Here is a 65924-nt window from a genome sequence, read left to right on the forward strand (position 1 = left end):
ATGATTCCATCCTTTGATTGCTTAATTTGGAGCCCAAGGAAAAATCGTAGCTCACCCATCATGCTCATTTCAAACTCCGATTTCATTAGTTCCGAAAAATATAAGTAAAGGAGCTCATTTGTTGCACCAAATATAATGTCATCAACATATACTTGTACAACCAACAGTTAAATCATCGTGACTTTAAGAACAATGTTTTGTCAATGGAGCCTCTTTTAAAACCATTTTCAATAAGAAACTTAGACAATCTATCATACCAACACCTAGGTGCTTGTTTTAAACCATAAAGAGCTTTGTCTAAGTTGAAAACATTGTTAGGCAAATCATTGTTCTCAAAACCCGGTGGTTGCTCTACAAAGACATCTTCTTCCAAATATCCATTTAAGAAAGCGGTTTTGACGTCCATTTGGAAGAATTTAATGCCTTTGTGAGCCGCAAAAGCTATAAGTAATCGTATGGCCTCAAGTCTAGCTACCGGTGCATAGGTTTCATCGTAATCAATACCCTCTTGTTGGTTATAACCTTGCACCACTAGCCTAGCCTTGTTCCTTACAATTTCTCCCGAGTCATCAAGCTTGTTGCGAAAGACCCATCTAGTACCAATGACGGTACGATTAGGCGGTCTAGGGACTAAGTGACATACCTCGTTTCTTTTGAATTGATTGAGTTCTTCTTGCATAGCAAGCAAACAATCTGCATCAGTCAAGGAGACTGTTATATTTGAAGGTTCAATTTGAGAAAGGAAGGCATTGTGGGCACAATATTCGTTGAGATGAGCGAGATTGTTGAGGGATGATCTTGTTCGAATTCCCGAGTTGAGATCACTTGTGAGATTAGAGAGTGGATGAAAACTTTGGTGTTTCCACTTCTTTGGAACAACGGTTTCTTGTTCCCCCTCAGCAGCATCAGTCACAGTGACTGTTTCTTTTGGCCTGGAGTGATCTTCATCGTCACTGTTTTGGGTAGATTCAGTTCTGGAGGTGGAGGCAACAGTCGTTGGGTCTGTTGCTTCCATAGAGGAAACAGCAGCAGGTGTGCTACGTGTTCCCCCTGAACTGCTGATCTCCTTTGAAGGTGACAGTCCCTGTGTCTGTTGCAAGTCATTGTTGGGAGCTTCTTCATTCTCGAACACGAAGTCTTTTCGAACAAGACCAATCTCAAACTCATCGTCATCATCGTCTTCATCATCCACGTTTTGTACCTGTCCAAGCACACTAGATTCATCAAAAATGACATGGATGCTTTCTTCAATTAACAAGGTTCGTTTATTGTAAAATTTATACGCCTTGCTATGATCGGGGTAGCCAATAAATACTCCTTCATCACTACGTGGATCGAACTTACCCAAGTTGTTTTTAACATTGTTATGAACAAAACATTTGCTTCCAAAACATCTAAAATATGAAATGTTGGGTTTTCTTCCACATAGCAATTCATAGGGAGTTTTATTCAATATACTTCTTATCATTACACGATTATGAATGTAGCAAGCGGTATTTACCGCTTCGGCCCAAAAGTTCTTAGGAACTTACTAGATAATAACATTGTTCTAGCCATTCCTTCAAGGGTTCTATTCATCCTTTCAACCACACCATTTTGTTGTGGGGTTCTAGGAGCTGAGAAGTTATGGTCTACACCATTGTCATCACAATAAGCACCAAATGATGAGTTTTCGAATTCGGTTCCGTGATCGGTTCTCATTGAAACAAGTTTTAAATCAAGTTTATTTTGAATCTTTCTTAACCAAATTAGAAACTCATCAAATGTCTCATCCTTAGAGCTTAGGAATAGTGCCCAAACGAACCTAGAGTAATCATCAACAATGACACACACATAACGACTACCACCTCTACTTCTAGTTCTCATTGGTCCACACAAGTCGATATGTAAAAGTTGCAAAGGTTGAGATGTACTCACAATTCTTTTGGATTTAAAGGAACTTCTAACATGTTTACCTCTAGCACATTCATCACATACTTTATCAAAATCAAACTTCATATTAGAAATGCCTTCAACTAAGTCAAGTCTTTTAAGAGTATTAAGAGTTTTTGTACTAACATGACCAAACCTTTTATGCCATAACCAAGGATCATTGTTCATTACACTCATGCAAGACATGGTGTGATCGGATAGAGTGTTCAAATTAGTTAAGTAAACGTCTTTGACACGTCTTCCTTCGAGTATTAGTTCATTAGTAGTGGCATAAAATATTCGACACATATTAGCACTAAATTCTACAATATTACCCTTATCACAAAGTTGAGAAATGCTAAGGAGATTATGTTTCAAACCTTTGACAAGCCACACGTTGTCGACACAAAGTAATGGTGACTTACCAACTTTTCCAATGCCAATTACTTCACCTTTCTTGTTGTCACCAAACCTTACCGTGCCACCATTGTATGCTTTAAGTGAGAGGAATTGGCTTCTATCACCCATCATGTGACAAGAGCATCCACTATCCAAGTACCAATTGCGGCCGCCTCTCACCAAGCCCTACATAAAATTAGACTTTGAGTTTAGGAACCCAAACGAATTTGGGTCCCCTTTTGTGATCAACATATCTTATGGTGTCTTTCCTAATCCATATTTGCTTTATTGTTTTGATATTCTTGTTAATGTCATTAAATCGTTTTGTACACCCATTGAAAACATGACCATTGTTACCACAATAATTTCAAATGATGTATTCGGGAAGACCCACGTATTTCCTTCTCCTAAAATCAGTTTTAGGCTTCTGGATACAACAGTCAGTCTGACTGTTCCATTTGAAGCCCAAACCAGCAACTTTGTCACATTTCACGGTTTGATTCGTGAGGAAGTTTAACACGGTTTGACTTCCTTCCCATTTCTCATTGATGTTTTTGGCACTCACAAGTTCATTGGTCAAGTCATTGACTCTAGAGAGGAGATGCAAATTCTTTTCTTTTTCTCTCTTGAGTTCATCATTGTTGACACTTTCAATGGACAACCTTTTCTCAACTATGAAGTCATGGGTGTGGTTGTTGAGTTTAGATACGAGATACATGATTCGTTCTTTGGACTCTTCATATTTAGACGTCATCTCGTCAAGACTTTTGTTTAGATCAATGATTTCATCGGATCTATGATGAGAAGAAGACCTAGAAGTGCTACATTCGGGCATACCTTTTTGATAAAAGGTAAGCCTATCCTGAAGGACTTCTATATCATTCTTGAGACAAACAACCTCACCTTTTAGACTCTTGTTTTCATTTACCAAACATTCAATCTTTTCATTTGATTTGTCTAAATCTTTGTCAGAAGCAACAGTCTTAGACACTGTTTCTCTTAGGTCTACAACCTCAACTACAAAGTCATAGATTTCATTTTTAAGAGCATCTTTGTCCTTCAAAAGATCATCACGTTCCTTGGTTAGTGAGGAAACTTGCGTCACCAAGGTAGTGTTGACGTTTTCAAGGTCAGAGGCGTCGGTGGGGGGTCAACATAAGACGCTCTAGCTCTTTAGTCAAATGTTTGTTTAACTTGTTGACTCTTTTAACTTCATCATAAGCCTCAGAGGTGACAGTGACGTTGTCTGTTGCTTTTAGTTCATTTTTAAGGTTGAAGTTCTCTTGAGCAATTTTCTCAATCTCATTTTGCATTACCTCAAGCTTATCATTTTGAAACCGACACTTATCAAAAAGTTGGTCAAGAAGCTTACATACTTTCTCTTTGGAGTAAGTTCTAGCCTTGGCCTTTAGATGGTTTACCTCGTTGTCGGAATCGGAGTCGGAATCGTCGGGATTAGCCATGAGGCATCTTAAGTGTTCAATTTTTGAGGTTTTTGAGACTTTTTCTTTAAAATGATTTGTAAGACACATTTTAGCCTCTAGTTCCTCCTCAATGAGTTCCTCATCTTCCTCGGAGTCGGACATTCCCCAAATGGCACTCATGACTCTATGTTTATAGTCCTTTTTAACCTTTTCTCTTCTTTCCTTTGATTTGATATCATCCCACTTGGGTCATTCTTTAATTTGGTGAGTTTTATCACCACATTTAAAGCATCCCACGGTGGAGTTAGGTCGTCTTTTAGGAAAGTGTTTTTTCGAGTAATTATTAGTGAACCTTTTGTTTCCTTGACCATTGACTAACCCGGCTAGGTTTCTTGAGAACATAGCAAACTCGTCTTCCTCCTCATCTTCTCCATCACTTGGAGAGGATGTGAGGGCGAGACTCTTTCCTTTGAGGACTCACTAGAATGCTTATCGAGATTAAACTCGTGAGCCATTAGTGATCCCATTAGTTCATGAAGAGATAGGGTTGACAAGTCTTTAGCTTCCTCTATGGCGGTGACCTTGGGTTGCCACTCAGAGGTTAGACTACGAAGGATTTTTCGAATGATGAACTCGGACTCAAAATTCCTTCCTAGACTTTTTAGCTCATTAATAATACAAGAAAAACGTGAAGAGAAACTATTTAAGGACTCGTCCTTTGACATTCTAAACATCTCATATTGTTGCATGAGAAGGTCAATACGGTGTTTTCTTACTTGGGACGTCCCTTCATAGGCAAGTACAAGGGAATCCCAAATAGATTTTGCCGTAGGACATCCGGAGATTCGACTAACATCCCCCTCACCAACACAACGTTGAAGAATCGACATTGCTTTGGAATTCTTTTCGGCAAGTTTAAAGTCGTTTTCATTGTAATTTCTTTCCTCTTTTGTCTTGGTGAAACCGTTTAAGATATCGGTTTCCTCAATGGCAAGAGGTCCATTTTGGATGATGTTCCAACATTGATAATCGATACTTTTGATGTAATGTTCCATTTTGAGTTTCCACCATCCAAAATTCGAACCGGTAAAGACCGGGATCTTGGAGTGTTTCTCGGAATCCATTACCCACGAATCAAACTCTAAGGCGATTAGCCTCGATCAAGAGCACGAGACTCTGATACCAATTGTTGAGTTTATGGATTCGAGTACCTAAGAGGAGGAGGGGATGAATTAGGTACTATTTAAAAAATTAAGCTTCTACTTTATTGAGTTAAAGAGAGTTGTAAGATAGAACGAGTGATATAATGAATGTTTGCTGAAGTATGAAAGTAACAACGGTTCGATCGTAGCTATTTGTCTCGATTTATGAAGTACAGATCGTGACCAAATGTGACAAAGATGATGAATCACATTACTTGAGGTTTAAGCAAAGCAAAACAAACAAAATAAAAGAGCAGCGGAAATAAAAAGAAAGATCAAAACACGAGATTTTGAATTGTTTCGGCAAATACTCAAGTGCCTACGTCCAATCTACTTTTTATTGATTTCTTTTAGTGATCTACTCCGACTACTAAAAGACCCGTACAATAAAATACACCAACCTACTCCGGTTGTAAAGCGAGTCCAAGAACTACTCCGTTCTTATGACAAGCCAACTCGCAACCTACTCCGGTTGCCAAGAGTTGAAGACTACTCCGTCCTAAACTCTACTAACACACTTAGAATGTTATAAGGATCAAGTTTCCACTAACTTATTCTTAACAAAGAATTGAGGTGGACAACTTTTACAAGATCAACAATTCATAAGCAAGAGAGTTTAGTATGTTAAAGTAACAGTAGCCATGATTGTAACAACTTGAAGACTTTTACAGTTTTGCAAAATGAACACGATTTTTAACCTTTGAAAAACGATTTGCAAACTTGAAATAAATCTCAGAAAAAGTCTTTGGATTTTTATGAGGGAATGGCACGCCTTTTATAGAGAGGATGAGTAAGGGAGTTGCTAGGGTTTTGAAGAGTCAAAGACCTCACATGTGATGAGCCTCAACAAGACAACAACCACCCAATACTTGCACCAAAGAAGGTTCTTATGCAAAGGCAAAAAGAGAGAAAGAGTGTTTGAAAATTATCCATAAAAGCTCATGCAAATTCAGAAAACAAAGAGGGAAAAACAAGTCACATGATGACAAGTTTACACAAATATGGCAAAAAGCATTTCTTGTTTTCCAAAAGACCAAAGGGTCAAATTTGTACAAAGAGGAAACATTTTGAAAATGATAATTATTCAAACCACTTTTTATTGAAGGCCAAATCCTTATAAAAATCTGAAGTTTATCTCTCAAAAATAAGAGACACGTAAAAGGCTTTCGAAAGATAAGAAGACTTCAAGTGTTACGAATTGAGGCAACAGTCCAGGCAGCTGTTATTTGTGAAAGTAACAGTCGTCTTGACTGTTTCTATTACTCTAGGATACTCTACTTTCTCACTTGTACATTAGATGACACTTAAGACTCAATACAATGGGATGATCAACAACTTAACACTTTCTTAATCCATGCTTGATTTAATCATTAATCCTGAAAAGGTAAACTAAGATAACACGAATCAAATGGGCATGTTATCATCAATTAAAGGAACCCAATAGATAGCTACTCACACAACTGAGTATGGTAACCCCAGAGGAAATAAAAGAGGGAGTGGTTCAGATAGTGCGGTCGCGGAACAGTTGGAGGCCATACTTGCTCAAATAGCAGAATTAAAGACTACTCAGTCTTTGGGAAAGCAAGAAATAGTTCATATGGTTCAACAAGAAGTGTCCTGCGAGAGATGTGGGATAGATGGCCACACTGCGGCCAAGTGTATGAGTACCATTGAGCAAGTTCATGCCTTGCAATATTTCAAGCAAGGTACTCCATATTCTAACTTCTTCCCTGAAAGAAGTCAGAATGCTTATGCTCAAGCCCCTCCATAAGGTACTTATGTTATTCCTCCTAATCGTGGTAATCAACCACAAGGAGGTTATCAAACGCCAAATCAAGGAGGTTTTCAACAAGTGCAACCTCCTCCTCAAGCTCCAAGTAATGAAGTGGGAGTTAAAAGCTCTCTTACATAAAACTTTGATGATGCAACAAAAGCAAATGGCTCAAATCTCCAAACTCATGGCTCACAACAAGATGTTGGATAATCAATTTGCTCAAATGGCGGCTCAAAATCCATCAAAACAGTCCTGTCTTCCTCCTCAAGGTAAACAAGCACATGAGCACGTTAATTCTATTTCTTTGAGGAGCGGTACTTCTTATAAAGGTCCGGACATGCCCATTAATGATGATGAAGTTCCCTACATGCATCCTAAGGGATTGGAAAATTTGGAGCTAAGTGACGATGAAAAAGAAATTGACGAAAATGAAACACGGGTTTTGAAGAAAAGCGAGAAAAATAAAAAAGACGGGTCTGAAGTGGTGACTTGATCGAGTGGGATGAGGCTCGGTTGAGGAACCAAGCCACTTGATCGAATTCACCTCGGGCTCGATCGAGGAACCTCCCCTGTTGATGATTTTTCGTCTGTTTTAGCTACGGCATTGAATAAAAATAGGTTCCTCGATCGAGTGACTACTGGGATCAATCGAGGCACCTCTGTACCTGACGTTAATACTTCCAAGCCGTCACCTAATTCAAAAGAAGCCGAGCCAATCAAAATTCAACTACCTTTTCCTCAAAGATTGCAGAAATCCAAACTCGAACAACAGTTTGGAAGGTTTATGGAGGTAGTGAAGAATATTCAAGTGACAGTGCCATTTACTGAATTGGTAACTCAAGTGCCGGCTTATGCTAAGTTTTTGAAAGAGATATTATCAAAGAAGAGGTCTTTTGATGAAGTGGAGACTGTCGCATTCACTCATGAATACTACGCCGCATTGCAAGCTAACTCTCCACCTAAGCTTAAGGATCCAGGGAGTTTTTCTATTCCTTGTACTATAAGCCGTTTAACTATTGACAATTCTTTATGTGATTTAGGAGCGAGTGTTAGTGTCAATATTCAATTAGCTGACAGGTCTATTAAGCACCCCATGGGTATGTTAGAGGATGTGCCAGTTAACATAGGGAAATTTTTCATTCCAGTCGATTTTATAGTGATAGACATAGCTGAGGATTCTCGTGTTCCTATTATTCTAGGACGACCATTCTTGCATATGGCAGAGGCGGTTATAGATGTTAGGCATGGGAGTCTTACATTCAACATTGGAGAAGATACTATCACTTTTGGTCTTGACAAAACATCACGTCCTCCTGATTTAAAAGCTTCTTGTCATATGATTAATGCTCTTGATCCTACTTATGATGATTGTCTTGCTTTATATTTTGACAGGAATCCACTTGACGCCCCTGCTGTTGCGTCATATCTATGGAGTAAGGAAGTGGATAAAATAGAGAGGTTGATTTATGGAGATAATCATCCTCCTGAGATGATTTATAGCTGTGATGAGAGTGTTGACATAGAAGCTGAGTTGGATGCTTTAGAGGTAGAAATACTCAAAGAGGAGCCAGTCAAAGTCCTTGATGAAGCTCCTATGATGGATGAAGTGCCCTATCTTCTACCAAGTTAAGATGACATGAAAAACAATGACAATTGCTCATATTTTATTTTAGATTTTGAGTTTGATGAGCAAGAACTTTATTTGTCATTTATTTTCTTCTCTTGGACTATTTATTGGTGCTACTTATGCTTGTGTGTAGTACACGCGCTACTTTTTGATTTATTGTTACGAGCTTTAACTTGTATTGATTATGATTTGTGTGCGCATTTATTTTAAATGCAGGATTTTGCTCGACAAGAAGGTTCCTCGATCGAGTGTCATGGGGCTAGATCGAGTAACCTCGTCTTTTGGTTCAGAAACATCGCCTGACGATGATAGGATTGTGCGGTTGATTATTTTCCCCTGTTTTGCAGCTGGTTTGGGGGAATCATAAGCTCTTACCCGATATTCTCTTTTCTTGTAGCTTCCTTAATTGTATTATCTATTTCTTTTCCATTCCTCTTGTTAGTTGTGTCCTTTAGGTTGCTGGATTTGTCTGTGATTGCTATGTTGTAGGTGTTACAATGAGGACACTATGATATTTAGGTTTAGGGAAGGAGTCTTTATTTATGTTGTGTGCTTTTATATCAAAAATGTCCATAAATATTAAAGAATTTCAAAATACAAAAACATGTTTTTCCTTTGTTTTAGGTCGAGTCTTGGTGAATTAGATAACAATGATGTTAAATTGCATTGTTTTTGCATTTGAATCCTATATAGTTATCCATGTACATTGTCTTTGACTCGTTAGCCATGAGAACAAAGCTCATAATTCAAGTTTTAGCCGTATTGATATGCCTTATATTGATTAGATTTGACAATATTATGTTGGTAAACTACTTAAATTCTGAGGTCTATAGAGCTTCCTAGGCCAGGAACATCAATAAACTGGTTTCATTGTCAATTAGGCTTGAGTGTGGTTTCTCCTTGTGGAATATGTAATATCAAACTTCATAAGTGTGACATTGATTTCTTGATACTTTTATTGCTTTCATTTGACTAAGTACGTGTGGATAGGCGGTTCTTACCGTTCAAATAAGCCTTACAATTGCTTTTTTGTTAGCCCGTTTGAACCCTTGTAGTCGTTCTATATCCTACATTTATGAGCTACAATCCAAGAATTTGCCTACCTTATCGGGACAGTCCCAGTTGCTTATTTATCATGTCTATTTTACTACTATGGTTGGGATGGGACTATTATTGTCAATTGTGGATGTAGTAGAATTATTTAGCAATTGCGTTGTATCCTTGTGTTGGAAAAAGAAAAAATATGAAGCAAAAAAAAAAAATCAAAAAAGAAAAGAAAATTGATTGCTTCATTTGGTTTTGTCAAGGATCAAAAGGATGAGTGTTAGAGTCCAATGCATAATTGGAGAGTAGTTTGCTAGCTCTCATATGTTGTAAAGTTGAGATCATTTCTCTAAGTTGGGTTCATTTGTTATTTTAAGATTTGGTTTTGGTTTTAGTAGTGCTGCGACTACCGTCTTAGCTCCATATTTCCATAAAGTGCTTTGGCACAAACCATTTCTATCCCTTTAACCCATTTGCCACCCTTATTGTCCTTGATACATGTACTTTTGTCTATGTATGGTGATTGCATATTAGTTGGGGAAATTTCTATCACACTAGATTGCATGCATGTTTCATAAGTCGAGTGAGTGTTTCTACTTCTTTCTATCTTCACATATATCTCACCCCTATATACTTATAAGTGCATGAGTGAAATCCGCGAGAGTCCGACTAATTTGTCTTGCAAGATCAAAATGTATTTGGCATTTGTCTATAGTATGGTGACTTGGGACTTGAGCTGCGTTTTCTATTTCCCATACCTTTGAATTTGTTTTATTGGTACACTTTGGTCATTGCTTTGTTACAGATATGGATAGCTTGGGATTTGTATGTGCATCAACATTAGCTCTGAGTTTTTTATTCGCCATTTGTACGATTGCTTTTTGTATTGTGTGTTGCTTTGCTTGAGGACAAGCAAAGAGATGGTTTGGGTGAGTTTTATGAGTCATAATTATATACATATTTATGCCTCCTCTTAATTGCTTTTGATACGGTTTTCGTGCTAGTTTATATCAATTACATGCCTTTTATGTTAGAATGTCTATACTTCCGTTTTTTATGTTTAATGCAGGAATGATACATTTGAGAAGCAAAGGAATAAAATGGTCATCGTGGAGCAGGCATGAAGGGATACACGGAGCATGACACAGGAATCTAGAAGAATGAAGGAAGAGAAGTTAAGAAGAAAACACGAAGAAAAGAGCTTCTTATTACAAGTGCCTACTTTGAAGAGCCATATTTCGAGTTCTACTAGTGATATCCAAGTGATTTCAATTAGATGTGAAAGCTTATCTTCTTAGCTTTCTAACGCCGCAAAAATCGCTTATTTCTGACAAGTAACGAAGAAATGGCGGCCGTTTAAAGTTCAGTGCGCGAAGCAGGAACTTGATTACTCGATTGAGTACACCTTGGGCTCGATCGAGGAACCAACCTAATCAACTAAAATATACAATGTCGAGAGTTGGGGTTCCTGAACTTTGGTGCCTCGATCAACTAGAGCTGGGCTCGATTGAGGAACTTGGTGACTCGATCGAGTACATTGGGGCTCGATCGAGGAACCACTTGGTTCTAGAATATTCCGCAATTTTCCTTAAGTCGGTTATGTTTTGTTATAAATACCAAAACTCGTACCCTAGTTTATTTACGCTTTTAATTCCGTAGTTTTGTATAGCCTACCTCATAAAACTCTCTCAAATACTTAGTTTAGTTTAATCATGTTCTTATTTCCGGATCTAGCTATTTACGGTATTGTTCGTAATCTTTCCTCGTTAATTATTAATTTAGTTCATGCTATTATTTCTTTGTTCTTATTTATTGTCTTTGATTATGTCTTATATCGTTATTGTTGTTATTATAATTAGTATGAGTAGCTAAACTTATCATCTAGGGTGAAAGGGGATCTAAGTTGTTAGAAAAGGGATTATTATGAATTGATTGTTAAATTGCTTTCTATTGTTATTCAATTATTGTTTTACCTCTAATTAGTTGATTACTGATCAAAATTGATTAATTAGTATCGCATAAACTAGGATTATCACCGACAGGGTTAAAACTAGTATAGGCCACGATAATTGAATTAGACCGACTTAGTGATAGCGATTGCATGTTAAGTTAAATCTAAAAAGACATATTAGAATCGACTGATCAAATGACTTTCAACAATAAATTGCCCAATCAATGAATTAAATCCTACCCTTTGATGACTACCTAGTGAACCCGAATCCCTAAACTCTTTAATATTATTGTTATCCATCTTTATTTAATTTTCTATTAGTTGTTAGAAATCAAACCAATCAAAACCCCATAATTTGTTACCTTTAAGACGGATTTAAATATAAACAAACTAGATAATCACCGCCTCCCTGTGGATTCGACCCTGACTTACCGCTAGCTATTTTTTTAGTAGTAGTATAGGATTTATTTTGATTAAGGCCTAACGACTGAAAATAACCTTATCAGTCATGCATTTCAAGGCGTTTTCAGGTCTCGGGTAAGCCTTATCGAGTCGGATCATTTGGGTTGGGTCAATTTTGCCGGGTCTACTCGTGACACCAAGAGACATGGTCATTTAAAGTTTGTTCGGTCAAATCAACTTTGACATTCAAGAACTCCTAGGCCCTAGCCATATGATCCAAATACGAAACTTTTTTTTCAAATCATAGCTCTCGAAAAAAAAATCGTTAGTTTCTGAATTAGTAAACACGAGTTATGGCTTCTTAATTTCTGGATAAAGAAATTAGGTATTTCGTGCAAAATGTCAAACATCGAGGTACCGTGTGAATTTTCCGTAGTAATTGTAAACAAACGTATCTGCTCTGTAAATATTCATACTACTTAATATCGCACTTTCACCCGAAATACGTGTTTTACAAGAATTAAGTATTTATAAATTAGGATAACTGAATTTTTATTTTAATGTAGATAATAAATTTGATTTTAAATTAATTATTTTAAGTGTTTTTTTTTTCTTTTTTTTTTTGTGAACTTAAGTTTTTTTTTTATGAGATAATTTTCGGATCGGCGGCCATACACGAGTAAACAAAGGTAGGTCAAGTTTGAGGTCACTTAGGGTTTCAAACCAATTTCAAGTTTTGCAAGTAGGGTTAATTTCGAGCTTGAATTAGCTTTTTTAAGTTGAGTTAATCTAATTAAGTTAGTTTTGCCAGCTCAACACATACTTATACCAAACGAAACTCACAAGGCCTGAGTAACCCGTCCCAACACCCGAATTAAGGATTCGAAATTGACCAATAACCCGAATTGACTCGACCTGAATGTTTAGTCCTGCACACGGTCATTAATCCTAAATAATTTGGTAACTAGTTTTGTGGCCCGTGAAATTCACGGGATATTTTGTTTTGAGTGTGATGTTTCTAGTGTTTTTAGTAATTGAAATTTTATAAAATATCAAAACATATTGTAAGCTCACCTTATGAATAAGTCCTCATTGATTGCGTACTAAGATTACGGACATTTACATGTTAACATAAAGATCAAAGTCGATAAATTAAATAAGCCAAAGTGAATATTACTATTTTTTCGAAAATAAAATGATGAAAAAAAAAAACAAATACCAAAATAAAATATACATTTGAAAAAAAAGAAAAAAAAACTATTAGTCATTCACGTTGATGTCGTCAATGTTGTAGTTAGTCTCCAATATATAGTTATTAAGCTATCCTAGTATTTTACTTCTCCATATAATCTTCCTTTTCCAACGAATCGACCCTATAATAAAAAAAAGTAACTCAGTAATTACTCTGAATTAACCAACAAAATAGTGAAATTTATTTTATGAAATATTATCGTTGTTAACTTAAGTTTCCTCTTAAATAGTGAAAGAAAAAGGGAATGAGAATGAAGTCGAAGAGATGTAAGTATATTACCTTTGAATAACTCAACACCACAAATCTTGATAGCCCCTAAATGAGAACAAAACAAACACAAACGATGAAATTGAAAATGTGATGAACATTTCATAACCCAATGGAACTTACATAAAAAGTAAATAAATTAGTTAATAATTTTAAACTTTAATACACTTGGCTTGATGTTAATAGAATGATAGGGAAGTTTAGTGATACATTTAGTTATACTGACGATAGAGATAAGAAAAATTTTGGCCTATAAATTTTGTCTTCTATCAAAAATATATAAAGAATTGAGGATGCGTTTTATGACTTTTGAGTTTCCTTTTTTCATTATTATCAAAATTAATATAGGTATAAATATGAATCAAGGTTCACGACTTTTGAGCATCATTTTTCATTATTATGAAATTTAATATAAACATTAATAAGGAATAAAGAGAAATGAAATGTATAAGTTTTGCTTGATTATTATTATTATTATTATTATTATTATTATTATTATTATTATTATTATTATTATTATTATTATTATTTATTTTTTTACAAGATCAATTTTACAGGAGATTGATTTTAGATGTTGTCTTATCATGTAATTAAAATATGACATGTAAATGATGATAGTTAGTTTTGCTTGCCTTTTAATTAGATTTATATATTTTATATTTAGATTATTGAGTTATAGATTTTTCTCATTATTATGAAATTTAATATAGACATAAATATGGAGCAAAGGATAAATAGAATGTAAAAGATTTGCTTTATTATTATTATTATTCTTTTTTTTTTTTTTTTACAAAATTCACTTTGCATAAGAGTGGTTTAGAAATTATCTTATGAAATTTAAAATATGACATTTAGATAATGGTAGATAGTTTGGCTTAATTTTTAGTTATAGATTATAGTTTTATAAATTCAATTATTATTCCATGCATGTCATATTGTCAATATAATTAAATAATCAATAAAAATGAATAAGAATTAATGGGGTGTAAAAATGTCCTGCGAAATGAAATTGAATGTTCTAAGCTACCCTTTTAGTTAGATAGTATAAAGTTCATGCAATGTTATTGATAATTGAGTATGTTATCTTCTTGCAATTTCAATATAAACCCAAAAATAATAACTAAATAATATTTTTACTATTAATAAATTTAAAACATAATAAGGATAAAAAGCGAAAGAATTAATTTCAACAATTTATTCGAGGGAAGAGCAACAATTTTGTGAATTAAAAGGGAGATAAAAAAAATTATGATAACTACAAATTATAATGATGGTGAGAGAAAACCAAAAAACCATCCTATTAAATAAAAGAAATTAAAGGTTAAATAAATAAGTAGATTAATAACCAAATTTATGAGAGAAAATAAAGAGTTTGTATTAATTTATTTTTTGTGTTTGCAATTAATATTTTTTAAATTTTTTTGTACTTATAAGCATGTGACAGTTTTAAAGATAACTTTTTAATACATAATCTAAACTTTTATAATATTGTATAAATAAATAATCAAGTAATCAATATAGATTATTTAGTATTTACCAATAAAAAATCGACATGTTGATTAAAATTAAATGTTTTAAGTAGCCTTTTAACTATATTGTATAGATACAACTTTTGTTTTGTTTTCAACTTCATTTATCCTTCTTCGTCCTTAATTTCATGTATTTGGTTTTTTTTTTATCTCGAATACATATAATACTACTACATATGAAATATCTTGAAATTATTAACTTATAGTTAATGCGTATTTTTTTTATTGTAGTTTTTTTAGTTAATTAAGTTTAAAACTAATGGAATATGAATGGATTTTTAAAGAAAATAAGTGAATTAAATTAATGCAATATAATAATAAATTGATAATCCATGTCATATTAGTTTGCCAAGTCACATTGTTATTGCGTACGTGACTTTTTTTCATCTCATGTGACATTGTCTACGTGGCTTTTTTAGGCTAACCTTTTAATAATGTTTTATAGATAACATACTCAAAAATGACCCAAACTCAATATGGACCCGATCCGATTTGATCCGAGTTTTCTTTAGGTCGAAATGCACTTGACCTAACTTGTTTGCTCAAGTATATGCATAACTAGATCTAGCAAAACTGACCTGACTCGATAAGGGTAACACGAGACCCAAAATGACTTATTTTAATCAAAATCCTGACCCGAAGTGACTCAAACGACCCGACCCAATCCAAAAAATGATCCGACAACCATTAAACCCAGAAATAACTGACCCGAAGTGACTCAACATGTACCCAACCCAAATGACCCATTTGTCAGGTTTACGCATAATACAATGCGCATACTACACTCAATCTAGAGTTTAATTTTATGAAAACTAATCATATTTTAGCTCAATCTAGAGTTTAATTTTATGAAAACTAATCATATTTTAGCTCAATGAGATTTAAGAATCGAACCCCTAACTTTAGGATGATACGGTGAGACGGTGAGCTTTTTACCATTGAGACATAGGGAAAGACTAGTCGAACTCGGGTTGTCCATTGTACATCCGTCCACTCTAAGTCCTAAGTCCCTCTCGATCTAACGTGATGAGTCGAACTCGAATTTGCTTCAAAAACTGAACGTGGTGAGGCTTTGGAAGCCATTAACAAGACCTCCACCATTAAACTAAAATGAGCACACCTTCATCTTCTTCACTCAAAGCACTTACTACCATTCTCAACAGAACTGCATCAACTACATTGCAATCCACTTCTTTCTGTTTCTCCTCTTCCCCTCTCTCTCACTGTAATTCCCTCATTTCTCTCTCTCTCTCTCGTTTTTTTTTTTTTTTTTTTTTTTTTTTTTTTTTATATTTTTGAATAATTTTCGCAACAATTTGTTACTAATCCCTCATCTTTTCAATTATTTTGCAGGGAATTATTTGGTACATAAAAGACTGTTATCATCCTCATCTTCAAGCATATGGGCATCAAAATTACCCTTATCATCTCATGATTTCCAATACAATTCAAGTGTTTCTGTGAGAAAGTTTTGGACTTTCTCTCCCCTTTGCATGGGTCGGCGTTCTTGTAAGATTGCTGATAGAAAGGTATCACATTTCGGCTTTCGGTTACCCATTTCGGTTTTTAATGCTTTTTTGAATTGCATTTTAATTGATACTTGAATGTAGTTAGTTCATTTTCATGATCTTGATTTGGGTTTTCGGCAGAACATAGGTTTATTCAAGATTATTGTTTTTTGTTTGTGTTTTGTTATTGGGGGTGGCTCTATTGTAGGGGTTGCCCACCAAATGTTCGATGAAATGTTTGAGACGTATTATGTTACAAGCGTCTATTGGTCGCAAGGTTGAAACACGCAAAATTGCTGTGCGCCCCCTGTTTTTATGATTCAAGTTTTTATGGACTATAGTGTACATGTGGAAATTTCTCCTTAGACACTAGGTTCATTTCGCCGTATAATAGGTACTCCACAAGACCACAATCCACATGTTTTAGACAATGGTTTGTTCCATGGTTACTAGATTCGCTATGAATACTCTCTTATCTATTCGCATTCGCTCTTACAGAATGTCTGTTATGTGTACTTTTATTAAAAGTGAAAGGATAGAATTCACTCTTAACGATTTGTGATTCATAGGGTACCGAAGCGAATCCGTAACTCTGGGTTGTTCGTTGTTCTCCTTGTGAAAGTTAGTGTAGAGAAGACAAAGCTTATGGTTTACAAATGATGAATTGGTATTGGCAAGTTCTTCAAATGTTGTCTAGTTTCGGTAGTTTACTACTCCCTCCGTCCCGGTCATTTGGTTACCTTTGGTTTTGGCACAAAGACCAAAGAAAGAGGAGGGGGGCAATTATTGGTTGACAATTGGACCAAATTGAGTGTGGAAGATCAAATTGCCCATCAAAAGCATTCCTATAATAGAAAGGTAAACAATTGATTGAGATACCCAAAAACGGAATAGGTAAACAAATGACCTGGACAGAGGGAGTACTTGTTTGGATCTTGAGTATTCTTTCTGTTATTCGTCCTATTGAGCGATTTTTAGCAAATTTTAGATCTCTCCTGACTATTCTTTCTGTTATTCTTTCCGCAAGTCTATGTATTGTCCATATAGCTTTTTAGCAAATTTTAGATCTCTTCTATCACACTCGTGTTTATTAGACTACCATACTTGTAGGAAGATCGTCATCAATATCTCTCTATATATGTTAAGAATTACATTAAAGGATGCATACTTCGAATCATGCTATAGATGATTTTTGTTGTATGAATGTGTGATTCTTCATTTTCCCATTTTGATGGAGTTGACATATATTGATTGAACGTTGATTGTTGCCGTCCATCATTAAATTGTACTCAAATATGAGTGGTTAAATTAGTGATTGATTAATCCATGGCGTGCCCATAACTTTGGTGATTTGGTCCTAATAGTGATTTATATGAACATGGAACCTTTTCAGGGGGCTCAAAATCTTAAGAGAGCGAAGCTGTGCTCAAAAATTGGCAAGCAAGTTGTTTCTGCGTAAGTGATCTGAACCTGACTGTTTGATTCTTGGTCATTATATATTGGAAATTAATAAAAATGGAATTCCTTGGGTTGTCGTTACGTTCCATCGTTAGACCCTTTTTGCTTAGATCTATTTCCCATTTGATGTTAAATAGATACTGTGTATATTAATTAGACGATTTAGTGGTTTCGATGTTAAGAGGCTTTGTCTGACTTCAGATGAGATGGCAATTAGTTCCTAGGAATGATGAAAATTTTCTTGCAATTATTTACTTGAATTGGTGTCCCAGAGATGGATAATGCAAGTGATGTTAAGCCTTAACAGTTTTTCTGTCTCAATTATCAGTTTTTAAGTAGTATCAGAAATGTTCCAAATTTGTTCATAAATTGTTTCCAGCATTTTTTTCGTGCAGCCGTAGCTTAACTCGCTATTCTTGAGATAGATAACAGAAGTAATTTACTCTCTAACAATTTCTCTTGTCAAATGTCCGATATACTTGGATTGGCGCAGTATCAAGAAAGGAGGCCCTAATCCTGCTTCCAATTCCTTTCTTCTTACTATACTAGAGAAAGCCAAGGAACTTGATGTCCCCAAGGATATAATTGAACGAAATATTAAGAGAGCATCAGAGAAGGGACAGGATGCCTATATTGAGAAATCCTATGAGGTTTGTGGCCTCGTTGTTTACTTCAACAGTTCAACTATACATTTTCCTTCTTATTCCTTTTTTTTTTGGGAATTGATGATTAGTCATAACATAGTATTCCTTGAATTTATTAGGTTTACGGATATGGTGGAGTAGGGTTTGTTGTTGAGGTTTCAACAGACAAGTTAACCAGAACAGTGCCATTTATCCGAGAGGTGGTGAAGAACTGTGGTGGCAAGATGGCAGATTCAGGTTCTGTCATGTTTAGATTTAGACGTGCACGGATAGTTAACGTGAAAGTCGATGACGCCGAAAAGGATCAGCTTCTTGAAATAGCTCTGGATGCAGGCGCTGAAGATGTGATTGAACCCTCAGATGATATAGATGACTCAGATGAAGATCAGTCAGTTAGGTAATTAATGCGGACTTTTTCTCTATATACTTCCATAATCTCATTTATATTGTTCCCATTTGACTTTGGTGGTCAACCAGTGTTGACTTTGATAGATATTTTCTTAATTTTCAATCAATAAGTCTCCCTTGTGAGTTGTGACATAGACTATCCGTCACAAGCGAGTGACGGGTCGGGCATACCATATTATGTGAATATGGGTAAATGTGACCCATTTTGCAAATGTGTCATTCCGTCTCTATTTGAACTATGTCACCATGAACATTGACAAATGTTACCATTTTTTTCGAATATGTGACCACTTCAGTTATAAAAAACATACAATTTTGTTCATCTCTAAATTCATGTGACCGTACGAGAGTACAATGTCACCATTTAACATACTACTACGTATTTGTTTTCATTTTAAGACTAAGGTGGTCACCTTAAAAGCTACGGGGTATTACATTTCCAAACTAAGGTGGTCGCATTTTTTTTTTTAACCATAAGAGAGTACAAATGTCACCATTTGTATTCATATATGTTATCATTTTAAAATTAAGGTGGTCACATTAAAAGTTACTCCCTCCACACACCTATTTTCACCTTATTTCAATAAAATACTCCGCATATATATTAGAGAAATGGGGTGAAAACTTATGTGCGGAGGGAGTATTACATTTTCAAACTAAAGTGGTCACATTTTGATGACCATAAGAGAGCATATAATGTTACCCTATCATTAACATTTGAGAGTGTAAATATATAGTTTTAATTAAATGTTAACAATTTCAGTTTAAATGGTAACATAACATAATGTTAACAAAGGAGACTAATATGTGACCACATCAATAGTAAATTACTACAAACTATTTTTCAGCCAACTTGCACACAATCCAACCCATTTCATTGTTAAATGGTAATATTCGACCCGTTTTCGGCTTGTGACGGATAGTGCATGTCTACAATGAGAATTTGTGATTTTCAATAGTTACAAAACTTGCAACCTTTTAAAAATGATAATATGAAAATAACTACTTCAGTAAATAAAAAATGACAATTTTACATTGCATTGCTATACATATTTGGAAAAATTAATGGTCAAAGTGTCAAAACCTTTAACAAAATTAAATCAGGACAAAAAATTTGGGATGGTGTTAGCAGGGACGAAGCCAGGAAAGAAATAATAGTAACAAGGCCCGATTTTACATATTTAGATTTCTGAAAATTAAAATATATATAGTGTTTTTAAGAGCGTTTAATAGACTCATTTTTCAAGTCGTTTTGATAACTACACTCATTCCTCATATAATGCACTTTTAAGAAAAACAAATACAGTACGTCTCTTGTTAAATGCTCCTATAATAATTTAAGGCGACGATAAAATTGTAAAAGTGTGAACTACTATAAAAAGTACGAAGCATTTGCATTTACTACTTTTTCATGCAAATCCAAGTATATTGACCCATTACTTTTTTTTAGGTTATTATAAATTGACGTAGTTTTTAAGAAATTTAAACAAAATAAGAAAAATTGCAGGAGAGACAAAAGGCAAATTTACACAAAAAAAGCCTGCATGGTGCTTCAAACACTAGACATCTGTATTGATGTATCATGGTATCATTCACATTACTTTTGAACCACTCTCTGGCCAAGCGCCCAGCGGTAGCTCTGCCCCGTGGTGTTAGTATTGTGTTGCTACGGGAAATCAAGTTTAGAATAATAGAAAATAACAGAAATTGAATGAAACTCTTTTTTCCTATGCATTCAAATGGCTAAAAACTCTAGGCTCCTTATACATTTTATTTTCCCCTTTTTGCTAAAAGTATTGGGGATGTCATACATGCTCAAGCTTGTTATGTATGGCTATGTACTCTGTCTTTAAATTCTGAAGAATACTTCTTTTAATTCTTTTATGCAGATACTATAAAATTGTAAGCGAACCGGAAAATTATTCTGCTATACTGTCAAAACTACGTGATGAGGGAATAAAATTTGAGACTGATAATGGTCTTGAACTACTTCCAGTAACTCCAATTGAGGTATGATATCAATCTTTATTAAGTTGGTGTGCTCTGTTAACTATTGTGCTGTCAAAAATTTAGTTTAATAATAATGTGAATATGTGAAAGCTGATCGCGGATGCATCACCAAATTCAGTTTTCAGCCGTGTTTCACCTCTGCTCTATGTGAGCCAGAGTTATTTAAATGTTTAGTTTAGTGTAAGAGTGTGTGTGTCTTTTTTAAAACAATTATTCTTAAAGAATTAGAAAATAGTATTATGATATTGATGTTTCAAGTCAAAATTTTACTCGTAACATTTATTTATCCTACCTGTTTGTGACTTCGATGGAAGATCGTGTGCGAAGCTGTTAACTATGTGTAGTGAGGATTATTAGCTCCTCCCAAATTTATTGTCCGTGTTTGACTTCGATGGTCAATTTATGTTAAATTTGACCATGAATTTCTTTAAATTTGACAAAGTAAAAAAATCTATGAAGTTTGGTTATCGAAATAGCTGCTTTCATATTTCAATTTTAAAAAGTTGCAACTTGTATGATGTGAGAAAATATTGGTCAAAGCCATAAATGTGTCACCATCCAAGTCAAATGGGACAATATAAATGAATCCAAAAAGTACTAGTTTGCCTCTGGTTTTCATGTTTGACCATGTCTTAAAAAGGGCTTTTTACATGAAGCATTCTCAGAGTGCGCTAGATGGCGACAAATGGCTTCTGCCTAATCAGTTTCTTATTAATGAAAGGAAAATTGAGGAGTGAAGCAGTGGCTACAATTTGTGTATGCGTGAATTTCTTTATCGATTACTTTGTTGCTATGTCCATACTCTTGTGGATTATTGTTGATCCTAGGAAATTTCAAGTGAAACTCTGAAAGACAAGAGCCATTATCATCTTTCAGATTGTAGGGAGAAATAAAAGCGCTCATCTTTGTGAAAAGCCCAAAGAAGTAAGGTGTTGAAGTTTTAACACAAACTCCGTATTTATTACGATGAAAAAGCTTTTACAATCTCTTCTTATTTATCCTTGTAAATTTTCATTAAATTGAGGATGGTGAAATTACTTGTAACTTCTGGGTGCACTCTTGATGATCTTCTGTTTGTAACAAAATTGCTTCGTAATCTTTGGGATAACACTAGGAAGGGTATGGGGATCGAGTGAAGAAATTGAACCCAAAACGCATAGGTTTTTGAAATTATAGTTAACGTTAGTTCAAGGAGTACAGAAAATTCTTAATTTACAACGCCGCCGTGCTGCCTTGGGTATGAAGTATCATCTTCGCGTCATTTGTGTGATACTGTGATTTCTATGTTGCTGCTTGAGAATATGGACTTTGGCGAACAACTCTTATCTGGCTTCTCGATGGATAATAATGCACTCATGGCGATTGGTTGAACAATTCTCATCTAATTTCATTTCTCATTAAAATTTTCATATTATTTTTATGAGGATGACTTGCTGAGCCATATTTTCTAATAAATGGGGTAGTTAATTAGTTATTCTTTGAGTTTGTGTTAATTGGTATAGGGCTCGTTTACAATGATCTGTGTTGGTGTCACGCTGTAATAACATGCGAGTGTCCTCCCGAGCAGGTGGATGACGAAGCCATGGAGTTGAACAAGGAGCTGATGTCTCAACTGCTTGAACTTGATGATGTCGATGCAGTTTATACTGACCAGAAATAATTAGGCTCGAATAAGTTCATCTGGAGATGATGCTTTATCTAAGCTTACTCTTATTGTAGGCGGGTATCACCGGCCTTCAGCCCTCATAGTTACTGCACTTGCGTCTTGTTAGTCAGGTTCAACTTCTACTTTCTCAATAACTCATATTGTTTTTTCACTTTTGTGAAGTGAGATAACATAATATAGGTCACCCAGTGCCATTGGTATGACTTGCTTATCAAATTAATATGGAAAAACTGCAACTCGTTATAAACTTATAACACACTTTTTTCAAACAACTACTGTATATAATTTTTTGGTCCTGAACAACTACCTAATATAGTAATAAGGCATATTGTTGAACGGTACAGTCTGCTACTAAAACCCTCGTTATTGATCACAAAATTGTAATCCGACCTTTTTTCTCTTATCACTCGTCCGAAAAGCCACACTCAGATTTTCCCCCCAACTCTTATTAATCAAGTGAGAGTTAAGGGTAAATGATCATCCTCTAAATCCACATAGAAAAGAAGCAAATTTGAATTATATTAATATCCGGACGATTGGCATGCCATCAAGCGAGGTTAATTAATCCAAATTAGTAAATGTGTACCTCAAATTTTGTACAAAATGCAATCCAGGTGATGTACTGTCCAAAGTAGACCTGTCAAAACTCGACCCGACCCGACCTGAAAACTCGGCCTGTCCGACCCGTTTTCCTTAGGGTTACAAACCCGGATTTTTCGACCCGCGACTCATTTGACCCGAACTCTAAATGACCCGTTATTTTAGGGTCGAGACCCGATCCGAACGGGTCGACCCGTTGGATCAAGGGAAAATCATGAATTTTATTAAAAATATTAATATTAATACGGAAAATTCACGTGGTGCCCTCAAACTTTGCCATTTTTCACGTGGTACCCAACTTTTTAAGTTTGTGCACATAATATCCTTGAAATTTGATTTTCAAGCACAACGTGCCTTTTTATCGTTTTTAAAATTTTCGATTGGTCATAAATTATAGATCAAAAATCGGAATTGACTAATTTTTTTTTTCAAATTGATTACCTCTTCGAGATCTATAAATTGATAAAACGAAAATGGTCATTCGGAAATTTAAGATCAAAGATATAGTTAATTTGAGATTTTCGTTAAAAAAAATCGTATAAAATGTCAGTCGACAATTTTTTTTTTCACAAATCGTAGATTATGACGAGATAATCATTTTAAGAAAAAATTTTGGTCGATTCTGAATTTTGTTCTAGGAGTTATGCGCAATTGAGTTTTTTTATAGCGACAAAAATGACATGTTGTGAATAAAAATCAAACATGGAGGGTATAATGTACATAAACTTAAAAAGTTGGGTACCATGTGCAAAATGGAAAAGTTCGAGGATACCACGTGAATTTTCCGATATTAATATTTATATATTATATTTGAAAATATAGTTAAAATTTTTTTTATTACTTAAATTGCAAATTCAACTAAAAAGTCAATTTTATATAACTTTTATAATATTTAATAATAAAATAATTATTAAAAAACTTTATTTTAATAATTATGTCAATATAATTAATGTAAATGTTGAATATGATTAAAATAATAGTTTTAAATATGTTTTTCTTTTTTAAATTAAAAAAATCGTTTAAAAAAGACGTTAAAAATTATTTCTTGACCCGTATTTTGACCATAACCCGACCCATGACCCGTATGACCCGACCCGTATTCTGGCCCGACTCGTATGACCCGACCCGCATGACCCGTTTGACAGGTCTAGTCCAAAGTCATCTTGAAATTTCCTAGATGCATAGCTTATAATGACATATATCTAGGAGTTAGGGTTTATCGAATTAGATGTTTCGTTGGGCTTGCTTCAAATTGAGTTTTGTCATGCGGATTTAAGCTTACAATGATGATAGCAAATGTCGATAATCCTACTTAGGTTTGGGAGCTCCGTCCTGTCGCTGCTCTTATTCTCCCAGTTTCTTTGGATATGATCATAATCTGATTGAGATATTACTTTGAAATTGTCTATTTGCAATAAGATGAAAATTATGTTCCAAGAAGGTGGTGATTCCAGTCATTCTCCTTTGAAGGAGTTTTGAAGGTGAGAAGGGTATTAAAATATTCTGGGATGACGGAAATTGATCAAGTGGTAGCAAATATGACCGTGGGCTTGAGTCGAATACTGTACATTTCGGGACAGTTTTGAATTTAATCATGTTTGGGGTTGATTCGGGTTATTGCAGGTCATTACTGTGATTGTTTTTAGATCTCAAGTATAGACATCAAGTGTGAATGTGAATTTTATATTAGCGTTTTTCAGGTTGGGTGGTCGGCCTATTGTTTCAAGCAATGTCAGTTATAATCCAACAAAGTCTATTGGATCCTGTCATTTCGGGTTACGTTAGGCTTTTACAACTCCAAGTATGTCGGGTTTGGTCTTTTTTGGTTTGTTAAGTATGACAATTGCAGAGATTTTGTACTCCTCCGTCTTCTTGTCTTCCCTCCAAATTCTCTAATCCAACCAAGACCGTAGTCTCGAGATTGATCAACCTAGAATTGTAATGGTCTTCCTTGAACCCAAATGAAATATTTACATTAAATAGTAGGGAGCAAAGAAAGGGAAATATATACGCAAAACGGTAATAGTACAGAAAAGTATTTACATTTACTGCTTCATATATAGTAGCTCATAATATACATCTCTAGTACTGCTATACATGAAAATATGAAATGATAAATGTATATTTATACAAATGTTCATTATTTATATATTATACTCGTATTATATATATATACACATGTACAAATACAAAAAAAAAAAAAACAAAACATATATTGCTTAAATACAAGTTTTAGAAAATAAAAGTAGGATTAGTGTCGTAGGCTTTAATCCATGGGAATCCAGCATCCATGCAAACCATAAGGAAGACCATATGGAAACTTTGCTCGAGCAATCTCTTCAAAGGTTGAGCCATCTAGAATCAATGCATATCCTTCTCCATTTTTCCCACTTACCACTGTTATCACCACTCCTGCACATTTCACCCGCCCCTTAATTTTAAGTCGGTATCTATTTACGAATATATTATTGTTTTTTTTTTTTTTTTTATCTATTTACGAATATATTATTAGCCATTCTTTAATATGATGGAGTAGTTTACGTAGTATGTTTAAGTGTTTAACCGTGTTTTTCGAATACTAAGTACATACCATCGTCTTCTTCAGTTGCGCCTGGCCGAGCCACGAAGAACGGCTCAGAAGGAATTGAACCCTCCTCATGCCAATTTTTGGCTTTCTTTTCAAACAAGTCAATCTGCACCAAAGGAACCAAAGCTATTTATTTGTCATGTTGTATATCAAAAGGTGGAACATTATGAGTAGTTCTGGAAAGGTGTATACAATAGTATGTACCTTAGTAATGGTATTGGGAAAGTTACAAGGTCTTCTAGCTCCACAAGCATAGGCGTACCGATATTTCTTGCCCAAGTAGGCGGGGTTTATACTACACATGTCTATGCCTCTTCCATGTTCCTCTGCATCCACTGCGGTCTCTAGCTTCCCGTATGGCATCCCATCCATTGGTATTATGAATCGACCAACCCTGCAATTGTATTTATGTTTATAATAGTAATATTATGGACACCGTGACTTAATAGTACCGGTGACACCCTATTATTCATTTTTGAAAGTGTGAAGTGTGCACGTACCTAGCATTCGGAAGCACATCTTGACCGGTAGAGGAGCGCAAATTGCTCAATCTAAGCTTGTCAAGTATAGAAGTATCGGCGTTGTGTTCACAACAATCTGCAACTATTGCTGTCACATTCCCTTCTTCGTCTTTCTCCTCGTACGCGTTTATAAAATGGAATGTCAAGAATAATGGCACCTCAACCGTTGCCACCTACATTTCAATTATACAAACTTTATATTTTTGAAGCTTTTATCATACAAATTATACGAGTAGCTTTTATATTTTGTCAATTTGTAGGAAACCCGGATGCTTGAGCGTGCATTCGTCTAAAGATCGTTTAGGGTGTTTAGCGTCTAATCATTCATATAATTTTTAGGAATAATGGTCTCCTTTGATTTTGGTTAGCGGTTTTTCTTTCTAATTGATCGAGATTTTGATAATATTTTTTCATATGATCGCCGCAGCTTTTTACTTCTAAAAGTTTTACAAAATTGATGCAAAACTTACCAAGAGACCACTCACTCTATGCATAACATGCAAAAAGGCCTTGGACTCAGGGTGCCACTCAAACTTGTAAAGTGGTGTAGGCTTAGCTCTTAGCAAATTCCTAACACAATATCTCAAGGGCATTTCCGGTACGATAATATAATTTTCCGTAACAGGGAATGAGTGGACCCACCCAGGAGTGGGTCCACCACGACAGTTTATTCGACCAATAACCCGTCGACCGTTTTCTCCAGCTGCCATCCGAACAACTAGGTAGCCGGGGTGAACCAAGTCCGGAAGCAAAGTCAAGAATTCATCATCGGTCACTATTGGATGAGCCGAGTGCAAGAGTAGCCTTCCAAAAGGGTCATTGAACTCAAATTTTCCCAACGTTTCCAATGTGTTAGGGTCAATTACTATAGATCCTTTTTGTGTCTCAGTCAGACATACTACTCGTCCATCACCAAGCTTCACCACACCTATATTTGAGACATAGTAAAAAGTTGTTAAACTTTTAGTTAAGAAAATGTTTAGTTAATACCGTGTAAGGCGGTTTTACACAAATTTATCGTAAAACGAGATCTTTTAGTAACCACTTTTACCCACTAATAAGACCGTGTTTGGATCCGTTTTACAACTATATTAGTATAAAACCGCCAAGACTTGCAATGTTTTCTTCTCAAAGTTTTCGAAATATATTTACCTGTATTGGCATTATCAGTAAGCGACGCACCAGAGAAGAGGCTAGCCAGGTCGCCAATATAATCAAGAAAATTATTTGTTTTAGGACATTCAGAAAATTCACGGTAACATATTTTGCCAGTATTCTTAGCGGCCTTGTATGCATCGGACTCGAGTTGGCGGTGACCGGCAACAAGCCTACCGTCCTCAAAATGAAGCTTGACAAGAGTGGAGTAGCCATCAAAGAGATGCCTGAAGTGGTGGTCTCCCATATGCCATAACCCTGGCCCATTTCTTAGATATGTTCCCCGCTACATTCAACATTATATTCGTTTTGGTTAATAAAATATTGTCCTATACATGGTTAAATATCCTTAAAATATATGATGGACGTATTGCTAATATACTGTAACATGTTGCGACGTATTGCTCATGTGTTGCTCACTAATCATACTATTATGTCACTAATGTGCTGCAATAAGAGACATAATTATTGGTTGGACGGCTTTTTGGAAGCCATATCTTCGTTTATTGGGTTGGTCTCCTTGAGGCGGACTATTTCTGTCTAAAATAATAAAACGGGGTCGGGTTTTAAGACTGTTTTATAGTTAAATGTGACCACTTTTGAAAAAAACGTTACCAATAGCTGTAACACTAGCTAATTGGTCCATTGTGGTTACAATTGACCATAAAATAATCACAAAATTCCGTCTTATTATTTTAGACGAAAATGACACTTTTGAAAACAAGAATTTGCGGTATTTATTTATTTTCAACAATATAATCTCTATTCTCAAGTATATTTAAACTAATTTGATACTCCTTAATATATTAAGACTAATACCGGACAATTAAATTGATTTCTAATAAACTCAATCTTTTGATCGATTTATTTAAAACATACTACTCACTTTTTATGTGAGACAATTTGATTTGGTGCATGTCAAATACTGTATATGTTGTATATGTCAAGATGTTTACACTTTATTATTGTGTTAGGAGTACTTTAGTCAAACGCGTGTAAACAATCTGTTTATTATTGTGTTAGGAGTACTTTAATCAAATGCATGTAAACAATCTGTCGAGGTTGAGGTAGTACTTCGGTTTTAGCTTGAAAACTAAAGTCGACTTACAAAGAACTGAGTCCTATAACAATTCTAATAAGTCGATATTAGAAACTACGGAGTAATAAACTTAAGATTATTGCAATAAGAATTTAATAAAAACTTGACTTACGAGCCATAAGGGTAGTTCTCCTTCTACTTGAAGTTCCCCTTCCCATCTTTCTTGCCTAATGCTTGTCCATGCAGCAAGACTACTTCCACCATCACAAGTTGCTTCTTTCTCCTCCTGTTTAGGAGGCGCAACCACAACCGGTGGTGGTTTAGTCGCAACATGGGTGATCGTCAAGGTGGTATCACGATTTCTAGGGGTGAAAGTATTATGGCTTACAAAGGGCAAGCAAAATCTAGGATAAACATCACATTTATCAGAGAAATGTAACGTTGAAGAACTATGAAAACTATGATTAGTTATTGTAGGGGAAGAAAACATATCTTTGATATACATAATTCAAATATTTAGGGTATTAATAACACACAAGTAGTTGTGATTAGGGTTGATTGTTATTTGTTAGTTGTTAGGGAACCAAGTTAGCACCAAGGGTATTTATAGATGACTAATGGAGTATATTGCTATTTAAGGAGTACTATATATCGCTTGTGAAATGAATTTAAATATGCGTGCACGGTATATATATCGTTTTTACATTTTAGTATATTTATTATAGATTTTAAATTGGCATCTCATGAATTTTCATATTTTATCTCATTATATTTGATTTTCGGAAAAAAAATCATTGCAAAACTATTCAAGACAGCTCATTAATATCATGAAATATGTATTTTAATGAAACCAAGATTTTAAACTCAAATTCATGATTTCATTTTTTTTTAATAATATACTAATGAATGTTTTTTTGGTCACATATATACGAAGTAAGTATACATCAAGTCATTTTTTAAGAATAATGTCAATGAGATTTAGCAATTTATAGTTTATATATAGTTCTATACTAATTTTATTTTATTTTATTTAAATGAAAGATTATAGTTTAAATTATAGTTTGATGGAAAAAAAAATTATTTATCCAAAGGATAATAGTTTAATGCATGAAAGAAAATCTCATTTGTTTCCTTATTTAAATTAGTGCATTTTGAAAGTAAAACTTTTCATATTACTAATTCTCTTAGTATATAGAAGATTCGAGTATTAGTAAAAAACTTGGAAAATAATGTGCCCAAACGAACGCTTGAAGTGGTTATAAATTTTTGGTAAACCGAACGCACCCCGTTTATCCTACCCCCAACTCATAAAAATATTAAAATTATTAACATTTTCTATAAATAACTGTCTAATATTATCGACTAATTAAAATTAGACTTCTAGCTACTAGTTAGAGTGCATCATAATGTGGTACTTCCGGTGTAACCTATGAATTGATTTTCCTTGATGTCAGCATACATGGAAGCATAAGTCAAAAGGGAATAAGATATTCTCCATTACCTAAAAAGAAATAGATTGAGAATCTATTGATGTAAAACTACTCGAGTTTTAACGATTTTTAAAGTAAAATTGTTGCAGAATAAAAATAAAATAAAAAGAATATGAATTAGCTGTGAAAATCTCGCAAGACCCCTCAATTAAAATTAGATATGTGAAAAACTCTCACCCTCGCAAGGACTTAAACTAGACACACGATATTCAACCTCGCAAGGAAGAATATATTCACTAAACTCGCAAGTTTCGAGAAAGGTTGCTCGCAAGCAATTAAGCATAAACTTAACTCAACTCAATATAATCTATCTAGAATTAGGAAACTAAGCTTTCCTAAATAAATTAGGAAAGTATTACACCAACTCGACTTAGGAAAATATGATAATCCTATTTGTACTCAAAAGTATTTATTACCTAAATATAATTAAACTAAGATATGACTCCTTGCGGAGAAGTCTCGACATCTCTGCCTTGGATGCCAAGTAAACACCTGAACACGTCTGAACAATACTGAAACATTTTGAACAGTCCTTGAGAGTGTTCACTTCCCTCGTTCTGACTGATTCCTTTAATTTCCAAGTTAGCGTATTCACTTGACTTGAGCCACTCTTAAATCCTACAGCTAATTTGGAAATGTCTTAACTTGTCAATACTTCGTTATCACTCATTGCTCCTGCATCATCCATTTTTCTCAACGTCAAAATCGTATTTCGATGGAATCTTACGACTCTATATTACTCCCTCCCATCCAAATCAAAGGTAACACTTCAATATAATACTCCTCACATATATTGGAGAAGTGTTACCTTTGATTTGGATGAGAGAGAGAGTAATACATAAAAATAAAGGAATAATGGAGTATAGATGACAATACAATTGTGAATTTTACATAATGTGAGTTCAAAGGACACACCTTAGAAAATAAATGTAATATTGAGTAATACTCTGTGTCCCGGTCTACCTTTTTCATTTATAGGTATCTTATTAATTTGTTTACTTTTTTATATTGAGAATATTTTTGAAGGGTAATTTGCTCATCCACATAACCTATTGTCCACTTATCAATTAATAACATTAGCCACTATGGTCACCTCCCCTTTCCTTGGTCTTTAATTTGTGTTAAAACTAAAAGTAAACAAATAATCGTAACGAAAGGTGTAATATTTTTCTCAAGTTATTAGAACTATTATATTAGTACGATTGATTAACATTTAACACTGTCCTTCTAACCTCTCTGTATTGTGTATTATAGTTTACAAATTTTATATATAAAACTAATTTTGTGACTCGTGAAATTCACGGATTGTTTTGTTTCTAGTGTAATACTTTAGTGATTTAATACAATAACATACTACGATCAATTCAATTTACGGTTTTCATGTTTTAAGGGTTGTATAAATTTAATTAGTCTTTCATACAACAGTTTATCAAAAATAAAAATGTCATACATTATATATACTAAGATACCCATATCAAAACTAAAGTAACTCAATGCAAGCTAAAATGAATAAATAATATAAGTATTCATATAATCAAATTAAACAAAACTATATTATCAAACAAAGATACCCAAAGATAGAGCACCCTCACAAATTAGATATCAAAATTTCATCAACAATTCTGAAAATAACATAAAACACACAATTAGAAATGTTATGAGAAAACTAACATTTCATAACCCCATAAAATTGAAGCTAATACAATAATAAATTGCGGAACTAAAAATTTTAAAGCAGCAACAACTTGAACAACAATTGGATCATTATTGCCGAATACTTCACCTATTAAACAATATTATACAAAAAGTGCTATGTCATCCCCTCAAATTTTCCACCTTTTAGCCATATATTTCAAAATATATATAATAAATGCTCAAAAAATTATTAATCATCCACGATTCCACGTTGATGTCACCAATCTTTAGTCAGTATGTAAAATATTGCTGTTTAATCAATCTTAGTATTTCACTTCTCCTTATAATCTTCTTTTTTCAATAAATAATACCTATTAAAAAAAAGTAACACAATAATAGTGGAATTTGTTTTATTCAATATGATCGTTATTAACTTTGTTTCACCTTAAGTAATGAAAAAAGGAGGGATTGATAATCAAATCGTAGAGATGTAAGTATATTTACCTTGGAAGAGCTTAACACAATAAATAATCTTGATAGCACCTAAATGAGAACAAAACAAACACATACGCGAAATTAAAAATGTGATAAACACTTCATAACCCAATGAAACTTCCATAAAAAAAATAAAAAAAATTAGTTAATAATATCGGTGACAGATACCATTCTACTAACGATAGAGATAAGAAATTTTTTGCTTACAAATTTTGCCTTCCATAAAAAATATATAAACAATTGAAGATACGTTTTATGCTATTAAATATTATTTTTTCATTATTATCAAATTTAATATAGGTATAAATAAAGATCAAGTTCATGACTTTTGAGCATCCATTTTTCATTATTATGAAGTTTAATATAAACATAAATATGGGAAAATGAGAAATGGTATGTAAAAGGTTTGCATTATTATTATTATTATTATTATTATTATTATTATTATTATTATTATTATTGTTATTATTATTATTATTGTTATTATTATTATTATTATTATTATTATTATTATTATTATTATTATTATTATTATTCTTATTGTTGTTGTTGTTGTTGTTGTTGTTGTTGTTGTTGTTGTTGTTGTTGTTGTTGTTGTTGTTGTTGTTGTTGTTGTTGTTGTTGTTGTTGTTGTTGTTGTTGTTGTTGTTGTTGTTGTTGTTGTTGTTGTTGTTGTTGTTGTTGTTATTATTGTTGTTGTTGTTGTTGTTGTTGTTGTTGTTGTTGTTGTTGTTGTTGTTGTTGTTGTTGTTGTTGTTGTTGTTGTTGTTATTGTTGTTATTGTTGTTATTATTGTTATTATTGTTATTATTGTTATTATTGTTGTTATTATTATTATTATTATTATTATTATTATTATTATTTTCTTTTTTTTTCTTCTTACAAACTCCACTTTGCATGAAAGTCATTTAAAAAGTTATCTTGTATATGTAAATAAAATATGACATATTGATGATGATAGATATTTTGGTTTTCCTTTTAATTATATTTATAAATTTGTAGATATTAGTATCTTTATAATCCAAATTATTAGATTTTTTATTTACTACATATCAGTTTTAGCTACTATCTTTATGGTTAAGGAGGAGTTAGATGAACAGATTAAATGATTTAAATTATGAGAGTAAATTCTTAATTTATTTTTATAATTTAAATCATGATCTTATGGTTTCCACACAAAAATAAATATTACTAAACCTTATAATGAGTTTTAATAAATTTATTAAAGTAACCTTAATATTAACAATATAAATAAATATAATTTAATTATGATAATCCTACATGACAAAAAATTAAATGTATTAAGTTGCCTTTTAACTATATAGTTAAAATATGACATATTGATGATGATAGATATTTTGGTTTTCCTTTTAATTATATTTATAAATTATAAATTTGTAGATATTAGTAACTTTATAATCCAAATTTTTGGATTTTTTATTTACTATATGAGACTTTTTAGCTACTATATTTATGGTTAAGGAGGAGTTAGATGAACAAATTGAATGATTTAAATGATGAGACTAAATTCTTAATTTATTTTTATAATTTAAATCATGATCTTATGGTTCCCACACACAAAAAAAATATTACTAAACCTTATAATGAGTTTTAATAAATTTATTAAAGTAGCCTTAATATTAACAATATAAATTAATAGAATTTAATTATGATAATCCTACATGGCAAAATATTAAATGTATTAAGTTGTCTTTTAACTATATGTTATAAATTATATAAATTTATAAATGTGGCATTCATAATGCACGCGTGGCTTTTTCTTCGCCTATGTGGCTTTGTCTACGTGGCCTTTTAAGGTTACCATTTTAATATAATTATATAGATTTGAATCCTAAGGGCGCAAGCCGTTAATTCCCCAACATATATAAATTTTACTTTTGCTAATCAGTTTATAACAAATTCAATGAGAATTTGTGTTATAACATAACATTTGATAGTTTGAAATGCATACATATACAGTTATAAATTTTGGGTCTCAAGCCCTTAATTAGGTCTTTGTTATCAACTTAATGATCTTGAGGTCCTAAATTTATATTCCTATAAGTAAAATCTCAAACTACGGTACAAGTGGACAATGCATGCATTAAAATGTCATAATTTACATTTGGAATTCAAATGAGTTTCGCAAGGAGTATTAATAGGAAACAAAATACTCCATCCGTTCCGGTTAATGATTGTTATTTGATTTTGGCATAAAGATAAAAAAAAGAGGAAAGAGCCAATTACTAAATGACAAGTGGACCAAATTGAGTGTGAGTGATCAAATTGTTCATCAAGCTCATTCTCAAAATAGAAAGGACAACAATTGATCGAGACACCAAAAAATGGAAAATGACAACAAATGACCAGGACATAGACAGTATCAATTAAAGATTAATAATTAGTTTAAATTTTCTTTTCCCTAAAAAAGTAATTAGTTTATGTTAAATCATGTAACGGGTCTGGGACGCACCCAAATGGAGGAGAGAGGGTATGTTTCACAAGTCTATGGAGATTCCACACTAAAACCAATTAACCAATTAGTTTAAATTTTCTTTTCCCTTGCTTTATAAAGTAATAAACTCTCTCCTCTTTTATCTATGTGGTACAACTCACGTATGAGAATATTGAGTTTCTTCTATTTAAAATTTGGGTTTTTCTAACCTATGCCTAGTGGGCATAGGTTAAGAAAATAAAAAAGGAAAGAAATAAATATAGTGGGCATATGTTAAGAAAACAAAAAAGGAAATAAATAAATATATATTTACTGTAAGGAAAACTAAAAGTAATAGCATATTCCAATTTCTCATAAACATATCAATTAATTCTTTCTTTTTTTGTTTTCTTATCCTATGCCTAGTGGGCATAGGTTAGAAAAACCGTTAAAATTTTATTGAAATGGTTCTCCTACAAATATTTTTAAATTGGACTCTAAGATGAAAGAGAGACGGTTAAAGGTGCCGAAGTAAGAAATTAAAATGAGATTTTCTACGGTTTACCCATGTGTTTTCCTAAATTCTAACATATATCCTTCATTTTTAAGAAACGTTTGTTATATCCCTAAACTCCAAGATTAGTACCTAAAATAGCCTAAGTATTCAAATTTGAGTTTTTTAATGGTTACATATTGTCACAAAAAATTGTACATTAATGAGAAAAGAAGATTATATTGATGGCTTTACGAATTTTGGATGAGAAATCAACCAAAATTGCCCAAATATAATATTTAAAATCGTAAAATTTTAGCATTTAGGGTATTTGTCGAAAATATTATTGAGTTCAGAAGTATTTTGTGTGATTTTGAAAAACCGAGGATATATGTTAGAATCTGAAAAAACACAAAGATACATCGTAAAAAAATGCAATCAAAATTATATATTTTGATTCACTGGAAACTATCATCATTTGTGCATTTGACATATTTATTTGCCCTACCGCAGCCAAAGGACAAACTTTATTTAGTGTTATGTTATTTAAATCATTTTATTGATTAGAGTAATATGACGAGAGTAACGAACATAATGGTTAGTAATAAATAAGTATAAAACTCACAACAAAAATAAAGTGGGTACATTCAATTGGTGGACAATAATTTGGAAATGCACCAATTATGTGAATATTTGAACTATGTTCAATCAAGTATCGTGCACTGAGCCACATGTATAGTGAAAGTGTTCAATATATTAATGACTTAATTTCAAGATTCAATCGGGTTCATTTTGGTTAACAGCTTTAATTAATTTGTGTTGTTTTGAGTGGGGTATGATTCAGGTCAAATTTAATTCAGTTCACTTGAGTGTCGAGCTATAGTTTTCATGACTTGAGAGTAAAAAATTAGCTTTAAATAGGCCTTATTTTTTTCAATTTGAATGTAATAATTCATAATACTAGTAATAAATAAAGAATCAATGAAAAAGACACCTAAATTTGAGTGTATTTATGAGAAAATAAACATTTTTCATTCAGGTAAATCGGTTCAGATATATTCAGGGCCGAGTATTATCATTGGGTTATTACGGAGTTCGATTCAGTTTCGGTTCGATTCAGTTTCGGTTCGATTCAGATTGAGTCAGGTCTCGGGTAATATTTAATTTATTCATATCAGGTGTTCGATCGATTATCAGTTCAGATATTTTCGATCTATTTTTCGGATTCGGTTTTATTTGACCAGGTCTAGGTAGAAGTGCAGAATAAATGGAAAAAATCGAAGCGGTGGCGGCGAAGAGGAGATCAATGAATTGGTCAGAGATATGTCTCTCCTCTTAATTTCAATAAATTTGCGATGTCACATGATAGAGGCGATATTACTATGGGTTTAAACATAACGGTTTGTGTGTAGTGGCTATACTGTGATTTAGTTAATTTAAAGTGTGTAATAATAATAATTAATTAAATGATGAGCGTGTGAGTTGTAAAAGGTGGGGAGATGATATTTGGAGTTGGTGACAGTTTTGGAGAGAAATCGAGGAAAGTTAACTAAAGTCAGTATGAGTCAAGGTCTGGGTCAACATGAACTGGCCCGAGATCCATCACTCAAGTCATTATAAGTATTAGGCCGAGAGATGGCGTAATCAAGTTTGAAAACATGACATGCAAAAACAAGAACAAAATGAAGAATCAAGTCTCGTTTTTATAAGGGCTGACTTCAAAAGGGCTATTTTGAGTTTTAAAGCTCCTATTGGCGCACGGTTAAGTGGAGGTGAAAACTTATGTTCTAATTTCACTACGATAGGTCACACGCCTCATTTGCGTAAGAAAGGAGGGATATATGGTTTTCGAAAGTTTGTGATGTCCAGTTACTCCCACGATGCGCATTCAAATTAAAGCTAGCGCACTTTGCGCTTTCTCGATTTGTTCTCGTGTTTTGGTTTCATTTTCCGCAATCTCTTTTCAAACCCTAACTTCACCCTTTCATTTAATTAGAACCCTTTAACTTGTAATCAAATGGGCATCCATTACCACTTGTAAGAGGCCAAATTATCTTAGGATATTTTAGTGAAAAAAATAATCTTTAGATCTATTTGGGCGTTAATCATGCTAATGGAGAGTTAATATCTTTTTATCTCGATGCAATATATATTCCAATCTTCCTAATTCTTTATTTGAGACAATTTTATTCCTTCAAATTTATTTGTTATGAAATCTTCTGTTATCAATGCTATGGTTGTTTGAATTTCTCTCTTGGGTTGGTCATCATTGTTAAGAATCATTCAAATTATGTCAATCGTAAGGGGTTTTCTGTATATGACCACGAAAAAAAGGATCATACATCAGATGTATTACCTCAAACTTTATTTGTTTTTGAGCATATGTGTATTTTTTTTTTGAGTTTATTAGCTCAGACTTTTTTTTTTTTTGGTAAAAGGTTCGAAATTCTCATTAAGTGCAAACAAACTATTACAAACTATGAACTGGTTTGATACATTACATTTTCAGATCAACAAAACTTTAAGCAAATAAAGATTTGATCCAACAAACATCTCTGCCTATTTTTATTACCATTTTGCCAGTAGATAGCTCTCATCTTGCGAGTCGAATTGATGCTCTTTAGAACAGTATCAGGACATTCTATGCAATTATCAGTCCTTGCTCTATTTCTCTGATGCCAAATAGCATACAAACAGGCTTGGATAAAAGTATTCTCCACTCTTTTCTTAACCTTGGACCACATTTTAGCCTAATCCCACTGAAGAAAACCTGAATTAGGAAGCTTGATGTTCAGGTTCCTCATCGGTTTGTAGAGAACCAATTTTGTGTATATACATTGTTGAAATAGATATAAATGTGACTCGGGAGCAAGTCCACACAGTAAGTAAAACTCATCAGGGGTAAGGCCCAATGCAAACAAACGATCTTTCAGCATCAGGGCTTCTCTTGTAATAAGCTAATTTATAAAGCCATGCTTTGGAATACACCAGTTATTCCAAACACGCTAGTGCCAGGGAACTTGTAATTGTGGTTTCCTTATCCAGTTGTAACCATTTGTGACTAAAACCCCATTAGGATGAGCATTCCACTGTCCAATAGTATAACATAATTTCTTTCATTTTACAGATGGCCTTCTAACACCAGCTTGTGTCATTCTTTGGTTTATAAGTAGACCAGCTTGTACCTTGTAAATACAAATGATTAATCCACTTTACCCATAAACTGTCAGGCTTGGTGTAAACCCACCAAACCAATTTACCAATAGATGCCAAATTACATGAGTAACTATCTCTTATATCTAATCCACCTTCACGTTTTGGAGAACAAGCCTTCTCCCAGCTCACCATTGGGGATCTTGTAATACCCCGTATTTTGATAGCATTTATGAATGGTTTTTAATGAATTAATTATGATGTTTATAATTTATAATAAACATAAGACGGAATAATAGAATAAATAAGATTAAATAATAAATAATGGTTGAGTCGGGATTTTGATTGTGGCCGTGTAAGAGCGTGTTGACCATGGGTTACTCGGTCAAAGCTAATAATAATAATAGTAATATTTATATAAGGTAATAATAATAAAAGTGGAATTTCCTAATTGCCTTTCTACCAATTATAAATAGAAAAGAAGGGGACCTTATCCTAGCATACACAATCACAAAAATTGAAAATAATTCACATAAAGGTAGAATAAGAGATCTAGAGACAAAGGAAGGAGATTTAAGATCGTATAATCGACAAAATCTAAGACCGTCTCATAATTTAACTAAGTAATGTTTTACATCGCATGTATACCGTATTTGAAGCAACCGTGCACCACCATACTAGCAACTCATGAACCGTGACTTTGGCCATAGGCTAGCTTGGACCACCGTCCCTTCACCTGACCCTGCCGTGATCGTCGACACTGACCTGGGGTGGTTAATTGGGTGGTTGTAATTGAGTGGTTGTTATGGGAGCCGTGTGATTGAAACGGTTAATTGGACCCTTAAACTTGACAGTCATGACCTGGGTTGGCATTGGTTGGCCGTGGGTGGTGGAGTCGCCCCTGGTGTGTTGGAATATGTGTCCTCCGACAATAATGCGATCACAACTGTCGATCATGATGATCACATGTTTAAATCTCATTTTAAGAATACACGTGGGAAGTAATATTTTACTGTCAACTGGTCCACACATATCAATAATGATTGGCTGACTAGAGTTTGACATTACTGTCGTGCGACGGTGGTGACCAGTTGATCCCCTTAGGTCATACCTAAAGGGTGACACTCTTAATTGTTTATTTAATTGATCGTATGTCGATACGAGTTAATTAAATTGCTTAAAATTGACGGACGATTTTGGAAGTAATATTTACGTGTCTTATTGTAATTTGATTATAATAAGATACGGTCTAAGTAATCGAATTGTTTTATTACTTAGATGAAATTATTGTTTACGGAAATAATCGAAACAGAATGAATAAATTGTTATAAATACAGAATGTTGTAGTTTATAATTCGGAAACACTTTTTCGGTACAAGTAATTATGAATTACTAGGTCATTTTAATAAGTGACATATTTCTTTTTTAATTGTTAAAAATACATTTTATATTTATAAGATGTCATGCAATATGTCACATGTGACATATTGACAAAATCACAAATAAAATGGACTCATCCATTTTATGTGTGTACCGAAATGGAGGGGATCTTTTAGAGTTTTTATTGTGTTGTATAATAAGTGGAAAATACAATAATAATAACCTAGACCTAGCCTTGCATGCATAGCTTTATCTTGGGAAGAAAAGGAGAGCATGCATTGGGCTTTCCCCCTCCCCCATGTCCGGTTTTTCCCATAAGAAAGAGCAAAACGTTTTTACTTAATTTTTACTCTTACACTACAATATAGGCTAGTGTAACATTCATTCAAAAAGATTATCAAAACTTATAGAAATATAAGAGAGAAAATACTCCAATTCTCCCCTTCTCTTGGCCGAATAAACAAGAGAACAATAACAAGCCTTTTCCACCACCATTGAGCACCAAAAACCTCTAAAATTCCCAACTATCGAACTCAGATATGCATTTCTTTTTCCATTAATTTCGACTTCGACCACCCTACCATCCTCAAACAACACTAAAAGTACAATTACCACCACTCATACGTCATCGGCAACCAATTGAAATTAGTTTATCTGGCTTATCTTTTGATGTATCTCAACCCGATTTTGATGTACCTAATATCTAGTTTTGTGTATCTATGTTAATGTACATTAAAATAATGGCTAGATACACAACATTAGTCATTAGGTACATTAAAAATTAGTGTATATTAACTGTCGTCGACCACTTTTACCAGACGTCACCGGTGATGGTGTGCGACACAAGCCACCCCAAAAAACCCAAACTCAACCAGAAATCGCCGCCGAGTTCTCACATTAAGATGCCGCCATAACTCGAATAAACAACGGCGGCTACGGTTGTTGATGCCGTTCTCGATTTAGGGGTGGTGGTTGTCGTGGGTTTAAATGTTGTTGTTGGAGGATGGTGGTGGTTTGTACGCGACCTCCGGTGAGAGAAGTTAAATAATAAGCATATGACTATGGTAATCGGCTCCTCGCAAGAGTAGTGAAGGGGATTTCATGTGTCGTCGGCGTGATTTGGGGGTCGCCGGCGTAATTTTGGGGTCGCCGACGATGAGTGCTGGTTGGGTAGTCAGGGACTCAGGTGTATTTGGTAAAATGAATAAGTAGTTGCCAGTATTGTGTTTCACGGAGTATATGCTTATAATATAAGAACATTCTCACTTTTTGCACCGAGTAGTTGTATGCACCGGATCCTATATATATATATATATATATATATATATATATATATATATATATATATATATATATATCACCTTAATCAAACCGCTGAAATAATCCCGTCAGATATACGACCTACTCGGCCGAGTGATCCTTGACAGTAACCTGATCATAAGTCACACGACGACTTACTCAATCGAGTCCCACTTACTCTACCGAGTAACTGAGGACCAGAAAACCGTGGTATTACTGTCTTCCCTCATTAAAAAAAACTTCGTCCCCAAAGTTTATACCATACCCAAAACAACATGAAACACCAACTACTCAAAGACACTAACAACAACAACTATGTCCAACTAAACAACCCAACTATAGCTCACACAAACCAACAACGCAACCATACCGGCCTCAAACTATCCAAAACACACATGCGACCATCTCCTACCCCCTTTAAAAGACAACGGTTACGTCCCTGTAACTAGACACACCTGATCAAAAAGGTGTGGTTAGCGCTCTCTCATAGTCTCCTCCGGTTCCCAAGTGGCTTCTTCCACGTTGTAATTAGACCATATCACCTTAAGCAAGACAGTTTCACCATTCCGTGTCTTGCATACCTTACGTTCCAAAATCTCCTTAGGAACCTCTGCATAAGTTAGAGCCTCATCTAACTCGATATTCTCGACCTCAAGCACATGTGACGGATCAATCACATACTTACGAAATTGTGATACATGAAACACATTATGGACCCGATCAAGCGATGGGGGTAAAGCTAGCCGATAGGCTACTTCACCTATCCGATCTAAAATCTCATAAGAACCGATGAACTTCTGGCTCAACTTTCTTCTCTTGCCAAACCTCATAACTTCCCACATAGGTGAAACTTTCAAGAGGACCTTGTCACCTACCGCAAACTCAATGTCCCTGCGATGCAAATCCGCGTAACTCTTTTGTCTATCTTGAGCTGCTTTCATCTTTTGGCGAATCAAGTGTACTTGCTCAATCATATCTTGCACCATCTATGGTCCTAAGATTATAGCTTTAGCACTGTCATCCTAACAAACCAGACTCCTACACTTCCTGCCATACAAAGCCTCAAAAGGTGCCATCCCAATGCTAGAGTGATAGCTATTGTTGTAAGAAAACTCTATCAGGTCCAGTCTATCCTCCCAACTCCCACCAAACTCCATAGCACAAGCTCGGAACATATCCTCTAGAGTCTTGATAATCCTTTCAGTTTGACCATCTGTCGCAGGATAAAATGCTGTACTAATCTTTAAGGTAGTTCTCATCAATTCCTGCAACTCTTGCCAAAATCGTGATATGAACCTTGCATCTCTATCTGACACTATATCCTTTGGTACCCCATGTAACCGTACCACATGCTTCTTGTACCCCAAATCTAGATGAATCTTACTCTAAGTATCTTTCCTTGGAATAAAATGAGCTGACTTTGTTAAACGGTCGACGATAACCCATATCATATTGTTACCCTGCTGAGTTCTTGGTAACCCAACGATGAAATCCATAGAGATCGACTCCCATTTCCAGGAAAGGCATCTCAAGTGACTGAATCTTATATTGTGGTCTCCGTTGCTCTCCCTTTACCCTCTGACAAGTTAAACACCTAGGCATGAACTCAGCAAAATCTTTCTTCATACCGGGCCACCAAAACATCTTCTTCAAGTCTTTATAGAGCTTGTCACCACCCGGATGTACCGAATAAGGAGTGCAATGAGCCTTCGTCATGATCAACTTCTTCAAGTCAACATCACTAGGTACACACCACCTACCATCAAAATGAACACTCCCATCTGTGTGGATAGAAAACCTCGAAACTGTACCACTCTCTACCCTTGACTTCCACTCTTGAATCTTGGGATCAAGTTTATGTTCCCTTTTGATATATTCATAAAGTTTAGGATCTATTGTCTTGATGATGGCATCACCCTTGTGAATCATATGAATCCCCATCTTAGTCATCTCATCCTTTAGTTTCATTAAAGACATAGTAGTACATAACAAATGCACACTCTTCCTACTCAAAGCATCTGCCACCACATTAGCCTTCCCCTCATGATAGATGATTTCTATATTGTAGTCCCCAATAAGCTCCATCCACCGTCTCTGACGCATATTCAACTCTTTCTGAGAGTAGATGTACTTCAAACTCTTGTGATTTGAAAATGCCTTAAAGGTCGCTCCATAGAGATAGTGCCTCCAAATCTTTAGAGAAAATACCATTTCACCCAGTTCTAAATCATTAGTAGGATAGTTCTCCTCATATGGCTTCAGCTTCCTCGAAGCATAAGCAATAACCTTCCCATTCTACATCAAAACACAACCTAACCCATTCTTTGAAGCATCGGTATATACCTCAAATTTCTCACTTCCCCTAGGTAAAGTTAGGATAAGAGCTGTGGTCAAACGCTCCTTTAATGTTTGGAACGCCATTTCACAACTCTCATCCCAATGAAATCTGGTGTCTTTCCTCATCAAAGCTGTCATAGGTCTAGCGATCTTAGAGAGGTCTTTCACAAACCTCCTGTAGTGATATAGCTCTAGAATTGTCGTCTGTTCTATGCCTTCAAACAATATTTATAATCTCAACAAACTACTTTTAGTAGAGTGGCAAGTAGAGGTCGGATCTCAAGGGATGGGTATTGTATTGACTTATCGGTTGCAAATAGCTATGTCTTAGTATCACAATTTGGGTTGAGGTCGAGATTTGCTATTTAAACTACTTAACAAAGGAAAACTAAATAAATGAAAGCAAATTAAAGTAAACAAATAGAGTTTGTAAACAATTGGTTAAAAACACTAGGGTGTCATGGGTTCATATGGGAATCATGATGAGATCACATAAATAAGTTACATAGACGCAAGCAATTATTGTTGTAATGGAATCGAGTTAGTTTATATCTTACAATTCCTAGGGAGACTTGGGTCTCGGAGTCGAGTTGATCAAAACTTTACAACACCTACATCGACTTGGTTTTCTCTATTCAACTATATACATGGTCTAACAAGCCTTGAGTTAGTTTATGTCTTACAAGTCTTGTTGAAAGGATAAGAGAATCATGCTAGGTTGTCAATCAAGCATTTCATCAAGCATAACATGTGCATAAGTTGAAATTACAACAAGCAAGCATTCATATGAACTCATTAAGTATAGATCTACCCCATGATTAGCTCCCCTAATCCCTCACTAACCCTAGTTAGAGAACTACTCACTCATTATCATGGAAAACATGTTAACAATGGTGTCAATCATCTTAACAAGTATAAACATGATGGAAGAGTAAAGCAATAAACAATAATTAAGTAAGGAGTAAAGAATTACAACAATATTAAGATGAGGAAATGGAAAGGAAAGAATAATAGAAGAAAACTTTGATTGATGATGAAGAGCTGTCAGTTCTCCAATAAAAACCCAAATAATCTTCAATTACCCAACTAGATCTAAGAATTCTTGAACAATAATTAAAGAAGGATTAAAGTGTAATTAAGCTAATTGACGTCTAATCTTTCTCTAATCTCTAATTGACTTCTCTAATCTACCTCCTAATCTCTAATTGACTTGTTACTAATCTCCTATTATAAGGGAGTATTTATACTAAGTACAAGTATTAGGTTAACTAAGGGCTTAAATGACGATTAAGCCCCTTAAATAAAGTTCAACGCCTTGCAAGTCATAGCTTGGGACGCACGACCTTCTTCTGATGGACGCTCCTCCTGCTTTTTGGGATGCCCGTTCTGCCTTGGGGACGTCCATGGTGACTATGGGGACGCCCGTCCTTACCATAGGGACGCCCGTCCTTGCTCTGGGACGCACGTCTTAAAGGGCAGTTTTGCTTCTTCTTTCATTTGGCTGCCCCTTAACTTGTGGGGATCCTTTAGGAGTATGGGGGTCCTTCATCATTGCCCATTTACTTGTTTTATTGAGTTAGGCCTTTAGTATTGATCTCCTCCTTGTTGCTTGGTGATACCGTCGTTTCAGTACCAAAAATAAAATACCTAGTTACACTAACAGAAGCTAGCAGTAAGTAGGGTCGATCTCCACAGGGAGGCGGTCACTATCTACTTGTTTATTCGGTCCGTCGAAGGTCACAGTTGGTGGTTTTGAATTGTTTTGACTAAACTAATAAGATTAAGGCGAGAGAAATTGAGTTAAGAGAAATTAAGCAGAGGGAAAGGGAACTAGGATGTCGGGTCATCAATAATTATCGGTCAATTGCAGCTAAGGTCACAGATCAGTCAGTTGTATCGGTCTAAGGGGCAACAAATATCTCCTTCCGGTCTCAATTCGCCCTAAAACACTAATAGCTTAGCTTGCGCCCTCACTTAAGTGCCCTAATGCTCACTGCAGGTCTCACCCCTTCCAACCTTCCGGTCTAGGTCAAGGCTTACCAAAATTTAAAAAGGCTAATTGCATCGATTCAATCAGCAAGATACAATTAAAGCAGCGATTGATACCCGTCGTTGTGAGTACCAAAAATAATATTTATAAAACCTATTAAAACTAGGAGAAGCTAGTGGTAACAGGGTCGAACCACAGAGAGGCGTGTGCAATTATTAGTTGTCTAATTCTAGTCTAAGGTAACAAATGTGGGGGTTGAGTTGATTTGGTCTATAGCTAAAACAATAAAAGACAATAAACTAAATAAATGGATAAAACAAATATTAAAAGAGGTGCTAAGATGGTCGGTTCACTATAGTTTCGGCGGCAGCAAACTAGGTAGGTCTAAAACAAACACGTGAGACGGGAAAATAAGAGGTCCTCTCGGTCCACTCTCACAAGTAACATCTTTCGATCTTGCTACAAGTCCCTAATATCACTAATACTAACTTTTGTCCTGAAAAGTGACTAAAAGGCTAAACTAACTTATCTTTCGATCTCGTTAATCTAGTCGTCTTAATTAGGTAGGTTATCTCCCTTCCCTATCTTTCGATCTTTATTGGGTCGGTCAAATCCTAAACATTCAACTAGTTGCGTGCACTCGATTCGTCAAACATAGAAATTAAATTAATTAAAACGAAGCATATCCCACGAGGCCAGTCGATCGACCAGGGTAGGCGGTCGATCGACCGTGGCGCGATTCAGGGTTCCCTATTCTAATGCCGCCTAACCTACAGTTCCCCTACATCCTAGCACAAGCTATTTAGCTACTTATGATTATGATAAAAACAACAGTAAAATTGACTAATAAAACTACTGAATTCATGCTTGAAATAATTGAACAAACAAATAGCATAAGATGATGATTTCGGCTTTAGGAAACTAACTAGCAATTCCTATACTACGAATGAAATAAGCAATGAGATAGAACGGAAGAATACCGAAAAGGAATCGCAGGCAAAGATCCAGAACCGAAAGCGAAAATAATTGTCTTGAACACGGAATAATATTTAGAACCCTAATTCTCAATGCTAAACTAAAACTGAATAAAAACTCGACAAAAGGGAACTGCCTTATGCTGAAACTAAAGCTACGTTATATAGGAATACAACGTAGTTCTTATTTCCTAAAACCTAATACAATGGGCTTCAAACTCCTCGATCTTTTAATTCACGTCTTGGTCGATCGACCATGCAAGGCAGTCGATCGACTGCTCTTCGCTGAACAGTAGCTACTGGAACTCGTGGGTTGGTCGATCGACCATGGAGGCCAGTCGATTGACTGAAGTAGCTGATACTTGACTTCTAACTTCTCGTGGATTTGTCTTTCGGGCCTCGATATACGCACCAAGCTCGTTCCTTGAGTAAATACTTCATGTCAAATGCAATGCAGGATACTCGGGGACGGATTTAGCTCAATATCTACTCATTTCCGCATAAATCTGCAATAATACATAAAAAATGAGAAAGTAGACGAAATGGGGCAAATAGTAGCCTTAAACTACATAAATGAGCTCTGAAATGCGTGTAAAATAGGGTGTAAAACATCATATATATGACACGCATCAAACTTCCCCAAACCAAACCCTTGCTTGTCCTCAAGCAAGAACTAGACTCGATCCTAAAACCTAATGGAACGAGTTCAATCTCAGAGCGAAATGCACACTGAATAGCCTAATCCAATTTAATGCAATAACCAACAATCAACTAGTAATATGAATCATGCAAACGAGTTATGTAGTCATTAGAAACTGCTGAACCGTCAACTATAGAGACTTATCAAATTGGACTCTCACGGGTCGCTCGAATCCATCAATAAATACAGGTGAATATTTGTGAGAGATAGAAAGAAGTAATTTTGTTAGTGACACTCACCTAACTACGACCTATAAGAACATGCCTGCAATATAATATGAAAGTAATCTCTACAACCGTACATACGCATTCCAACCAAACAGATGACCATGACACATGCCGAGGTAAATATGGATATGTGAGGTAATGGGCAGGAAGAGCAAAACATTTATGGGAATGTGGGGGTACAGGTGATCAAGCTAGTACCGTAACAAAGCCATATGACAATATCCACTTCTTGCTCAAAATCTTCGACAATAAAACGGTGCTATAGCAAGCACAAATCTCACAATCTCCGAAATAATCAACTCCCCATAAGATACAAATGAAACATGGGAGCAAAAATCGCCATATAATAAAGACTTGAATCATGCGAATTGATTTCTTTTTCACTTCTCGGGCAGCGGTCGATCGACCAGAATTGGCAGTCGATCGACTGCATCTACAGTACAACACTCTTTTTTTTTTGTTCTTTTTCGAATCATTTTTTCTTTTTCTTTTCTTTATTTCTTTCAATTTCTCAACAACATCTCAAAATGAGCATATGCCACCAAAACGAAGTAACAATCCCAGAAACTAAACCACCAGCTTGACAAGGGCATGCTAAATGTAGGATGTAGTAAACGGGACAAAAAGGCTAATTTTGGCAGTGTGGAGCTTATGGGTAAAATGAGAAAAGGGGACCTCTTCCACATGTGTCAACAAACCACAAACCGAATGCACACAGGTATAAAGCAGATTAAGTTCATATTTATGCATTTTTATGTAACATGTCTCATAAGGAGTAACTACTCACTTTCCTAGATAAACTGGTCATAGATGACACCAGTTATAAGCTCTAATAACTCAGAAAATATAAGTAGCTTGCCAAAATTCTAAGTCAAGTCTCAAGTCCAGCAAGTAAATTAACGAAAACTCGTAGATTATGCAATTGATTCTACTAATAACATGTCAACTAGCAAGGCTTAGGCATAAAACAGATGCAATTGCAATGTCATCATTGAAATACTACCGTTCTGACTCGACCTATATGTTAGAATAAACGTGCAATTTTTTGAATTTTATGAAATTTTTCAATTTTGTTTTTTAAATTTTGTATATATATAAGAGAAATAAACAACAATGTAAGACAAAATGTAAACGTGAATGCAAGCAAATGAAATGTAACGCAAAACCCTAAACTTCCCCAAACCAAATCGCACAATATCCCCATTGTGCAGAATCATGTAATGAAGAAAAGGAAAACGGGAATTTGCGAGAAAATTAAGTAAATAATTTATGAAGTAAGGACATGAACTCACAAGACTTTAAGCGCAGCAAAAGGAAACCTCCCCAAACCAGCGTGAGCTAGGAGGTTTCAGTAGCCAGCAGTGCTACCAATAGATACAACAATACCACGCATAAAACCAAGAAAGCAATGTGGAAGCGGTAATTAAGTGCATAAGATGAAGAAATTTGAAGAAAACAGAATTATGTCGGAAAATAAAGAGGAGGAAAGACTCCCTTAATTCTGCAAAACGACCAAACACAGCAGGGGAAAGGTCGTGAACAGTACAAAGAAGGACAACAACGATCGATCGACCAAAGCAGACGATCGATCGACCGAATGAATGAGAACAAGCTCCTGGAAGTCGCACCTCAGTCGATCGACCAGGGTAGGCGGTCGATCGACTGGAAAATTCGCTGTAACTTCCTGATATCTTCGAATTAGCTCGAGAACTTGAGCTAATATGATCTATAAACCTGCAAACGCACATAATAACGTGCCCAAAATTGCGCAAAACCCAAAGTAATAGTATAAAGTGCTAAAAATCCTAAGCAAACTTAAAACGCGAAGTCTCGCGCACACAAAACAATAAAAAGTTCAACGAAAGCAATAAAATGTAATTGTTTTTGAAGAAGCCTCAATCAACTAATAGTTGATCAAGAACGGCCACGAAATGGCCCACTTGGTTGGCTTCTGGCTACAAGAGGTAGCCTCAACAGTGCTCATCTTCTCTGCTGCACTGTTCTCAGTTTCAGCATCCGCAGAACTCAACTGATCAACATGTCGGACTCGTCGGAATCCAGATCAGACTCCGTTGCTTTGACTTGCTCATCTTCGGGCTCCTCATCCGTGCCATAGCTAAGGCATCCTAGACCGCCTCTTTGAACTATTGGCTCCTTCACAGCTGGAGCGACATGCGGCTCTTCCTTCCTCAAACCAGCTTCTGCAATATCTAAAACAGAGGAATCTTCCTCCACTTTGCTCCCAGTCTGGGGCGGAGGTGTCACAACAGGAGTAGGGGTAGATATAGGCATATCAGGGAGTATAAAATAAGATTTCTTTTCAGAAACCGTATTGCAAGTGACAAGCCACATGGGGTCTTTCTTCCTAGCTGTCTGGGCAAAGATAATGGAATGCTTCCCTACCTTAAAGGTCAAAGTACCCGAACCAACAACAATAACTGCACCAGCAGTGTGCAGGAATGGTCTACCCAAAATAATAGGAATGTGGGCATCTTCGGGCATATCTAGTACAACGAAGTCAACAGGGAAGAAGAACTTCCCTATTTGCACGGGAATGTCCTCTAAGACTCCTATTGGCTGGACCGCAGAGCGATCAACCATCTGTACTGTCATGTTCGTGACTACAAATCTATTCAACTTTAACTTTCTAGCAAGACTCAAAGGCATTACACTAATACTGGCTCCTAGGTCACATAAGGCTTTCTCAATAGGAAAAGTGCCAATATTACATGGGACTGAAAAACTACCTGGGTCTTCTAGCTTAAGGGGTGCAGTATGGGTCAAATAAGAACATGACTCCTCAGTTAATGCGACAGTATGCACAGTTTCAAGTGACTTCTTTTTAGACAGTAATTGCTTCATAAATTTCATGTAAGCAGGCACTTGATTGACTAACTCAAGAAAGGGAACTTGTACGTTTAAACTACGAACAACATTTTCAAATTTATTAAACGAAACATGTTCCTTCGTCGGCACCAATCTCTCCGGATAGGAGGCTGAAAGTAGCAACTTAGCCCTCTCCTCTAAGTCTCTCATGCCGGCGTCGGTGGACTTGGGCTGAAAATCCACCACCTTCTCTTTGTTGAAGCTCGAACCATCTTCAGACCGTCTCAAAAATGAACCATTAATCGTCATCGGGTCGTACTTCGGAACCGGAACTGACCCATCAGCATTTGGGTCTTGCCCCAATATTTTCGTTGTCGCACCCCGAAACAAGTGATCCCTCAAGTTATTAGGCATTGGAGGACGAAAAGATTCACTATCAGCAACACTGTCAGTCGATCAACCAGGTTGGTCAGTCGATCGACTGACTTCTACAGGACCAGAAGCTCTTTTGTTTGTCGCGGATCGGTCGATCGATCGGTATGTCGATCGATCGATCGACATACCCTATGATCGTCTTTTTATTGTTTTTGTTCGTCACTGCCTTCTCCTTGCTTGGTTCCGCCTCATCTTTTTCAGTGGCATCCTCAACCATAATGGGCCCATCAAGGGTAGACCCACTCCTCAAGGTGATAGCAATAAGGGTCTCTTTTTGCTCTGTCTGCGTCGGTAAATGTCCCGGAGCTCGGGTTGTATTCTTGCTAGCCAATTGAGCAATTTGGCTCTCTAACATCTTCATCCCGACCTCTCTAGCTTGAGACTCTTTCAGCAACAAGTTCTTCAATTCAGTAAAATCGGAACCATGGGACTGCTGCTGCTGCTGAGGGACGTACATAGGCTTTTGGTACGGCTGTTGTTGTTTATGAGGGGGCACATAACTTTGCTGCTGCTGCTGTGGAGGTTGAGTTGGATTTAGGACATTTTGGCTACTTCACCGAGGATTCGGATGAACATTCGGCTCATAATAGGTGTTTGTCTGCCTATAGTGTTGAAAGGCAGCACAAGACTCAAAAGGAACGCTGCAGCCGTCTGCAGCATGTCCTTCTCCTCCACATCTCTTGCAGCTGAATGGACCGTCTGAAACAACATTCACGTGATAAATCCCTCCTTTTGAAGCTCCCCCCAACTCGTACTTATCAAATCTGGCCGTGAGAGCCTCTAATGCAGCTACAGAAGGAGATTCAGCACTTCTTCTTTGATTTCCCCTCGAATTCCCATACTCAGCCTTATCGGTGGCCAAATCATCAATGATCTTCCACCCCTTAGTCTCTCCAACATTCTCCTAGAATCTACCACTAGCTGCAGCATCCAGGATAGCTCTCTGATCATCATAGAGCCCATTATAGAACTGATTACATAGGCTCCACTTCTCAAACCCGTGATGCGGAATGGTTCTCACCAACTTCTTGAAACGGACCCACGCCTCATGAAAGTTCTCATCCGGACCCTGTTTAAAGCTTGTGATCTGATCTCTAATGGCATTCGTCTTCGAGGCAGAAAAGTATTTCTTGTAAAATGCCAAGGCCAACGAATTCCAGTCGATGATCCCATTAGCAGCTCGATCTAGGTCTCTATACCACTCCCTTGCAGCAACACGAAGAGAGAATATAAACATGGTCTCCTTCACCTGATCCGGAGTCACGCCAGTTGGTGGGGGTATGGAACAACAATAATCGATAAATGTCTCCATATGCTTGGCTGCATCTTCAGTTGCAGCTCCCCCAAATTGGTTCCTCTCAACCAAATTGATATAGGACGGTTTCGGCTCGAATTTTCGGTCTTCCCCTGGTAATGCGAATCCTTTGTAAAAATTCGCAGCTGTCGGCTCGGAGTGACTGGCTATACTCGCTTCTTCAGCCATGACTGGAAAATCTGGAGATGTGACGGTCTCAGCTGAAGAAGTGGAAACGGGAGATGAATGTGGATCCTCCTCAAATAGCTCGTTCTCGTAGTAACTAGACAGAGTACTCAGCTCTTCCTGTGTCGGCAATACTCTAGCTGATCGTCTGAACTCACGCAAAGTCTTCTCAATCTCTGGGTTGAACGGTAGTAATTCACCACCCTGTGACCTGCGCATAAGAAGAAACTACAAAAAAGAGTATGAGAATAGTTTAAGGAACGGATGTCCCTTAAACTAAAAAGAAAGACTAAAATAAAACAACTAATAATTTTAAACAATTGCCTCCCTGGCAACGGCGCCAAAATTTGATACCCGTCGTTGTGAGTACCAAAAATAATATTTATAAAACCTATTAAAACTAACAGAAGCTAGTGGTAACAGGGTCGAACCACAGAGAGGCATGTGCAATTATTAGTTGTCCAATTCTCGTCTAAGGTAACAAATGTGGGGGTTGAGTTGATTTGGTCTATAGCTAAAACAATAAAAGACAATAAACTAAATAAATGGATAAAACAAATATTAAAAGAGGTGCTAAGATGGTCGGTTCACTATAGTTTCGGCGGCAGCAAATTAGGTAGGTCTAAAACAAACACGTGAGACGGGACAATAAGAGGTCCTCTCGGTCCACTCTCACAAGTAACATCTTTCAATCTTGCTACAAGTCCCTAATATCACTAAAACTAACTTTTGTCCTGAAAAGTGACTAAAAGGCTAAACTAACTTATCTTTCGATCTCGTTAATCTAGTCGTCTTAATTAGGTAGGCTATCTCCCTTCCCTATATTTCGATCTTTATTGGGTCGGTCAAATCCTAAACATTCAACTAGTCGCGTGCACTCGATTCGTCAAACATAGAAATTAAATTAATTAAAACGAAGCATATCTCATGAGGCCAGTCGATCGACCAGGGTAGGCGGTCGATCGACCATGGCGCGATTAAGGGTTCCCTATTCTAATGCCACCTAACCTACAGTTCCCCTATCTCCTAGCACAAGCTATTTAGCTACTCATGACTATGATAAAAACAACAATAAAATTGACTAATAAAACTACTGAATTCATGCTTGAAATAATTGAACAAACAAATAGCATAAGATGATGATTTCGGCGTTGGGAAACTAACTAGCAATTCCTATACTACAAATGAAATAAGCAACGAGACAGAACGGAAGAATACCGAAAAGGAATCGCAGGCAAAGATCCAGAACTGAAAGCGAAAATAATTGTCTTGAACACGGAATAATATTTAGAACCCTAATTCTCAATGCTAAACTAAAACTGAATAAAAACTCGACAAAAGGGAACTGCCTTATGCTGAAACTAAAGCTACGTTATATAGGAATACAACGTAGTTCTTATTTCCTAAAACCTAATACAATGGGCTTCAAACTCCTCGATCTTTTAATTCACGTCTGAAAGAGCGTCTTGGTCGATCGACCATGCAAGGCAGTCGATCGACTGCTCTTCGCTGAACAGTAGCTACTGGAACTCGTAGGTTGGTCGATCGACCATGGAGGCCAGTCGATCGACTGAAGTAGCTGATACTTGACTTCTAACTTCTCGTGGATTTGTGTTTTGGGCCTCGATATGCGCACCAAGCTCGTTCCTTGAGTAAATACTTCATGTCAAATGCAATGCAGGATACTCGGGGACGGATTTAGCTCAATATCTACTCATTTCCGCATAAATCTGCAATAATACATAAAAAATGCGAAAGTAGACGAAATGGGGCAAATAGTAGCCTTAAACTACATAAATGAGCTCTGAAATGCGTGTAAAATAATGTGTAAAATATCATATATATGACACGTATCATCGATTAACAACATAGACAAAAGCAACAACGACAATCTGCAAAGTAATTAACAATTAACAATAATCATCGACTCCCCTAATCCTAGCAAAGAGAAATTAGCTAGACATGATAAAGGGAAGAACAGAATAAAGGGAAGAGAAATAAACATTAAATAAAGAGAAAAGGAAAAAGAGAGAATTACAGTAGATCCGGAAAAAGAAAGAAACAGAGAACAGTAGAAAACAGAAGAAAAGTAGTGTATGTCGTGCCCCCAATCTGTTATGTCATCTTCCTATTTATAGGAAAAGAAGATTTTATTTGACCTAAAAACAAATAAAAGCTAAAAAGCCCGTGCCCACTAAAGAGTTACTCGATCGAGCCCTTTGAAACTTCTCGATCGAGCAAATACGAGCACAAACCACTCGATCGAGTGAAATAACCACTCGATCGAACCCTAAATTGCACATTCTCGATCGAGCATAAACTTCACTCGATCGACTTCTTCTGCCATCCAAAAGCACTCGATCGACCAATAATGTGTTCGATCGAATGACTTTGACTTGACCAGCTCATTGTTTCGTTAGTTTCCGCCTTGACTTGGTTATTTAGCTTCCGAAATGACTTCACGCATCCCAAGTCAGCTACATTTCCGCTCCAAAATCACCCTTCCTCTAAATGCATGCAAAACGGACGGTAAAAGGCTTGATTTCACTACTTTCTGGTCCATTCCTGCAAATAGAACAAAACAAACCAAAGTAGCTTATTCAGAGCATTTCGTAGCATAAAACTACGATAATAGCATAGAAATACGTGCATAAAGAAGCGTAAAAAGACTATATTAAATGCACGTATCAAATCTCCCCAAACCAAACCTTTACTCGTCCTCGAGTAAACTAAATGCAAAATAATGGAACGGAAAAGATAACTCAGAGCTAGCTACGAATGCCCACTTAAACCATTTTAATGCAAGCAAACTAATACTCGTAGCAAAACTGTCAAATGCAAACGAGTTATAGGATGTCTATAATAAAGCTGAACCGTCGACCTTGCAAGACCTTTAATAATGGACTCTCACGGGTCACTCTTCTCTCATGAAGCAAAGGGTAAGCATATGAATGTAAGAGAGAAAGAAATATAGTCGCTCACCTAAACTACGACCCACATAAACATGCATGCAACTAATATGATAGACAATTCTAGCTACCGTACATACATTCAAACCAAACAAGGTCCTGCCACAGCCGAGGGCTTACAAAAATATGGTAAAGTGAGGCAATGGGTAAGAAAAGGCAAAACATTTATGGGAATGTGGAGGTATATGCGGCCAAGCTAGTACCTAAACAGAACCATATAACAACATCCATTTCCAACTCAATTATAGAATTAAGCACGAGTGCCCTTCATTTGGCACAAAACTCACCAAACCGAACTGAAAATACTCCTCAAAAAATGTAAATAAAGCATAGGAGCAGAAACCGATCTTATAATCAAACATCTTTTTTTTTTCTTTTTCTTTTTCTATTTCTTTTTTTTTTCGGTTTCCTTGCATCATCTTTCATCACGTTTTTTTCGAATTCTTTTTTCTTTTTTTTTTCATCCTCCTTTTCTTCATAAATTAGCAGCTCCAGATCAATACAATACAAACCAAACTTGGCACGATAAATTATATAACGCAAAAAACATACACTAAACTAGCTTGACAAGGCAGGCTAAATTTGGAATGTAGCTAAGGGTCAACAGGCAAATTTGGCTAATGTGGAGTTCAATAGGTAAAAATGAAAGAAAGGGAATGTAAGCACCTCCCTGCATGTGACACCAACCACTAACCCGAATGTATGTAGGCAAAAAGCAATTGAATTTCATATACGTGCAAATTAATGATACATGCTATGCAAGTAGTAACTACTCACAATCCTACATGAAACCGGTCACAAATGACACCAGTTTATAAGGCTCTAAAACTTAGAAATTATAAGTAGTTTGCCAAAATTTCAGGTCAAGTCTATTCGTTCAGTTAAATTTAAACATTAACTCGTAGATTATGCAGAAGACAAAACTAAAAGATAATAGTTCAATGCGGGGCTTATGCAAAAAGACAATCGCAGTGCAATTTCATCATGGAAATCAACCATTCCGACTCAACCTATATGCTAAAATAAACGTGAATTTTTTGAAATTTTCTAATTTTTATGAGATTTTAGAAATTTATAAACAACAATGCAAGCGGAAAAATTAAATGTGATAACAAAAATACAATAAAAATAATATACAGACATAGATATGGATGCATAACCTCCCCAAACCAGCCAGCAACGAGGGAGGTCGCAAACAGCTGCCAAAACATCATCACGGGAAGATAATCCAAGCAATGGGCATCTTAAATAACTCGATCGAGGAAGATAGGGCACTCGAACGAGGGATCACCTTTGGCAGGTACTCGATCGAGAAGAATAAAAGCTCGATCGAGTGAAATTATCAGCAAAAGGGTTCAATCGAGTAAAATTAGTACTCGATCGAGCCATCCTCAATATATTCCTGCAAAGATGCAACAAAAACAGCCCGCAAAACTAACAAAACAAGCATAGCTGAATTAGTCTATGGCATGAAAACCAATTATTACAACTACAATGAAATGTATGAAAAACAACTAAAAAAATAAAAATCTCCGGGTTGCCTCCCGGGTAGCGCTAGTTTCAGACAGATCCCAGCTCGACCTTCTTTTCTTCAACGAGCCTCTCTAATTAAACCTGGTCAGAATAGCTCAAAGCGCGCAACAATCGATCAAAAAGCTGCGCATGTGCTACACAAAACTGTAAGTAGCACCACAGTAGAATAATAGCATAGGAAAATAAAAGGTACAACCATTTAAGCCTAACAAATTTCCTATGACAGCTCCTAAATTTGTCCACAAAATAAAGGAGCTCGGGAGTAATTAATAATAATCAAGGGCATCATTTTAGTTTAACAAATTTCTGACGACAAGGACGGTGAAAAACTGTTAAATTATTTGACCGACTGGGAGGGGGTATAACATTGAAATACGAAGCATGAGTCAAATGAGGCAATGTACTTCTTAAAGAAACAATAATATAATTATCGTTAACTACCTCGGTTTGGTTGCCCTCAATGATGGAATCATTGACAAAGGAAGATATTACCTCTTTCGCGCTAGGAGCAATCACAGACTCAGCTGCCTTCTCATCACCCTCCTTAGTGGATTCCGTCCCGTAAATCGCAGCCTCAATCGCATCCAGCTCAGCTTTGAAAGGGTAGATTCACCGTAACCATTATCGTCATCAAAATCGTCATCTAGAACGAACCCAAGTGACATTGCATTGCTCTCTCTGGCCAAATCAGTCGATCGAGTGGAATTATTAATCGATCGAAAGCTTTCCTCATGATTTCCACTCGATCGAGTATATGAAACAGCTCGATCGAGTATTTACTATAAGCAGCTGTTCGATCGAGTGATGTATTGTACTCGATCGAACGTTTCTTCAGGTCTTTCACTCGATCGACCAATATAATCCATTCGATCGAGTGATTCTTGCTGATCAGTGCATAAATCTTCGTGTAAGGCTTCATTATCTGATAGAACTTCGTAATCCGAGTCATCCTAGTCATCAGCAGCACTAGGCAACGCGGGTCCTTCGTGGGAAAAACCACTCTCTGCGTAGGTAACGCAGACTTCCTCTGGTTGCCCAATATTCGACTCATTAGCTAATTGAGCTATCTCAGACTCGAGCTCATCAATTTGCGCAAACAATTGTCTATCATGTTCTTGTACTTGGAGTGCAAGCGCCTTCACCAAAGACGTCAACTCAGCAATCTCTTCTTTCCGTTTATCAGGAGGAGAAGCTTGTTGTTGCGGCGGCCAGACAAACAGAGGCTGTTGATAGCCTCGGTGATAAGGTAGATGTGGCGGCGCAATTAAAACAGATTGATTAGCTTGTCCATGTTGTTTGAATGCATAAACCTCGTCATTTTCAGCTAAGCAAACGGCTGCATTGTGCTCAGCAGCACCACATCTCCCGCAGTAAATCACCTGCTGCGCCATATAATGGAACATAGGTGACGGGTCAAAGGTACTCAAGCCTTCCCTTTGACGATCTTTTACCTAGAACTGTCTAGGTAGAACCTGTAGGGCCTATCAAAACAACATTAAAGAAAAAGATGAGAATGGCCTCAAGGGAAAAAGTCCCTTGAGGCTAAAAACAGACAAAATTAAAACAAGTAAATAAGTAGTTGCCTCCCCGGCAACGGCGCCAAAATTTGATACCGTTGTTTCAGTACCAAAAATAAAATACCTAGTTACACTAACAGAAGCTAGCAGTAAGTAAGGTCGATCTCCACAGGGAGGCGGTCACTATCTACTTGTCTATTCGGTATGTCGAAGGTCACAGTTGGGGGTTTTGAATTGTTTTGACTAAAATAATAAGATTACGGCGAGAGAAATTGAGATAAGAGAAATTAAGCAGAGGAAAAGGGAACTAGGATATCGGGTCATCAATGATTATCGGTCAATTGCAGCTAAGGTCACAGATCAGTCAGTTGTATCGGTCTAATGGGCAACGAATATCTCCTTCCGGTCTCAATTCGCCCTAAAACACTAATAGCTTAGCTTCCGCCCTCACTAAAGTGCCCTAATGCTCGCTGCAGATCTCACCCCTTCTAACTTTCCGGTCTAGGTCAAGGCTTAATAAAATTAAAAAGGCTAATTGCATCGATTCAATCAGCAAGATACAATTAAAGCAGCTATTAACAACATAGACAAAAACAACAACGACAATCTGCAAACTAATTAACAATTAACAATAATCATCGACTCCCCTAACCCTAGCAAAGAGAAATTAGCAAGACATTATAAAGGGAAGAACAAAAATAAAGGTAAGAGAAATAAACATTAAATAAAGAGAAAAGGAAGAAGAGAGAATTACAGTAGATCCGAAAAAAGAAAGGAACAGAAAACAATAGAAAACAGAAGAAAAGTAGTGTATGTCGTGCCCCCAATCTGTTATGTCATCTTCCTATTTATAGGAAAGGACGACTTTATTTGACCTAAAAACAAGTTAAAGCTAAAAAGCCCGAGCCCACTAAAGAGTTACTCGATCGAGCCCTTTTAAACTGCTCGATCGAGCAAATACGAGCACAAACCACTCGATCGAGTGAAATAACTACTCGATCGAGCAAACCCTAAATTGCACATTCTCGATCGAGCATAAACTTCACTCGATCGACTTCTTCTGCCATCCAAAAGCACTCGATCGACCAATAATGTGTTCGATCGAATGACTTTGACTCGACCGACTCATTGTTTCGTTAGTTTCTGCCTTGACTTGGTTATTTAGCTTCCGAAATGACTTCACGCATCCCAAGCCAGCTACATTTCCGCTCCAAAATCACCCTTCTTCTAAATGCATGCAAAACGGATAGTAAAAGGCTTGATTTCACTACTTTCTGGTCCATTCCTGCAAATAGAACAAAACAAACCAAAGTAGCTTATTCAGAGCATTTCGTAGCATAAAACTACGATAATAGCATAGAAATACGTGCATAAAGAAGCCTAAAAAGACTATATAAAATGCACGTATCACTTGGTCGTTAGATGCGATCAATTTAGCCCTGTTTTGCTCCATTTAAACAAGGCTAACACTCCTCTCCTACCAAGGGCACAAAGCCTCATAGAATATGCATAATAGGAAGGTAAAGATAAGAAACGACCCTAATGCATGCTAGAAAGCGTAGGAACGAGGCTAGTTAGGGGACCAAATGTGTGTAAATACAAGTCACATCATGTAGTAGCCAGCTAAACCAAAGAAACTCCGGATCTTAACAACATTCTTCGATGCTTCCCAATTCGACACTGCCTCAATATTACTAGGATCCACCGACACCCCCTCTTACGAGGTCACGTGGCCTAGAAAAGCCACCCTCTCTAACCAGAACTTACACTTGGATAACTTGGCATACAGCTGATTATCTCGCAAAGTCTGCAGTACCAACCTTAGGTGCTCCTCGTGCTCTTCTTTAGTCTTAGAGTAGACAAAGATGTGATCAATGAAGACTCCCACAAATCTGTCCAAGAACGGGCTGAAGATCCTAATCATAAGATCTATGAATACTGTTGGTGCGTTAGTCAACTCGAAAGGCATTACCACATACTCATAGTGACCATACCGTGATCGAAAGGCTGTCTTAGGAATATCCTCATCTGCAATCCTCAACTGGTGATAACCCGACCTCAGATCGATTTTAGAAAACACCCCGGCTCTACTTAACTAGTAAAAAAGATCATCAATCCTTGGCAAATGATACCTGTTCTTCACCGTGACATGGTTTAACTGTCTGTAGTCGATGCATAGCCTCATACTGCCGTCTTTCTTTTTCACGAACAAAGTTGGTGCACCCAAGGAAATACACTAGGTCGAATGTACCCCTTGCCCAATAACTCATTCAGCTGCTTTTTCAACTCCTCCAACTCCTTAGGTCCCATGCGGTATGGAGCCTTAGATATAGGTCCCATCCCTGGTTTAAGCTCAACACTAAAGTCGATGTCCCTCTTAGGAGGTAATATAATACTACAGATTTCTTAGGCTTGTACTCGACCGAGTAGAGCCTACTCGGCCGAGTAGTGTAGGTTGTGTAGTCTGTTTGGCTACTGCCGAGAAATACTCGGCCGAGTATGATGAATACTCGACCGAGTAGAGGATACTCGGCCGAGTATACTCTATACTCGGTCGAGTATCCGGTCTGGCGAGTAATATTTCAGTGGTTTGATTCGGGAGTAATTAGGGATTATATATTCGATAATCAGTTTCTAAAACGTCATTTGCAAACCTAATCAAACCTACGACACTCTAATCACTCCCAAATCTCTCCTCTGCGTGTGTGGACATCGTAGCTATCGCATTCAATATTTCATTCTTTCGCCGGTAAGTCTTTATCCCTATGTTGTTGATGATTAATTCTAGGGTTTGTCTTTATTCATGAATTGGGGGAAATGGGGTTTTGCAGTTAGTGATTGGAATTATATGATTGTTGTTGTAGGTGACGATATGGTAATTGTCATGCATTTGTATGGTTGATTGCAGCATAAGCGGATTGCGAAAAGGTAGGGTTTCTCCTACTCAGTACTGTTAGTTGATTGAGATTGCATATGTTTAATAATTGTTGTTATCTGCTGATCATCGGAGGTTGGGTGTTTTGGTGACGGTGTTGGTGTGGTTGTGTTGTGATGGTTGTGGTGTTGTGATAGCTATGATGCTGTGTGTGTGATTGTGGTGGAGTCACTTGCGGGAGTGGCTTCACACCCTAGTTCGCCTTCCGTGGAACCCGTCACGGGAGGGGATGTGCACATTAAGGGACAGGGATTGTTAGTCGCTCGTTGATGAGCTGGACTAGGTGGGGATGGGCTGCGGTCACCCACTGGCGGCGAGGATTACCTGTTGCGATGGGTAATCTGGCAGGGCTACACACTTCGGTGTGTAGTCAGTTACTGTGTGAGATCGGGAGACTGGGGATGGAGGATGATCAGCCGGTTACAATATTTGTTTGTCTTATCTTGATTGAACGGTACTGACCCCGTGTTGTTGTTTGTGAAACCTGCCGTGATCCATCAGGGATGGTGAGCAAATTGTGACAGGTAATGCAGATGTTAGCTATGGGACAGTCATGAGGAGTCATCACGTCAAGTCTAGCTTCCGCTGTTATGAGTTTAGATGTCTTAGATTTCATTTGTTTTGAGACCTTGTACTTTTATTTTGAGTTGGTCTGAAATAATGTAATCTCTAACTCTTTATACTTTAATAGACGTGTTTGTGGATTGTTACTTTTGATATATACTTACCTCGGGTAACCGAGATGGTAACAACTTCTCATGCTAGAGTAGTCCTTGGTAAGGTACCTTGGTATGAGGGGGTGTTACAAAGTGGTATCAGAGCCGACGATTCCGGCACCTAAAACAAATGAACCCAATGAACTTAGGGAGTCTAAATAAAATGAACCCGAGGAGAGTTGTTTGGAGCTACCGCAAAGACTTGGGAGACGTCCCGAAGTTACATTAAGGCCCTTACGATCTCAAGCCGGTCACATAGGGGGAAACTGTTGTATGCTTGAGTCATGTGAGTTTGATATCAATAGTTTGAATCTTGTGCATGGTTGGATGAAATGGTGAAAGAAGTGGAATGTGATAGTTGTTAAAAGATGCATCGAGGATTGTTGATGTTAAACTTTGCGCATGAATATGTTGGCATGTTAAGTGTTGGAACATGGTAAAATATGAAAGGTGAATTGTGAATTTGTATCCGATTGATATTGAGCATGAAGAATGTGATCATGTTACATGTTTAATACAATATTGAGCATGAAGTATGGTAGTGGTACATGTGCATATGAACATGATGATGTTAATGCTTGATTGTTGGTAGTAGCATATGGTTAGGGGCAGGTGTCTATATACATGAACTTATGATAAGAATTCACTTGTGTACTGGTTTCTTGAAGTATTGAGTTGTTGCTGTTGCCTTATGCATGTTCAAATTGTTTGGTTTAGGAAATTTGATTTGTATGATGATTGATTATGGAAGAGTTGTTTTAAAACTATCATAAGTTGAGTTATAGAAATGATATTGCTGTAATTCAAATTATAGGTGATATCTTGTCTTCTTACGATTCTAACGATAGGTCACACACCCAAAACAATCAAGTAACGAGTGAGATATGATTGTTTTACGAAAACTGGACGATGTTGAGAATTGTGTTGGTACTCGACCGAGTAAAGTAATACTCGACCGAGTAAGGGCTACTCGGCCGAGTATTCCCAATACTCGACCGAGTAATCCTCTGTGATAATTACGTTAAACACGGAGTCGAAAACTCGGCCGAATAATATAGTTACTCGACCGAGTATCCAGTACTCGACCTAGTATGCTATGTACTCGACCGAGTACCTCAGTGGGCGGCCATTTTGAGTCGGTGGCCATGTTTTTACCTTAATTTTTAATCGGTGGCTATGTTCTTACTTTTGTTATGAGTCGGCGGCTATGTTCTTACATTTGTTGTGAGTCGTGGGCTATGTACACATGTATGTTTTGGGTCTTAAAGCGTTCTTTTATATATGTGACGGTCTTGATACGTAAGTTACCAAATGTTATGTTAGGGAGGATGTCAGCATATGAGGGATAGGTGTTGGATATAAAGGACATGAGTTATATGTGGTTGTGAGGGATAGTGGAACAAGAAAAGAGTAGATTGATGAGCTAATCGAGACAAGGAGCATGTTTTGTGAGATATGATGAGTGATATAGTCGTGGGTTGAGTAATATAAAAGTAAGTGTATATGGGCAAGGGTGATGTAAGTGTAAAGAAACGTGAGAATGAAAGATTGAGATGAGGGATACAAATAGTGGCATATTGGGATGTGTAAGGATTTATGGAGGGAGACGGTTTGGATTGAGTTGCTTAAAGATATATGTGATAAAAGGTCGCTATAGAGAGATGGAAACGAATAGTGTATAGTGAGGTCAAGTTATGCCGCGATGAGTAGACAGTGGTTGATTTGGGAATTTGGAATATCAAGGGGCGAGCCTAGTGTGTAATTCTTTGGGAAATTAACGGTATGAGGTAAATTTTTTGTCTTCTAGAGATACGAAAGGGAGATATGACTAATTGAAGAGTAACTGTTAGTGTGTGGACTTGATGGTGACAAGGGGAGTGAGAAGAAAGATAAGAGAGGATAATTGAAAAGAAGAATGATAAGATATTGATATGAATTAGGGGAATTAGAGTTGTGGAGCTATGGAAAAATAAACAAATTACTAAAGGAAAGAAAAAGGAGATGAATTATTAATTGGTATTATTGAGTAAAAAGGGGGAAATAAGGAAGTAAGTAAGTTGAGAGAATGTTGACCAGAGTTAAGGAGCATGAAGGTAGGAAATTATGGAAATGTACGATAGTCTCACTAGAGGGTGTGAGTTAATGGTTATATAAGAGAGTAGGACGACATGTTAGCCGTGAGTTTCGAGGTATTAATGGAATGAGAAGCTTGTAGAGTGTTTGCACGATATGAGACTTTGATGGAGAGTTAGGTAACGATATGATAAAGGATAGAATTGGGAATAATGTTGAGGTAGATTTTGTCGATGGATTGGATGTTCGTTATTTGGGATGCTAACCAAAGAGAGGAAACGTAGTGTTATATTAAGAGGTGATAGTAAGAAAGTGGTCACATGAAGGATGTTGGTGTCATAGTATTGTCACTAGTGGTTGAGGATGATGTTACTTTAGGGAAGTTAGTTGTTCTAATGAGGTTGATTTTGTGGAGGTGATTAGTATGTTTGGCTGTGAGGGAGTATAAGATGTCAATATATGAGGTGTTCATGTTAGATTCATTAATCTCATTAATTTACATATTCATATATGAATTGATTTATTTAGTCATAAAATAAATGCTAGATCTTATGCATGCAAACTTAATAAAAGGAGATGGAAAAATCGATTTCTCACCATCTTATTTTCGGCCATTTGGGCATCAACAAGATCTCCTTCTTGTTAGTTCTTGAGCTTTCCTTATAATGGATGAACAAGGTTCAAATTAGAACCTCTCCCAAAAGCATATACCCAAGGTGTTACTCTTAATAATTAATAATATTATGAACTAGTAATATTATTAAGCTTAAAATTGACCCAAAATATTTATTTTGGTCTCCTCTATTTCGGTTTAGAGGAGAGAATTTTTGTGGTTTTTATTTCTCTAAAATGTCTCACAAAATGTAGAGAGTAATGAATATTTCTTACACTAATAAAAATAGTAAGTAGTGGATCATATATTTAGGAATCCATTTTCGTTCCTCTTAGTGGGAAAAACCGGTGGGGTGGGCAAGGGGGAGCCAATGCATGAGCTAGTTTTCTTCCCAAGAGAAATAGGTATGCATGGCTATGAGAATAGGTCATCATGGTGTTTCCTATGAATAAATAAATAAGATAACACTAACCTAATACTCCCTCCATAAAACCGGTTTATCCACATAAAGGAACGTCCATTTTATTTTTTGTCATTTGTCAATTGTGACATATGTGACATGTTACTTGACATGTTACATTATAATGCATTTTTAACATATTAAAAATCATTACATTAATAAAATATGTCATATACAAAATAACTAGTAATTCATAATTACTTATACCAAAATGGGTCATCTAATTATAAACTACAACAACTTGCATTTATAATAAATTATTCATTCTGATTCAATTGTTTCGTAAACAATAATTTAATCTAAGTAATAAAACAATTTGATTACTTAGACCGTAACTCATTTAATCTAATTACAATGAGTCACGTTAATTTTACTCACAAAATCATCCGTCAATTTTAAGCAATTTAATTAACCCGTATCGTCATACGATTAATTAAATAATCAATTAAGAGCGCCACCCTATAGGTATGACCTAAGGGGATCAACTGATCACCACCGTCGCACGACAGTAATGTCAAACTCTAGTCAACCAATCATTACCGATATGTGTGGACCCGTTGACAGTAAAATATTACATCCCACATGTATTCTTAAAATGAGATTTAAACATGTGATCATTATGATTGACAGTTGTGATCGCATTATTGTCGAAGGACACTTATTCCAACAGTTCGCTCAAAGTTGGGTGCTGATGTTTTGACTACAATTGCCGGAGGGGTGATAATTGTGCTTATGAGAGGATATGTTATGAAAGGCACTTGAGTTAAGTTCGGATGAGAGGTATTCATTGTCAAGTGGTAACTTACGTGCTCAAGATTGGCTAGCTAGATTCGATTATGGGTCCATGAGGTGTGTAAAACTTTGAGTGAGGTCCTAGCCTCACGATTAATGGTGTGGCGTGATAGTTACGAGACGTTATATGTGTGTTCCGCATCACATGTTATACTCATATGTGTATGTATGGTATCTGTAAGTAATGGTGTGAGATTCCGGACTCAAGAGTCATGTTATGGATAATATTTATAAGGTTGGTATTTGTGATCCCGTCTAATATGCTGCGTCGTGATCTGGTAGAGCAATTTTAATGAAGTCGTGTGGTCAAGGAAGCTGTGCTGAGTCAGTGTTATGAGATTGTAAAAGTTGTGATGGCTATCGATGTGGTTTTGTGCACTGTGCACGGTAATCCGTGTGGTGATACAGGTATTTTCATGTTGTCACATAATGTTGTTTGTTTATTGTTGTTTGCTGTTAGGGTCGGTGTTGGCATATCGAGTGTTGTTTTATTTGTTAATGTTTCTTATCAGTTTCGGATTTGTATTGAAGGTAGAGTGGGATATGAAAGAGAGTTGGGTATGGTTTTGTTGTTGTCATGATATAGTAAT

General features: G+C 36.0%; 2 protein-coding genes and 1 non-coding gene across 5 annotated transcripts; 2 read left to right on the forward strand and 1 right to left on the reverse strand.

Moving 5' to 3' along the window:
• The first annotated feature begins 15749 nt into the window (after positions 1-15749).
• Positions 15750-26152, forward strand: LOC141612172 (putative transcriptional regulatory protein At2g25830). Of its 3 annotated transcripts, none has more exons than XR_012529003.1 (8): positions 15750-16007; positions 16136-16311; positions 17684-17745; positions 18242-18398; positions 18512-18789; positions 20690-20810; positions 22378-22586; positions 25682-26152. XR_012529003.1 is itself a non-coding variant. In XM_074430891.1 (7 exons), the coding sequence occupies exons 1-7, from the start codon at positions 15893-15895 to the stop codon at positions 22468-22470; spliced, it is 1002 nt and encodes a 333-aa protein (XP_074286992.1). In that variant the 5' UTR covers positions 15750-15892; the 3' UTR covers positions 22471-22745. The 3 variants fall into 3 exon arrangements, 1 of the variants encoding a protein (XP_074286992.1); XR_012529002.1 differs by lacking the exon at positions 25682-26152 and adding an exon at positions 24393-24872; XM_074430891.1 differs by lacking the exon at positions 25682-26152 and having other exon boundaries at positions 22378-22745.
• Positions 25339-41599, reverse strand: LOC141614500 (carotenoid cleavage dioxygenase 8 homolog B, chloroplastic). Its single transcript, XM_074433246.1, has 10 exons — positions 41339-41599; positions 37498-37597; positions 32518-32686; positions 28551-28725; positions 27337-27625; positions 26655-27112; positions 26164-26357; positions 25868-26057; positions 25667-25769; positions 25339-25488 (listed from the first exon to the last, which is right to left on the reverse strand). The coding sequence occupies exons 1-10, from the start codon at positions 41597-41599 to the stop codon at positions 25343-25345; spliced, it is 2085 nt and encodes a 694-aa protein (XP_074289347.1). The 3' UTR covers positions 25339-25342.
• Positions 41600-51241: 9642 nt separating this feature from the next.
• Positions 51242-51348, forward strand: LOC141616079 (small nucleolar RNA R71). The gene has a single exon (XR_012530453.1). It is a non-coding gene; the product is annotated as a small nucleolar RNA R71 (small nucleolar RNA).
• The last annotated feature ends 14576 nt before the right edge of the window (positions 51349-65924 follow it).

Source organism: Silene latifolia, chromosome 11 (genome assembly GCF_048544455.1).
Source record: "Silene latifolia isolate original U9 population chromosome 11, ASM4854445v1, whole genome shotgun sequence".
NCBI classification, from domain to species: Eukaryota; Viridiplantae; Streptophyta; class Magnoliopsida; order Caryophyllales; family Caryophyllaceae; genus Silene; species Silene latifolia.

Excerpts from the sequence above, each read along its gene's own strand:
- LOC141614500 (XM_074433246.1), bottom strand. The coding sequence starts at position 41,599 with ATGTGGGAAGTTATGAGGTTTGGCAAGAGAAGAAAGTTGAGCCAGAAG. Across the intron at positions 37,598-41,338 it reads AGGAGATTTTGGAACGTAAG|AGAAATAGAGCAAGGACTGA; the intron begins GTATGCAAGACA and ends ATTTGGCATCAG. Across the intron at positions 25,770-25,867 it reads TTCCCAATACCATTACTAAG|ATTGACTTGTTTGAAAAGAA; the intron begins GTACATACTATT and ends CCTTTGGTGCAG.
- LOC141612172 (XM_074430891.1), top strand. The coding sequence starts at position 15,893 with ATGAGCACACCTTCATCTTCTTCACTCAAAGCACTTACTACCATTCTC. Across the intron at positions 16,008-16,135 it reads CTCTTCCCCTCTCTCTCACT|GGAATTATTTGGTACATAAA; the intron begins GTAATTCCCTCA and ends ATTATTTTGCAG. Across the intron at positions 18,790-20,689 it reads GATGAAGATCAGTCAGTTAG|ATACTATAAAATTGTAAGCG; the intron begins GTAATTAATGCG and ends TCTTTTATGCAG.